Genomic DNA, 72089 nt, shown 5'->3' with positions numbered 1-72089 from the left:
CGGCTTTCGTCCCTCGGAATCACCGCACGCTTCCTTCTCGTCCACCGGGGTACTCTTCCGCAACACCTCGTCCCTCGAACACACCACGTGCCGTCCTTCTCGCTAGCTGCGTCTTCTGCTCGAGTACCTGTGTTCCTAAGCTCGTACACACTTAGACACAAGGTTAGAAACACACGGGACCTAACTTAACTTGTTGATCACACCAAAACAACCTTGGGGTTCCAACAATCTCCTCCTTTTTGATGTGATCAACCCAAGTTAAGCTAGGGTCAAAACTAGATATGAAAATTAAACAATTTATTTTGCAATAACGTGCAACAAGATAGAAACATTAAATTTAAAAAAAAACTTTAAATTTTCAATTTTCTACCTCCCTCTAGACTTATACTTTTTCTTCTCCCCCTTTGATCACATAAAAAATTGGGGTTGCAAAAAAATCTAAGGGTTGACACTTTCTAAGTCAACGTGATTTTTATTGGAAAATATTTCTGGAAAATATTTCTAAATCAAGATGATTTTCTGGAAAATATTTCTAAGTCAAGAAAAATTTCTAAGTCATTAAGAATTTTTTTAGAAAATTTTAAGAACTTTGAAAATTTTGCAATAATTTTCACAAAAGCACTCTCAAATTTTTGTAAAAATTATTTTTGAAAAAGAATTTAAGGCAGAAAATAACTTTTGAATTATTATATATATATATATATAATTTTTTTTTCATTAAGCAGAATTCATTCTCAAGTTACTGCCATATATCTAAATTTTCATTTTAATCTTTCATTATTTTTTAGATCACAATTTTTCAGATTTAAAGTAGACAGTATTAAACATGCAGAAAATTGTATCATGTAAATTTTTATTATTAGTTTGTCGAGAATCTTTAATCAATAAGCTATTGTTTGAAATTCTTTCAACTCATTATTATTTAATGATTTTTTAGTTTTTAATTCGCAAAACTCTTTCGAGAAAGTAATTTGTAATTCGAAAAAATATTCGAATAAATTTTTCGACAACATTTCTAATTTATATAATTCTCTTGTTAAAATATTTTGTAATTTGTAAAAATCTTTTGGCAACACTTTTAATTTGCAGAATTCTTTCAAAGTTATTGGTAAACCAAAAAACTCTTTCAATGATTCGATTTTTAAATCGCAAAAATTTCCAAGCAACTTTTCATTTTCAAGCAACTTTTCAATAAATTTATCCAATTGCTTAGAAGGTAGAGACCATACCTGACTTACCTTGTCAGCGGTTGATTCTCCCCTGTTGAGCTGCTTTCCTCCAATATCTCTCCCCCTTCATTGATGCTCACCTGGGATGAGCTTTCTGTGTCCTCGGGATGGAGATCGACTATCTCGGCAGTTTCCTCATTCTCGGACTGTTTTGTCGGCGGCTCGGTGTCCATCAAGGAGTCAGAGTCGGATTCGGCTTCAGCTGGTTCTTCGTAGATCTTCAAGAACTTTTCCCAAAGTTCTTTTACGTTCTTGTATTCTCCGACTCTGTCAAGATCTTCTTTTGGTATTACGGTTAGAAGATGAAATTCTACCCGTCTGTTTGCCATCGATTCGTCACGTTGCTTCTTATTCCAGAGGCATAGATCGAGTTCTTCTCCATTCGTTGTCTTTGGTTCTTCATAGCCACATTTCAATATTAAATAAATACCAAAATCAGATTTAAGATATACCTCCATTTGTTTCTTCCATGAAGAAAACTCCCCCTCGAATGCTGGTGGATATTCGCTAGCTCCAGCCATCGTTTTGTTGCTTCAGATGGCGGTTAGTTCTTCTGAGGTGTCTTGGCTCTGATACCACTTGTAGGACCGTTGCAACCGGCTAGGAGGGGTTGTTGGATAGTCCTATAAAAATAAAAGCAAACAACCCTTCTCGAACTCTTTAAGCTAACACTTGCATAAATAAAATTAAGCAGTAAATTAAAAACATAAAGAGATGAGACACAAGATATTTACTTGGTTATAACCGATGTGGTTGTTAATCCAAGGAAGATTAAGCGCTAAAAACTCCTTCAAGCGGGCAAGCCTCTTACAACGTTGAAGTGCAGAAACAGAAGCTTAACTACAACTAAAGCGTACAAGTGTTTGGAAATGAAATGCTCGTGATTATTTAAAAGCTTCTGGACCAAGGCTATATTTATAGCCTTGGTCGGGGTGCCTGGAAGGGTTCCGGGCACCCTGGGGGGGATAAATTTTATCCCCCAATGTTCAGATCGAGTCAAAGCTCGATCCGGTCAAAAACTCACTTTCGGGCGCTCGGAAGGGTTCCGAGCACCCCGGTTGGTCCAGGCGCCCCGGACTGGTCCGGGTGACCCGGGCTGGTTCGGGCGCCCCGGACAGTTCCGGGCGCCCCGGATGCTTAGTCAACTCCAGTTGACTTTCGTCTGGTTCCTCTACTCCGGATCCGCTTGATTGGGTGATCTCTGCTATCCGGAATAGGGCTCACCCGAACCCAAGTTCTGGTCTTCTCGAGCAGCCTTCCGCTCCGGCTTCTCGTCCATCGAAATCGCCCGTGTTTCCTTCTCGTCCACCAGCGTACTCATCCGCAGTCTTCGTCCCTCAGTCGCACCCCGTACCGACCTTCTCGTTAACTGCATCTCTTGCTCCTCGCTAGCTGCATCTCTTGCTCCCCGAGCAATCTTCCGCTCCGGCTTTCGTCCCTCGGAACCACCGCACGCTTCCTTCTCGTCCACCGGGGTACTCTTCCGCAACACCTTGTCCCTCGGACGCATCGCGTGCCGTCCTTCTTGCTAGCTGCGTCTTCCGCTCAAGTACCTATGTTCCTAAGCTCCTGCACACTTAGACACAAGGTTAGAAACACACAAGACCTAACTTAACTTATTGATCACACCAAAACAACCTTGGGGTTCCAACAGTTACTTCATTTGGAATGGTGTCCTGAAGAATCTGAAGAGGATTCAAATCCCGAAGAAAAGGACCTTGAAGAATCTGAAGAGGATCCAAAAATGGATTCTGAAGATTTAGAGGAGGATCCAAATCCTGCAAAATCTGAGGATGATTCGGAGATGAACCTCGAAGAATTTGAAGAACATCCAGAAATGGATCCTGAATATTTTGAGGAGGATCTAGAGATGGATCCCGAGGAGGATCTAGAGATGGATCCCGAAGAATTAGAGGAGGATCCTCAAGAGTGTGTAGAAGATCCAGAAATGGATCTGATGGATACATCTGAGGCTGAACTGTTGGTTAGTCCTAGGAAAATCATACCGGTTCCACTGTACAAAAATTTTGTACAAGTGTCGAACCTTTCCTTAAATAACCTATTGTGTTCTTTAAAAATTAAATTAGGAATAGCAGATGGAACTTAACATCATTGATTCCAAATTTAACTTATCTGTTCTTAATGGTTTAGATTTGAATCGCAAGCGGAACTTAACACTATTGATTCAAATCCACCTATGTTATTAATTCCATTAAATATTAATTTCCAAAATTAGCTTCTAGGACTACATGGCGAGGCACATGACCTTCTTGGATATGGGAGCATCACCACCGCCTAGACAAAGCCTTTTAAGGAAAGCTAATATTTAATTTCCTTAAATAACTCTAGGTTAACCAAAAAGAACAATCGAATCACAAATTTGAAAAAGAAGAAAACACAAACTCGAAAAACTAGATATAATGCCTCTTGTGTTTGGAATTCTTACAAAGAAAAATAACTAGCATGATGCGGAAAACAATTGCTAATTATACCTTCTCTTTGTATGTTAATGACCTCGAGATCTTCTGCCGTATTCCTCGCCTCGTCTTGGACGTCGTGTGGGCGACGAACCTCCAAGACGATCACCACCCAAAGCTTTCTTCCACTTCCTCTAAAATCCGGCCACCACCACCACCAAGGAGAAGAGAGCAAAGGCAAAGGGAGAAGAAAGAGAGGGCCGACCACCAAGAGATCCTCCAAGCAAGAGAATAAGAATTGTGTCTCATGAAGCCTCCTCACCCCTTCTTTTATATTAGTTGTCCAAGGCAAATAAGGGAAGAATTTTTATAAAAATTAAAATCTTCCACTAATTTTCCTTTTCCTTTTTTATTTTTCCTTTTCTTTCCTCTTGATTGAATCAATCACTAAATCATTGACTTGGTTTAATCCTATTGGCCGGCCCCTTGCTTGGGCACCAAGCAAGGTGGCCGGCCACCCCATCAAGTATAAGGAAATATATTTTTTAAAAATTTTACAAGAAGAAATCCTCTTATAAAATTTACAAGCTCTCTTTCCTAAAGTGGATGTTAAAAAGGAGAGCTTTTTTAAAAATTAAAACCATATTTTAAAATTTAAAACTTCTCTTAAAAAATTTCCTTTTTTAACATGAATAGAAAATTTTAATTTTTAAAACTTCTCTTCCTTTTTCTAAAACCATAAGGATGGTTAAAAAGAAAAGTTTTAAAACTTTTAAAACTCTCTATTAAAACATGTGGCCAAATTCAAATAAGGAAAGTTTTAAAAAATTAAAATATCTCTTTTAAAACTTATAGTTTTCTATAAAGAGAAGATTTTAAAAATTCAAAATAACCCTCCTTGTTTGAATTATTGTGGTCGGCCCCTACTAGCTTGATCATCAAGCAATAGGGTCGGCCCCTATAGAAGAGGATGTGGTCGGCCATTGTTTGGTCACCAAGCAATGGTTCGGCCCCCTTCTTGTACACCAAGAAGAGCCTTACATTTGGATGGACTTAATGTTATAATGAGGCTACGACAGGGACCTAGAGGAGAAATTGGTTTTGACCTTCCGATGAGCTTAAGTATCTCATGCTCGCCCTGAACACACAACTCAAGTTCATCGATAATAACTTATTCCACTAAAGAGTTATTATCGCACTACCGCACCAATCCCAAATTACATTATGGGCTCCTTCTTATCATGAGTGTGTTAGTCTCCTTGTGTTTAAGATAACAAATGTCCACTAATTAAGTAAGTTACTGACAACTCACTTAATTAATATCTAGCTCCAAGAGTAGTACCACTCAACCTCATTGTCATGTCGGACTAAGTCCACCTGTAGGGTTTAACATGACAATCCTTATGAGCTCCTCTTGGGGACATTCTCAACCTAGATAACTAGGACATAGATTCCTTCTATAATCAACAACACACACTATAAGTAATATCATTTCCCAACTTATCGGGCATATTGATTTATCGAGCTAAACCTCACCCTTTGATAAGTCAAAAAAATAAATATTAAATATATGTGCTTGTTATTATATTAGGATTAAGAGCACACACTTCCATAATAACTAAAGTCTAGTTCTTTTACTAAGTCAGTACAAAAAGAATTTACCTAAATGGTCCTATTCAATACACTTAGAGTGTACCAGTGTAATTTATTAATCAAGATAAACTAATACTTAATTACACTATGACTATTCTGATGGTTTGTTCCTTTCCATCTTAGTCGTGAGCAACTGTTTATAATTTATAAAGAACCAACAACATGATCTCCTGTGTGTGACACCACACACTATGTTGTCTACTATATAAATTAATTGAACAGTTATATTTAACAAATAAATGTAGATATTGACCAATGTGATTCTTTTATTTCAACAAATAAATGTTTATAAAAGTTAGGCTTTTAGTATACACTCTAACATGAACCACCCATCATAGAATCCGGGACAAACGGGATGTAATTACCCACTGCTCTAGCATTTATCCTAGTGGGAGTAGTGCTAGCTTATCTATGTTACTAGTGTTCTGTTTACTATCGTTATGTACGAACAGTGTTAGCTCATCTAGTTTTTGAGTCATGTAATAATTTCTGTCGTTATGTACGAACAAAATTAAATAATGAAAAGTTATGTTATATGTTAACAAACTTGGAATGATTAGTTCATTTCATGACATGATTAGTTCATGTGAATATGATTCGTTCATATATCCATATGATTAGTTCATATGAAAAATGATTAGTTCATTTTAATAATGATTCGTTTATTAGATGGGATATGTGTAATATGATGATCAATGTTGATTAGATTAGAACATACAAATAATGAGTGGAAACAATGTTATCACTTGATTTTGCAAACTAACTCTAATTTACATTGAGTCAATAAATAATTGCACATATATGAATTACACTGAAATAATAAATAATGTGTTTATTTATATAGATCATGGCAACTAAAAACATCATAGCTGAACTCAATAAGGGTGAGAAATTATATGGGGATAACTACAAAATCTGGCACCTCAAGATACAATACGTTTTTGAGGAACAAGAAGTTCTTAAGACTGTAAATCAAATCATGGAAGAACCGGTTGATGGTTCTATAGCACAGCACAGATGTGACCTTGATGTTGGTGCGGGAAGCATCCGACGATCGAACTCAAGTTTTGATAATGGCAAAGGGTTCAAAGTTAAGTCTTGTTGTTATCTAACATGTTGAATGAGTGTTTCAGGAAAGTCCTAGCTGCGGTTAGGCAAAGGGAAAACCCTAGGGGGTGGTAACCCTAGGTCATAGGGGGTGGTAACCCTATGCGAAAAGTTTCGGCAGGTCGATGACTTCAGGCAAAAGTCCTAGGGGGTGGTAACCCTAGGTGGAAAGTCCTGGTGTCGCGAACCAGGTGAAAGACTGGACTAGCCGGGAAGCAGATGTCCAGCAGAAAGTCCGGAAGCGTCGAGTGCTGAGCAAAAGTCCAGTCGATCTGGAGGATCACACTGGCAACAGGTAAATCTCCTGAGTGGAGTAGGTGAGGACGCGTTCCCCGTAGAGGGAACAGTAGGCGTCGGGTCGACTTAGGGTTTCCGATCGAAAATCCGAAGTCAGACCCAGACAGTCCGGAGACTGTCATAATATTCTGTATCATATTCATACTGCTGTTTTATGCTAACTTTGTGTTGCAGGATATTGTTTGGGACTAACATGTCTTGCAGGTACAAAATAATGAAGTTTTCCCTCGGATGAACAGTGTACAAGGCGCCTCCATGGAGCTTGGAGGCACCTTGGGTGCAAAAGCTGACCTGGCCGCGAAGCAGGGTTGAAGGCGCCTCGGTTGGCTATGGAGGCGCCTTGGAAGGCGCCTTCAAGGTGATAAGTGCAGAATGGTCAGCGCTCATCTGCACGGTGGACTCGGAGCTATGGAGGCGCCTTCGGAGGCTTTCAAGGCGCCTTGGATGCCCTTTGTAAGGGGACTTCGAGCAGCACTTCATTACAACAACTCCCAGGCTTCCTTTCTTCAACGTGCTGCTAACAAGATCATTCCGAGGTGATGTTGCGACATACCGACGACCTGGAACATCAACTTTGATTTTGTTATTGTCGGTATAATTTCTTTTTGTGCTTACAATTGTAAATCTCTTATTGTACTTTTAACGAACTTATAGTTGTTGCCCACGGAAAGCGATCAAGGATCGTGGGCCTTCGAGTAGGAGTCGCCTTAGGCTCCGAACGAAGTAAATTCCTCTGTGTTTGTGTTTCTTTATTTTATTCCGCTGCGTTTTAATTGCTCTGATAGTTTTGCGAATCCGATAATCGAATGAAATAGTCGCGAGCGCTATTCACCCCCCTCTAGCGCTTCTCGATCCAACAATTGATGCCAATAAGGCATGGAAAAGGAAGCACGCCATTGCTAAGGGTATATTGATTAGTTCAATGGTGGATGACCTGATATTTGAGTATGAGTCATTACCATCTGCTCATGCTGTCTGGGTAGCCCTTAGAGAGAAGTACAGTGGAGTCAGTCTGAGTAAATTTCGTCAGCTAACTATCAAGTTTGATAGTTGTAAAAAGCGCTCGAATGTTACCATGGCCCAATATCTCAGGGAGATGGGTAACATGATTTGAGAACTTAAGACTGTTGGTCATGCGTTGACCGATGAACAACAGGTTCAAGCAGTTATTCGTTCTCTTCCTAATTCTTGGGAAACAATGAAATAGAATCTGACCCACAATTAGAATATCAAGACTTTCGTTGATGTCTCATGCCATGTTGAACTTGAGGCGGAGAGGATTGAATCCGCAAGGATTTCTGGTCAAGCTTTTGTAGCTGAAGGTTCTGGTTCCAAGAATAAGAAAAGATGATTTAAGAAAGGAAAGGGAAAAGGAAAGGAGGCTAGTGTTTTTGCTGTTAAAAACCAAATCAAGAAGAAAGGAAAGAGATATGGACAAAGGCCTATGAGCAAGTTGACCTGCTTCAACTGTGGCAAAAAGGGTCATTTTACTCGGGATTGTACTAAGCCTAAAATGTTAGGTCCATTGTTATCTTCTTTCCATGAGCAATATGTTGCAAGTACAGTGCTGTTAGCTTATTCGTATCCTTTGTGGATTGTAGATTCAGGAGCAACGAACCACGTAACACGTGATTGAGCTACATATTTGGAGTATCGTCGGGTACCAACTGACAACAAATGGATATATGTAGGAAACAATGCAAGAATTAAAGTCAAAAGAATTGGCACTTGCAAGCTCAACCTACGTGGAGGAGGCGCCTTGTTTCTACATGATGTCCTGTATGCTCCTCAGATTCGACAGAATCTGGTTTCTGTCATTTGTCTTCTTGATTTAGGTTATAATGTAAATTTTTATAGCCGGTGTGTGGAACTTTGAATTAACTCTGTGTTAATTGGGTATGGTTATGTAACAAATGGTTTTATGGTTCTTGATATAGAACCAAATAATAATGATGATTGTTTTTCAAACATTGCTCTTACTAGTAATGCTGATGTTAATGATGAAATTTGGCATGCTAGATTTGGACATATAGGACAAGAACGAATGAATAGATTAGCTAAGGAGAGTCTTTTAGGCACTCATACTAAGATTAACTTGTCTATATGTGAGCATTATCTTGTTGGAAAGACGACTAGGAAACCATTTGGTAAGGCTATTAGGCTGAATCACCATTGCAATTAATTCATTCGGATATTTGTGGTCCAATGAATATGAATGCTAGAAATGAGAGTTCTTAAAAAAAATTCATTACATTTATTGATGACTTCACACATTTTGGTCATGTGTATTTGATTTCTCACAAATCTGAAGCATTGGATTGCTTTATTCATTACTTGAACGAAGTTGAGAATCAATTGGAACATAAAGTTAAAACCTTGCGCACTGACTATGAAGGTGAATATTTTTCTGATCAGTTCAAGACAATATGTAATGAGAAAGGGATTATTAGACAGTTTATTATCCCTAGAACTCCACAGCAACATGGGGTTGCTGAAAGAAAAAATATGACTCTTCTTGAAATGGTTAGGTCTATGATGTCGCAGGCTAATTTGTCAATCTCTTATTGGGGAGATGCATTATTAGTTGCAGCCTATATAGTTAACAAAGTGCCTTCAAAGTCAGATTCATCTACCCTACATGAACATGGACAGGCAAAAAGTCGGATTTAAGTAATCTGAGACCTTGGGGGTCAGCTGCCTACGTTCATGATAAGACTCACGAACATGGAAAATTAGGACCCAGAGGTAAGAAGTGTATCTTTATAAGGTACTCTGAGACTTCTAAGGGTTATGTTTTTATTGGTGAGCGACAAGATGCAACCATCTCTAAAATAGAGTCAAGAGATGCTACTTTTCTAGAAACTGAGTTCTCAATACGAGGTGAAATTGATAAGACAATTCCTCTATATGAGATAGAGGAGGAGGATAATGTTCCTTTATCAACAGATCATGAGATGCCTGAATCTAGCCAACCGAGTGGGAGTAATTTGCTACTGAATGAGTCAGTTTCTCAACAGTCTAACCTTCGAAGAAGTAGTCATCAGATTATTCCTCGGAGAAGGTTTGATATTGAGAATGAGGCATTGATGGTTCTCCCAGTTGATGATGAGGAACCTCGAACAGTTGAGGAAGTTTTGAGAAGCTCAGTTAGAAAAGAATGGAAAATTGCAATGAATGAAGAAATGGAGTCAATGAGAAAGAATCAAGTTTGGGATTTAGTCGATCTTCCTCCAGGCCGAAGAGCTATTGGGAATAAGTGGATTCTCAAAGTAAAGAGGAAAGTAAATGGATCGATTAATCGATACAAAGCTTGATTAGTTGCAAAAGGATATACCTAAATGGAGGGTATTGACTTTGAAGAGACATTCTCCCCAGTTGTGAAGTTTGTGTCAATACGTGTCATCCTAGCTATAGTAGCACAATATGACATGGAATTACATCAGATGGATATAAAAATGACTTTCCTTAATGGTAATCTTGACGAAGAAATGTATATGGTACAACCAGAAGGTTATGTTGTTGAAGGCCAAGAGAAAAGAGTATGTAGACTTCGAAAGTCTATATATGGGCTAAAGCAAGCATCAAGACAATGGAACATAAGATTTAATGAAGTAATATTGTCTTATGGTTTCGAAATGGTCAATGAGAATCATTGTGTTTACCAAAGAAAGGAGAAAGGAAAGTTTGTCATTTTATCATTATATGTTGATGATATGCTAATAGCTGGAAGCGACATAAAGTGTGTGATAGAAGTCAAAAGTTGGCTTTCATCACAACTTGACATAATAGATATGGGAGAAGTAGAGTACATCTTAGGAGTGAAGATCGTTAGAGACCGATCAAAGTGGCTTTTGAGTTTGTTTCTAGAAGCTTATATCACTAAGATGCTGCAACACTTCAATATGTCAGATTATAACGTTGAACAGATACCTATAGCGAAAAGTACTGTCTTGAGCAAAAGTATGTATCCCAAGACTCCTGAGGAAATAACCGAGATGAAGAAAAAACCATATGCCAGTGCCATTGGTAGTTTGATGTACACTATGTTATGTACTCGTCCTAATATAAGCTATGATGTTGGCTTAGTTAGTTGTTTCCAGTCAAACCCAGGATCGAGACACTGGAAAGCGGTGAAGAGGATATTCAAATATCTCAAAGGAACAGTTGATTATTGCCTCTGTTTCTAAAGATCATATATGAGCCTAAGTGGCTACTCAGATACGGATTGGGCAGGGGACCTTGATGACAGAAAATCCACATCTGGCTATATCTTCTTGCTGAATGATGGCACCATCTCATGGAACAGCAAGAAGCAGACTTGTGTAGCCTTATCGACAATGAAAGCTGAGTATGTGGCTTGTGTAGCGGCTGTGCAAGAGGTTGTCTGGCTAAGAAGGTTCTTAAAGCATTTGAAGATTACTGAGGACAGTAGGAGTCCTGTTACAGTGTACTGTGACAGTCAAGCTGCGATATCTTTTTCCAAGGATCCCAAATATCACAGCAAAGACAAGCATATAGAAATTAAGTATAATTTTGTAAGGGATATTGTTGACAAGAAAAAGATTATTCTTGAGTACATCCCTACACAGAATATGTTTGCTGATCCTTTCACTAAGTCATTGACTAAAGAGTCATTTCATGGACATGTGAAGTCTTTGGGACTTCAAAGAATGTAACTAATTGTAAAGACATTTTGATAAATGAAAAATGTCATGATCTATTCAGTGTATATATGTCTTTGTTACATTCGAATAAAAGTCTCGATAAGTATGTTGGCATATTGAGATTGATCTACTCACATGGACAATCATCTCTATTTGTTAAGTATGAATAGAGGTAAAACTGTTGCTTATGGGACAACTTATGTAGCTGTGAATAGAGGCATACCCATAAGTTAAGGTCGCCTTGATAATTGTATCAAGATGAGATCATTTGTATAATGATTGGAGCAAATGCACCCACCATTTACTGAATATGCTCAAAGGCCAGATTAGAATTCATATGTTGAATTCAGGATTAGACATTAGGTATATCTAGATCAAAATCTGTACGATGTTAAATTTGAGAAAAACATGCGCTCTTTTTAGTAAAGAGAATAACATCGTAGCATATGATTCATACCGCATGTGCTATGGCGACAAGAAGGGTAGTAGGAGAATGGATTTCTGCTTCTCTATTATGTGAGACCTTTGAGATTATAAGTTAATCTCGATCTTACCCTAAGTGACTATTTAGCTGTCTACTTGAAGTTTTGATTAGTGTCTGCTACTTTGTTATGTTTCCTATTGGCTATGGATGATTCGGTCTATGGAGCATAATTAGGAATATGACTGATTAGAATGAATAGATTCTAGCTAAAAAGGAATATTAAAATTGATTTACATCTGTGACATTTATTCATTGATACCAGTTATATTTTTAGTTCAGTACATAAAATGTAATTGTGAATAATTTGTTTGATTGGAGATGTTGAACATACTCTTGACATGTAGTTAATATGAGGGATTAGAGATGTTCATAATGATGTAAATAATTTAATCTGGGTAAAGACAAGCCATTTATGTCTCTGATTCATTCTATGGACATTTATGTCTCTGTTTTATTCTATGGAGTAGTTAAGTAAGGTGTGACAATCTTCTTAGCAGTTGAATGCTCAGTGTACTTGTTGTCGCACGAACCATTTTCCCTAATGTATGGAATGGATATTCTTATTTGGTCTTTGTGACTAATTAATTTTGCTCTGATTTTCGTGACTTGATCCTCATAAAGTCTACGTGACTTATTTGGTCTTTGTGACTAATTAATTTTATTCTGGTCTTCGTGACTTGATCCTCATAAAGTCTACGTGATTTATTTGGTCTTTGTGACTAATTTTGCTCTAGTCTTCGTGACATGATCATCTTGTAGTCTATATGACTGACATGGTCTATGTGACCATATAACCTTATGGATTGACTTGGACGAGTGGGAGATGTTGGACGTTACTAGAGACGAAGGGGCACAGTTTCCCTTCATTTCTCTCTTTGCTGCAAACGCCAAGGAGACAAAAGGGCGTCCTTTCCCCTTCATCTTTCTTAGTCTTCTTATAAAGGTCCGTCCAAGCCTTTGAGAAGACGGGTGCAGAGATCGCAATAGAAGGTTTGCGAAGGTGATCAGAGAGCGCAAGCGAAATTGTGTGAGGTGATCAGAGAGCGCTAGAGAACGTCCAGAGGCTGAGATTTGGTTCGTGGAAAAGTTCGAGGAGGTTCCGAGTGGTGATCTTCTCGACGACAGCAATAGCGACTTATCTAGCGGTTCTTTGACGATTTCTTCGAGAAATCACTATAAATGATTACCGCTTTAATTTCATTTTATTTCATGCTCTCAAAAAGACCAACACTATAGTCCCTACAAAAAGGGATGATTCAGATATTGAAAATGGGATGGGACGGTCCTTTGATGATTAATGAAAAATGAATACTTACCTATTTAGTTTAGGTCATTTCCATTCTGTTTTTTTATATCCCTGCACTTTTAGCTTGACATCGTTGTTATCTTTCTCTTCTATCTCTGTCGATTTCTTATTTTCTCCTCAACATTCATCAATTTCTTGTGGAAACTTCTTTAAATGTATGATTACTAACTATTTTAGGGTTTTAAGACATCTCAAAGAGAAAGTGACAACAAAAACTTAATAGTTAAAGATGCTGACATCTTATAACCCTTATAGGCTCCAGGTATATCATGTTGTAGAAGGTTTACCCAAAATTATTACAACATCTAGATAGATTTGCATGTTAGTTTAGAACATTTTGTTGCGACCATGAGTGAGGGAAGCGAATAGTGGATGTTCCTAAAATTTGAAACTTAAAGAAACTTGCTAATTGCTTAGTAAGATAAGTTCAATCCAAAATGTAGTGGAAAGTAAATGGAAACAATAATGCAAGCTAACATTAAGAACAAGGTTAGATGGATACTTGCTCTTACTCATCCTACGATCTATTGATGGATTATTCTTGAATCACCATTATATTTTCTCCTTCTTTGATAACTTCTTTGTATTATCTTTCAAATCTCCTCAAGGTCCCCCTTTTTATAAGCCTTAAATTATTCTTTACCATTTGTTGTGTGATGTCAATTAGTCTACTAGAATGCTTTATCTGTCGATTAATGTATTGTAGTTGTTAGCTAATTAGACGGCTGTCACGTTGCTTTTTCCTATCAATGGCTCTCTATAGGTTTTCTAGAGTAGTAGTAGTTTACTCGACCTGATCATTAGTCGACTAATCCTCTATTAATTGATTATCTACTTTATTCAACTACAAATAGAAATATTCTATTCGTTGGTCAATCCAACTTGACTTTACCCTCATCAATCACCTAACCTTTCTCATTAATCAATTGACACCAACTACAACCTTCAACAAAAATATTATATTCAATATTTGAAGAACTTGAGTCAAATCCATAGTTGACCCAATCACCAGTTGACTAAAGGCACCCTTTAATCGATTACGATCATCCTAATGATTATATCCAGCTATATTAGACACTTCTATATTCATGTTCTTTCAACACTCAAATGAGAGAAGGATAAACATTTTCCTCAAGATCATTTTCTGTCAGGCTACTCATCCCTTAGATGCACCTGAGCACATGGTCAAAGCTCAAAATGAAAGAACCTTAAATCTTTCAAGATGGGACCCAGCGAAGGCATCAACAAGAAGTTCTCTGGGAAGTGCTTCAACTGTGACAAAGTGGGTCACAAATCTTCAGAGTGCAGAAAGTCGAAGAAGAAGCAAGAGGCCAACCTGAACGAGGGATCAGAAATGGATGACCTCTACGCTATGGTCTCTGAGTTGAACCTGATCGGTTCAAATCCACGACAATGATGGATCGATACGGGAGCCACTAGACATGTGTGTTGCAACAAGGAGCTGCTCCACAACTTTGAAGGAGTTACTGGGGGCAAACTATTCATGGAGAACTCAACAACCTTGGACATCATGGGTCAAGAAAAAGTGGTATTGAAGATGATCTCGGGCAAGGATCTTACTCTGAACAATGTACTGTATGTTCCGGAGATTCGGAAGAATCTAGTATCCGGATCACTATTAAGTAAGCATGACTTTCGCATTATTTTTGAGTCGGACAGAGTTGTATTGTCCAAGAATAGAATATTTGTAGGAAGGGGTTATGTATCTAATGGGTTATTCAAGCTCAATGTAATGACCATTAGGCCCAAAATAAATAAAAATGAAAGCTCTTCCACTTATATGCTTGAGTCTTCGTGTTTATGACATGGTAGACCAGGACATGTTAATTACGATGTGTTGCGTAGATTAATAAACATGCAAAGCATACCTACATTCCACCTTGACCCAAAACACAAGTGTGAGATTTGTGTTGAAGTGAAAATGACAAGGTCATCCTTTCAACATATTAAAAGAAGTAACGAACCACTTGACCTAATCCACATTGATGTGTGCGACCTAAAAGGTACGCCAACACGTGGTGATAATAAATACTTCATCACTTTTGTAGATGATAACACAAAATACTGTTTTGTGTATTTTCTCAAAAGTAAGGATGAAGTCATAGAGAAATTTGCTCTATATAAGAATGAGGTTGAAAACCAGCTTAATAGAAAGATTAAGGTGGTTCGAAGTGACCGAGGCGGTGAATATGTGTCACTGTTCGCTGAGTTGTGTGCTGAACATGGTATCAAACACGAAACAACAGCTCCTTATACTCTTCAGCAAAATGGAGTTGCTGAGCGAAAGAATCGAACTCTAAAGGAGATGATGAATGCTCTTCTATTGAGCTCTGGATTGTCAGAGTATGAGGGGAAGCTGTGTTAACAGCTAATTGCCTTTTAAATAAGGTGTCCCGGAAAAAAATAGATAAGAGCCCTTATGAGTTGTGAAATGGAAGACAACCGTCCTACAAATATTTACGAATGTGGGGTGTCTTGCCAAAGTGTTGGTGCCTGATCTGAAAAGAGTTAAGATAAGACTAAAGACTGTTGATTGCATATTTATTGGATATGCACATAACAACAGTGTTTATCGATTTTGTGTGTATGAGTCACACATACCAGAGATACACAAAAACTCGATGATCGAATCGAGAAATGTCTCGTTCTTCGAGCAGAAACCTTCGATTCGCTCGATCGGCCTTGAACTTCACTTGGTCGGCCTTAAGCTTCGCTCGGTCAGCCACTTCGCTAGGTCAGACTCTTCACTCGGTCGGTCTTAAGCTTCGCTCAATCGACCTCTTCACTCGATCAACCACTTCACTCGATCGACCTTAAGCTATTTCATCCGGTCGGCCACTGTGAAGTCTACGTTCAATACTTGATAGACACCCGCCTCTAGTGACAGTATAAGATTACTAACTCATATCATTTCAATAGATAAATTAAATTTATTTCATATAATTTAAATTTAACTAAGTCCGACAACTTATTTTTTTTTTGCTAACACTTTCATCATTTTAACTCTAACACCCCGCCTCTGTTCGTTTGTTTTTTCCCTAATATTTCATACATTTCTTAATGGTCTGTTTTTATTTAATTTGTGGTCTCTACTTCTAGTATTTTATTGCATTTCTTTAAGTTGCTTTCTTTATTATTATAATAATAAATCTTTCTTCCGGTGAGAAATCTACTATTAGAATTGTCATCATCGATTATTCATATCAAAATTACTCTTAGGATTATAATTGTCACCATTATCCATGTCTTGTCATTCAGATATTCATAATTTAAATCCCAATTATAATGAATTTATAAAAAAAAATTCTCCAATTGAGGCACGCAATTAAAAGATACTGGGCTACTGAACTATCCACTGCGAGCGCTTCCTGATTTACCCTAATGACTGGTGGGAAACTTTCGTGGGGTTGAGCCGGTCACCCAGGCTCGACGTTACCCAACCTAATTAATCATTTTTTTATTTTAACAATAAAGTCCCCGGGGCTATGGTGCCACGGTAGAATATCCAGATTGTCACCTAGATACCCGCGGTTCGAACTCCAACTATGACGTATTTGCAGGAATTTTTCCTCTAAATGGGAGTGCAATTAAAGGATACTAGGCTTCTTAGCTGACCGCCGTGTGCGCTTCCCGATTTACCCTGATGGCTGGTGAAAAACTTCCGTGGGGTCGGACCGGTCATCCCCAAAGATAGTCAATGAGACTAATAAAGTAGTCCCCGAGACCATAGTACCGCGGTAGGATATTCAGGTTGTCACCCAAGCACCCGCAGTTCGAACCCCAGCTACGACTTCCGTGGGGCCGGACCGGTCACCCCAGAGATAGTTAATAAGGCTAGCTAGGATTATCATTTTTTTATTTTAACAATAAAATATTCCCGAGGCCATGGTGCCACGGTAGGACATCTAGATTATCACTCAGGCACTCGTGGTTCGAACCCCAGCTACGGTGTATTTGCAAGAAATTTTCCCCCAAATGGGGGGGGGGCGTAACTAAAGGATGCTGGACTTCTGGGCTGACCGTCACGTGAGCTTCTTAATTTACCTTGGTGACCGGTGGGAAAATTCCATGGGACCGGACCGGTCACCCCAGAGATAGTCAATGAGACTAATTGGGATTGTCATTTTTTTTATTTTATCAATAAAGTGTCCCTGAGGCCATAGTACCACGGTAGGACATCTAGGTTGTCATCCATGCACCCTGCGGCTCGAATCTTAGTTATGACATATTTGTAGGAATTTTTCCTCCAAATGAGGGGTGTAACCAAAGGATACTAGGCTTCTGGGCTGGCTGCCGCGTGCGCTTCCCGATTTGCCCTGGTAACCGGTGGAAAAATTTCTTGGGGCCGAGCCGATCACCCCAGAGATAGTCAATGAGACTAATTGAGATTATCATTTTTTTTTATTTTAACAATAAAGTGTCCTCGGGGTCATGGTGCCACGGTAAGATATCTAGATTGTCATCCAGGCACCTACGGTTCAAATACCAGCTACAGCGTATTTATAGGAATTTTTCCTCCAAATGGAGGACGTAATCAAAGGATGCTGGGCTTCTGGACTGGCCACCGCGTGCACTTCCCGATTTACCCTGGTAGTCGGTGGAAAACTTTCGTGGGGTCGAGCCGATCACCCCTAGGGATAGTCAATCAGACTAACTGAGATTATCATTTTGTTTAGTTTTAATAATAAAGTGATCCCGAGTTATGATACCACGGTTGGATATCTAGATTGTTATTTAGATATTTCCGATAGAAATTTTTTATTTACATGGATGGTGTAATTTAAAAAAAAATGATTAATTAGATTGGGTAATGTTGAACTTGGGGTGATCGATTTAGTTCCATGAAAATTTTTTACCGATCATTAGGATAAATCGGGAAACGCGGGTAGCTTAAAAGAATATGTGAAAGAGAAATACGGAATAAAAGAGGATTAAAAATTATATGAGTAAATTTCGATCAAGAAAAAATAAAAAAAAATGGAAAACGAAAATTGAATAAGAGACTGGATGGAGCTATACGTGTTGTTAAGTTATAAAATAAAAAATATTTTAAAAAGTTATAGATAGTTCAAATCCAAAGTTTTCGTTTTCCTTTTTCTATCAGTAAAAATAAAGGTCAATGTTGATGACAACATTAATAATAAAATTACAAATTAATTGGCAAATGAGGACTAAAAGAGGCAGCGTAGAATGGAAAAACTACGCGGTTCTCAATTTTTTATTTCTCACGCGACAAACAAATCAATCTCCCCTCCACTCCTCTCCACCCGTCATTTGTCTTTTCCTTTTCCTCCTTCCTCGTCGCCATGGCGTTCTCCTCTCCGGTTGCCACCAAAACCCTAATCCCAAACGCCACTGTCGGAGAAACCCTCATCCCTGGCCTCCCCGACGACATCGCCGCTGTGATTCTCGCCTCCCTCCCCTACTCCCACCAGTCTGCCCTCCGAGCCACATCCCGGTCTTGGCGTGCTTTCCTTGCCCCCCTCGCCCTCCTCCCACTCCGCCGCAGCCTCCGGCTCCCCTGTCGCCACCTCCTAGCTCTCTTCCCTGCCGACCCTTCCATCACGCCGCCCTGCCTCTTCGACCCCGCCGTCTCCGCCTGGGTCCTTCTCCCCCGTATACCTTGTAGCTATCACCTCTACGGCCTCTCCAATTTTGTGCCCGTTGCTCTAGGACACCACCTTTACGTCCTTGGTGGGTCACAGTTCGACGCTCGCTCCTACCCCATCGGCCACCCGATCGCCTCTGCTGCCGCCTACCGCCTGGACCTCTCCTCCATGCCGCCTCTTTCGTGGGACCGCCTCGCCAACATGATATTCCCCCGTGGTAGCTTCGCCTGCTCGAGTTTACGCCGGTCCGGCCATGGGGGCGTGAAGGATGAGGGCAAGATCATCGTAGCTGGTGGCGGTTCGCGCCACTCGATGTTCCCAGTGGAAGGCAGCCGGATGAGCTCAGTGGAGTGCTACGATGTGGAGTCGGGCCAGTGGAGTATGCATAAAGGTCTTCCGAGGGACAGGGCAGGGTGCGTTGGATTATTGATTGCAAGGCCTGATAGCGAGGAGGATGAATTTTGGGTGATGGGAGGATACGGAGACTATAGGACAGTCTCAGGTGTTGTTCCTGCAGATGTTTACCACAAGGACGCAGTGGTGCTGGGACTGAAGAGTGGGAGATGGAGGGAGGTCGAGGACATGTGGGAGGAGGGGGATAGGAGACGGCTAGGGGCAGTGACGGCGCTTGATGGAGATGATGGACACGGGAAGGATATTTTCATGCTCGACTCAAATGAGATATTCAGGTAATCCTTTGATTTATTATTAACTGATACTGATTTTTAGTTAGGTTTTAATGCATTCTTGGAATACATCTCCATGTTTCTTCTGTTGGGACACAGTTCTGCAACATTCAAAGGTAATGAGAGTTATCTTAATAAATATAGGGTTCACTTTTCTGATATTCATATCCCATCCACTCAACTACATTGCTTACATGTTTGAATTTCCTAATCTTCCTAAATCAACAACTTAATTATTTTGGTAAAGTATTAGTGTTGTTATCTGAAATTTTATTTATGCCCATAAATTTTACTCATAATGCTAAAATGGGAAGCTATTCTATTTCCAAGATTGCAGGTGCTTAAAATTACTAAATAATTTATTGCTGGAAGTTTGGAAACTATCGTTTTGAGTAATCGTATCTTTGTTACCTGTATTTATTTCACTTCGAATTGACTCATTTTCTTATGTGACTTTCCTGTTTTGTCCTTGAAAAAAAAGAGAGAAATGACAAGAGACCTTCCTTCCATGTTAACATCATTATATATAATGTTTAACTACATACCTTCTTGTGAAATTGGATGTCCTCCCCAACTAGGATGCTCTCCCGCTTGGGATATAAAATTATCCCTAACCTATTTTGACACTCATTATAATAATAGAACAGTATCACAAAGACAACATGTCACTTCCTACAACATTCTAATCTATTCTCTTATGACTTGATATGTCTTTGTATTTTCTTTTTAAACTCTACTTTATGTTTCTAAATAATCTTAATCATGGCATAAGATTCTGAACTTCGTTAGTCAGACACTAAATGCACAATGTTTTAGCGTCATATAACTTCCTTGAACCATTAGAATATCAAGGTCTTCATGATCTTCTAGTTAGAAACTAAGTGAAATACATCTTGAGCTTCATATAACTTGGTTACAAGATGAGGAGGTTGAACTGGAAAAATCACTTTGGTAAAATACCTTAAAATATTATGTTCTCTAATTAGGTCTACAAAGAAATCCTTCCAATAGTTATGCTTTAGTGAAGCTTTTATAGCAATCAATGTGTGTAACACTCAAGGTGTAACATCCTAATTAGGTAAAGCACGAAGTTTGCTTCTAAGTAGGTCTATACACAACTTTGGTTCTTTATTTAAGGAGCACGATGTTTACACTAATTTGATCCTAGAACAAGAGAGTGGATATGTAACATTCAAGGTATTAATAGTTAGTCATAATTAGTAGGCGACTGATCCATTGCCTAGCAGCACATTGTAGGTGGGTGCAGTCAATATTAAAATGATATTTGGATAGAAAAAAGAATTTAAATTGCTGTACACACACGCATATATATATATATATATATATATATATATATAAATTTATCTTTAGTGAATCAAAATATGATTACAATCACAATAAACAAGTGATAATTAGTAAACATGAATTAAAGACAACAATATAAGATATTTCGTATTTTACATTGCAATCAAGAAAATAAAGATCACCAACGAAACAAAAAATTCAATAAATTTTTATTAAGTCCACACAACAATCAAAATAGAATGATGCATGGGTTGGGTTATTGGGAAAGTTATTGTTCCTTTTGATTTGCGCAAAATAAGATCTTATAAAAAACAAATGTTTTTTTGACTTACATGGGCTGCTTAGGTGGTTCACCTTGGTTGATTTTTAAAACGTTTGCATAATAGGGCCCACCTACCTACTAGGACAAAGTGCATAGGAGGTAATTATGCTGATATTAAAAACCATGGTAAATTCCTTTTAATTTTCTACTACTTAGAGAATAGTTAGCAATGATGCTTTCTTTCAAAGAACTCTTGATGGCCAAATTCAAGTCATTTCTCTTGAATGCCAAATTGAAGTTTGTAAAAGAGTGAAGGTGAACCTTTTTCCTAAATATTTGCTTGTTGATATTATTATGACCCGTCTTCCTATCTATGCTATAGATACTTTTCCTTTGACTAACACATGTAAGCTTCTATGTAGATGATTATGATAATCTCTTTCATTGTATATGTAGCAGATAGAAGTTAGAGAAGAAACTAGTAGAATTCACAAGATGTTGGGATTCAAGAATGTTACTAGATTTGTAAGCATTTACAATGATTAGGACTGGGATATGCACCGTAAGACTATACATATAATGCTTAGATATTAATGCATTTGTGAATTTGTTTACAACAAATACATTTATTTTATAAAATTCATTCATATTAGTTATTTTTTGCATTCAACATAATGGGATTTAATTAGGATGCAGGTTTTTTAACTTAGTGTTCTCTTAGTTAGAAATGATCTAAATATGTATTTTTGTATCTAAAATGTTTTATTTCTATCGAGTTATATTTTTGCAGTGTGTAATATGAGTAGTCTTGGGAATATCTTTTGAGAAGGCATTGCCATTGCAAATATCAAATAAGATTTTGGTATTTCCAAGAAATTTTGAGAAATTAAAATATCTAGAAATTCAATTTATAATGAGATGTATTAGAAAATAGTGAATGAGTTTGGGTATAATTTAAATAAATTAACTAGGACATGGGTTTAAATTGGAGTCGAGTTAAGCTAGCCTTAAACTAAATTTTAGGATACATTAGGTTAAGATGCAATCCATTTTTTTTTAATAACTAATGAGTTTGTAATTAAACATTATTATGTTCAAACTGTCCTAATTTGGATTCAATTTGGATGAGTTATGGTGTTTGGTTTTTCCCTATTATTTTTCCCTTGCTAAGATTGAACCCTAATTGACATCATTTCCTTCCTCTCGTAGTCGCGTGATCACTGATATCTAATGAGTTCTCCTCTCCAATTCAGAATTTGTCTCCTTTCCTCTGTGTAGTGAGTTTTCCTTTTTCATCCATCTTTCTATTGAGTTCTCCCTCAATTGGCCAATTCTAAGGTTTCTTATCTATTTGATCACTTTCACATGAATTAGGGCTAAAGTTACAACAACAATGGGCCCTGATGCAGTAGGTACCATTTTGTGGTTTTGGATCTTGTCTTTTAATTGAGCTTGTGTAGGGACTCTATTATCCTATGGCAACCCATGTTTGGGGTAAGCTTGTGTTAGAAAATTTTGTTTATGATTATTAAGATTATATTCAGAATTGAAGCACAAGGGGTGATCAACATTGATTTTGAAAATTTTCTTTAAGGTGGGTAAATTTATCCTTTAATTTTTTTACATGTTCGCAAGTTTAGAATAAAAATTTAAAATGGCTATATATATATATATATTCTTCTATAACTTTTTTCAAAAAAGAGAATTAAAATAATATTTAAAATAGAAAAATTAGGTTTTTAAACAAAGTAAGTTGTTGGGTGTAAATAAATGATATTTTTTCATGCTATATGCGGGTGATCATATTAGAATTAAAATGGGAAGTGATTGTTTTAAAATTAAAATGGGTACTATGATTTGCTCTTTAGTTGTTATCTATCGTTAGCTTGTTTAATGCTTGTGTTTTATGTATACCTCATACATCTAGAGTCCACGTGGTAATATGTAGTAAATTAACATAACTTATAATAAAAGGTTGTTTTAGGTTAATTGTTTAAACTAATTGATAAGATGTGAATATAGAATTGAATAAATATAGTGTAAAGATTTTAATTGGAACAATAATGATTTTAAATAAAAAAGAATACTAAAATGTGAAAACTTTAAGCCTAACCTTATACCAAAAGTATCTAATTACGTTGTGATAGCGAGGGGGCGCCCGTTGTGAAGATTTATTTGCATAAGGGTGCTATATTGTTGTATATTGTTGATGTGGCCTTTAGCCTATACATTAGATAACGTTATTACACTACAAGGATAATGATTCTCATGGTTTACTTAGTGGATTTATTGGTGAGAAATTTACTAGATAAATATTATTGGTAGACACTTAAAAGAAAATGATAACTAAAAATTATCATAATTGTTTGTGATAAAAGATAATGATAATGGTTGTGACTCTCTCTCTCTCTCTCTCTCTCTCTCTCTCTATATATATATATATATATATATATACTCACTCAAATGAGACTTAAAGTTGTAATATAACTTCTGATTTTTTGATTTCTTATAAAGATTAAATTTATACACATTTTTTTTTAGATTAAATTTATACACATTTTTTTTTATACTCACTTTGTATTTTATGCAGATGCTCTGGATTTTCTTTAGTGCCCATGTTATTTTTTTTAAATTTGTGCAGCTAATATAATATATTTAGAGCAAGGTGTGAAATACCGTTTCGTGCCGCCCGGCACGGACGATTTTTACCGTTCCGCCGGGCGGCCGAAACCGGCATGGGAGGCGTCCCCGTATCGGCGGCGTCGGAGGAGACGCGGGATGCCTCAGTCGGCGCCGGAGGAGACGCGGACGCCTCCGGTGGCGTCCCGCGACGCCTTCGGCACCGAAGGCGTTGCGCGCGACGCCTTCCGCGCCGAAGGCGTTGTGCGCACGGCTTCTGCGGTGCCGGAAGCGTCCGGCAAGGTCGTCGGACGCTTCCGGTGCCGCCGGAGACGTCCGGCGATGCTTCCGGTGTCGCCGGACTCCCCTCGCGGGATTGCTCGCGCGCGATTTCGCCCCGCGCACGATCGCGCGTTCTGTCGCCGCGATTTTTTTTCTTTTCTGTTTTTAATAATTTTTTATTTTATTTAATTAATTTAAAGAATTCCCAAGGATATGTGAAGAATGTGTGATAATTGGAAGAGACTTTTATAAACCCTAATTAAATTATTCTAATAAATATATAAAAAATATATTTAAAATTAAAATAAATTAAATAAATTTTATTAATTAATATTCTGAAAAAATAATATTTTAAATTTTATTTAAAAATTTTAAAAAATATATAATAATTCTTATTTATATTCTAATATATTTTTTATTATTTTAAATTTCATTTAAATTTTAAAAAAAATTAAAAAAATTCTAAAAAATTTTTAAAAAAATTCTAATAAATTATATTTATATTCTGTTTTTTTTTATTTTTTACAATTTTTTTACTTGATATTTTTTACTATTTAAAATATATATGATTTAATTAATAATTAATTAAATGAATAAATAGTTAGTTTATATAATTATTATTAATATAAAGTAATATCTTGTATTAATTATTATTATTATTATTATAGATACTTCTATTTAAATTTGAATTATTAATATATCAATTCTATTTAAATAAAATTATTTTTAATTATTTTTTCTAATAATATTAAATTATTCAATAATTGAGAACTTATAATAAATCAATATACAACTTATTTTTATATACATAATAAACATATTTATCTTATAATTACTATAGAGAAATAAAAAATACCGAAACTGTATCAGCAAGGCACGATACGATACCGAAACCGTATCGTTCCGGTCTGAGACCGAAACCTCGGGACGGGTCAAAATTTTAAACCTTGATTTGGAGGTATGTATTTAATTAGTTTAGTTAACTATTTGGGTATATTCTAGATTAAGTATAGTACTAGATTTGCTGTTCACACACGATGAGTGAAGCTAGCTTCATGACATGCCTAGCTCATACAAGACTTGACAGATTTAGTGTCCATTTAATTGTCTAGCCTTGTCTTTTTAGTTTGTTTCTATGATTTTGTATTCGGAAACAGCCTCTTGCAAAGTAGGGTAAGATTGCGTATAACAAATTACCTAGGATCTCGCATTGGCGGGAGCTTCGTGCACCGGGCTGTCCTTTTCTATGATTTTGTATCTTTTTTGATTATTATCTTTTGGTTTTAGTATCTGAATGTGACAATTTTTATAATCTAACACCAATATAACTTGTAGCTGATAATACATTAGACCATATATTTGTGGCCACCAATAGCCATGAATTCATTGGGTGAATTTATAATTTGTCTAATTTTGATCATGATTCCTATTATGGAAAACAGAATCTACAAAACAACCAAGAATCCATGATGCAATGGATGATTTGAATGATTTTTTTCACTTTAGAGTGTGCAAGCTATGTTCATTGATTCCTCAGTGTGCTATTTGAGACCAACACGCTTCCCTATCCTTTTCTTGTCCATGTAATAATTGTCTCTATGAACACACTTGATACATGCCTGATTTTGTTTTCCTTGCTAGGAAAAATTATCAAGCCTTTGTTGTCAAGTTAAATTTCATCAAAACTGATTTCAGTTCACATAAATTCTAGCCATCCCATGATAACTACTAATATTTAGCTATTATTGTTGAGTCTGATACTTAACCTCTTCATTTGCCCTTTTTATGCTGAACACAAAACGATGACACTTCAAGTGGCATATAATATTCCTATTGATCATGTAAAGTTATTTAGAAATAGCCATTTTGGACACTTGGTGCCAAACTTGTGACGAAGACTCATTCGAATAAAATATAGAATGAGTTACTATAGTGCATAATAATATCAAAGAATTTGTTAGAACTTTTAGTCCTCCAATGGTTCAATGTGATTATGGGGTTTGATATTTAGACAAAGATTTTAAGTTAGGCCTTACTATGTATTTGATTTGTGTGTCTAAGTGTGTAGGGACTTAGAGATACATACATGGAGTACATCAAATAAGGGTAATATGAGATACTGGAGGGACGGACGAGGTGTATCGGAGGTGGCTATGCTTGGGAAGGAGAGTACGCAAGAAGAGTGAAAGTATACACACAAAGGGATGCAAAGAGCTCGTGCATCTAAGGGATGAGATGCTTCATTGAAGAATGTTAGAGACACACTACATAAGTGGAGCGAGAATGATGACGCATGAAGGGTGTTAGAGGGTTTAGTGCATCTAAGGGACGAGAAGTTTAGCGGGAGAAGGTTTAATGGATGAAGGCAACTGCTCAGTTAGTGAACTAATTATTGAGTGAAAATATACTCGAGCATAGGTAGAACTCAGGAGGACTTGGCCGTTAGATGGTTGAAGTTTAATTACAAGTTGACTGCACTAGTCCACTGAGGATTTATGACTAGTTGATTGGAGTGGGGGTCATTCGAATAGTTCTTGAGATTGTAACAGTTCAATTTTATTTCGAGGCACATATTCACCCTCCGCCCTTCTAGCACTTATGCTCACCTCACCATCACCATCGCCATCACCATTTTGACCAACAGAATCTTTATATCACAATGTAATTTGTTGAAGTTTCATAGCGTGGAAGAATTTGGTGTCAACGTCAATTTTTTTAGTTTCTATTTGTTTGATTGTTTGATTAGACTTGATTATTAGGTTTAGTAGTTTTGATTTGATTGAAATAAGTTCTCTTGTGCAAGGAATTGGCTTGCATTCCAACACTTTCTTAGTTTGTTGGTTTATACTTACAAGTGATGTGAAGTATATTTGGGATCACTATTGAAATAAATAGGTTGTGTGCAAGCATTCCTCTTCGTTCCATGTTTATTGTAAAATTTACAGAAATTATTTTCACCCAAGGCAATTGATAGGACCATGATTTTAGATCTCGTTCCATGCTAGTTGGTACAAGTGAAATGCATTGTTCTGTTGTGAACTTCAATAGAAACTAGGTTGGCACGAAGAAGTGTCTTGTTTTACACAATTTGCCTATGTAAACCATATATGGTTCTTATCAGTGAATTCAGTGATGCACACCTTCTTCTTATCCTGTGCCTAGATAAATTAACCTCATGAAGGGTGACAAGGAAATGTATAGCAAAGGTAGAGTTGGGAAGGAAATGTAGAGCAAAGGTAGAGGGGGACTATGGTTTAATATCTCGTATTGTGTTGAGTGATATAGTTGACACTCATCATTCCGATAAATCATTGAAACTTGATACTACTTGCATAGATAATCTATCCTATGTCATGTTAATCATGTCGATTATTCGTCACCCCTTGCCCCTAGACATGCTACAAATATGTCAAGATTAATTAGAATTTTGTATATTATTTTTGTACCTTGTTCTTATGCAATATAATGTTAAAATTGTATTATTAAGATGGGGCACAAAGTCCAAATAGCCACACTATATGTCAAAATACTAGCACAGTATCGGAATAATATCATTCCAATTAAAGTCATGACTCGAGATTTTGGACCTTAAGTTGGAAAAAAGGGATCCACATCCAAGGTATAAAAGAGCAATACAATATAAGAGTACCTGTTTTACCAAGGAGGAGAAGATTTTAGTGTCACTAAAGGTGAAGGAGGTCCCTAAGGGATCCACATCTGAGGTATGGAAGGGCAAAGAGAACATAATTTGCTTCCTTTGCTAGAAGTGACATTATTGAAACCAATGTCAAAGTGGCAGGAAACGCAAGGAGGGATACAAGGGGGATATCCTAAGGTAAAACCTAAGGTATCACTATTTAATTATAATACAATTTATAATAATGTACTTGATGATTGACATAGTAAAAATGCCGGTGTTAATTTCCATAATTTCAGTGCTTTATATCATAGGAATAGTAAAATTGATACTTCTAGGATCAATTATAGAAAACTGCACGATATCAATGAAGAATCTAAAATTATAGAGTTAGGGGGAAAAATCATATTTTGAGATGAAGAATTGATAATTAAGAAAAAATGCTTAAGGAATCAAAGAAACAAAACTTAGGTTTAGCAAGGAAAGAATCATCTAAGAACAACAAAGGTTTAGGCAATAAGCCTACATATAGTAGTGTGCCAACTTATCACAAAGGTTCCTTTTGACTATTAAAAAAACCCTCTAGATTTCAGAGCAGTAGCAAAGTAATAAGGGAAGTCATCCCTAAGTAAGCTTGATGAGGCCACCATGGTCAAGACGGCTAAGAATCCTAGGAGGGCCATTAAAAAGACATTAAGAGACGTTATCCCATGTGAGTACCTAATAAATCCAAGGAGTTGTATCTAATATGTATTAAATTCCTAAGAGTGTTTTTTTGGTAACCATTGTCCATCTCTTCGAACCCTAAACCCTAAGAGTATAATTCCTTCATGCTAAATGAGTATAGGACTCTCAATTATTAAACTAGCAGTGCTAAAGTTGACATACTAGGATTAGATCATCTAAATACATTTGAATGGATTATAAGTCATGGTCTAAACTTATGTCTAGAAATTCATGAAATCAATTAAACTTATAGTTTAATAGGTTGTGTTAAAATTGGGGTTCTGGCACATTTGAGGACGTCAACGGAGTGTGCCAATTTTAGTATTTATCACATTATTAGATTATTAGAAAATAGATTGATTATGTACAATGTCTACTATACATGTGTTATGTTTTTGACTCTTGCCATGCTAGTTATTGGTCACTTTGTTTTCATTTATATCAGTTTTCATTGATACTTGTTTATTTTATGACCTGCATATTTTTTTACTTATGTCATACTAATTATATGGTATTTTGATCATGTAATATTTTACACAGTTTCCTTAAATCACGATTTGTTGTATGTTTTTAATTTTTGTCATGAAAAATTGCCATGTATTTGTCATGTTCATCTACATGTCACATATTATTTACAAGCTACAAGTATTACTAATTTTTTGCAATTGAGTTGAAGTCTCAATTATGATTTTAGGTTGACATGCACGAACTAGTATAGTGAAAACATTGATACATCTCCCAAGAACCATAGCATTACCTAGTATTGTGTACTCAGAGAGGAACAATTGAGATGTTAGCATGATAAACTAAGTGCCATCAACACACATGGTTGACAATTTATTTGAAAACCCATTTTAAAAATAGTTTTTGAAAACCTTATTGTTGCCTACCTGATGGTAGAAGTCACCGTTGATGGTTTTGACATAAAGTTTGGTAAAACATTGAATATTTCAATGAGTTTTAATTTTATGCCAAGTTTTGAAAATTAAGGCTATTTTACAGAAATTATTTTTCCCCTATAAATTTTGACATAAATAATGAGTGTATGATTTTTTTTTGAGACTTTTTGAAATTTATAGAATTATTTATAATTTTTTGATTTCAAATTATTGGTATGGGGGCAGTCGATTGGAAAGACATTTCAACGCATGGTAGAGAGGTATTGTGAAGTTTTTGTTACGATTGAAACTTATTCAGCTCCATCCCATTGATACGTAGTTATCTCACATATACTTAAACTTAGGTAAGTAGTAAAAGGAAGATTGTCTATGTAAACTAAGGTGAGTATTAAAGATGGGAGTATTTATCTAGAACTGAGCTAGGATCAACAATTCATTAAATTAGGATATCCAATCAAAATTAAATTATAGATATACAAGCTCTTAGAATGATTGTTGGTGTAACCTCAAAGGGGGGATTTTTAGATTTTGGAGAAGTGTCTTTTAAGGGGAAGCCACCTTGAAGGTATACAAGTTACTGAAAGTTAGGATATGTGTTTCCTTAAAGGGAGAGGAACTTCCCTAGAGTAAGGAAGGAAGTTGTGAAGAGAAGATTAGAGCAAGGGAAGGTACCTACCTTGATGAAGTGATAAACTTAGGTTGAGCTTTGGACAAATACCAAAGGGGGAGAATAGAAGGTTAGGGAACCTCCATCTATAATTTGGCATAAAGATTGGACTTTGATCGAGAAGGTTATGCGAGAACCTTTTTGATGTATGCCGCCAAAAAGGGAGAATGAAGGGAAACTTGCATTTAAGTTTTGACATAGGGTAAGGGAAATTGGACATTGGACTAATGGAGAAAACTAACTTAAACATATTGTTAGGCAGCAAAAGGGAGGGCTCTTTCTCCTTGCCTTCGGCGGCTTGCTTTGCATAGCTAGGGGCATAGAGTTGTTGACCATGGCTTGGAATTTTGATGTTTGAGTAATATAGTTAAACGATATATTGTGTTTGAACAATGTGTTTTTGCAAAATGTTGTCTAGCTCTGTCAGTATAATGCATGACTCTCTCAACCTTGTGGTTGCTGGTTCGAGCCTCACGGTGTGCAAAATAAGTAAATATATGGGAAATATTTTGTTAAGTCAGCACTAGAGAAGTTCAATCGGTGTTGATAGTGGAAGTCTAGGTCAAAAGGTGATTGGATGTTTGATAGATACTTATAAGTTAAGGTTGATATGTACTAGGCAAATGAGGAAATTCCAAAGACATGGGGTCTTTTGGCACGACATAGGTTCAACTCTCGTGTGGCTGGAATAAGAGTGCTAGTCGACTAGCGAAGTGCAATTAGTAAAAAATTCTGTCAGCACACGCGTCATGTTTAGACAAATGTTGGTGAAGTACCTTAACACTAGGAGCTTTTGAAGATAACACTCATAATTTCCAAATTTGAGCAAGAGGCTTATGCAAGTAAGTTTTGAGTAGGGCTGAGTATTCAGTTGAAACCGATCTGACTGAACCGAATAGAACGAAAACCAAACAAACCAAAATTTTTTCAAACAAACAAAAAAATTTTCAAACCAACCGAACCGATAAAATATCCCGAATTAACCTAATTAACTGAAATTTTAAAACCTTATTTAGTTTTAACTAAAAAAACAAAATTTTATTTAATTAATTATATTTTAAAATAAAAAATAATTAAATTAATATTCTTATTTGGTTTATTTCGTTTATTTGGTTTAATCAAATTACAAAAATTAAAATTGAAACGAAGAATTAATAGAAAACCGAACCGATTTTTTTTAAAAAAAAAATATTGAAAATTTAATTAACTGAACCGAATTTCTAAATTCAGTCGGTTCAATTAATTTGATTTTTTTGAATTTTTGCTCACCTCTAGTTTTGAGGAGCTTTTGAAGATAATGCTTGATCGGTTCTAGGGAAAGTGTTGTCGCAGGGGCCATTGTGAGGAATCCACAACAACAAAGAGCAAACAAGTGAAGCATTTTTTGTATAGATTTTATTTCTTTTATTATCTTTGTCATTTGCTTGTATTTTGTATTCTTGTATTTGCTTTAAAATAAGCAACTATAAGAGGGTTTTCCACCTCCAGAAGGTTTTTGAAGAGTAGAAAATATAGTGGTGATTCTAGAGTGATTAATCAACGGATTATTGGCCATAGAGTAGGAACCAAGGTTGTGTGGGTTCTGCACCACTTAAATTGATTTGTGTTTTTGTATGCTTTTATTCATATGCTTGTTTATTTCTTATATTTCCGTTGTGCAACTAATAAATTGTAGAAACGAGCATCATCGAATGATAAGTGATTTGCATCTATTCACCCCTTCCTCTAGCTGCAACATACAATCCAATAGAATTTGGGCGAGGAGCTCAAGAATCCCAAACCTAACACGTATTTTTTAATTGACATAATTATATGCCTATATTTTTTTTTAATCAAATTGGTCTTGTATATCCTTATATAACAACTTGATTCAGCTTGTTTTGGGTCTACTTGTCTAAATTGACCCTCTAGACCGCTTGTACATATTGCATTTATTAGAGATTCTGTTGGGCATTATCTGGAGCCAATTGGGTGGTCAAAATTTAATCTCAAGTCTACTTGATTAACCTAAAACACCATGTAATTTTAATTCCCCCTGTTAGAGATCTATTAGGCCTTAAATGAAGCCAATTGGGCCCAAGTTTAATTCTAGATCACTTACTAAGACCTAGGTTGGTGCCAATCCATGCAGTCTCAACATGTGTTGGTGTTGAAACAATATCATTCTGGACAACTTATATTGGTATTAAAACTGAGGTTGTATTAAACTCAGTTTGACACAAACATTTATTCCTGGATCGTAGATTATAAGTTAAATGTGTTCTGTTATGCCCTTTTCCTTTGTTTCATCAACTGGAGTGGTCAAGACGAAAAAAGGGAGAAGCAGGAAATAGAGGAAGATTTAACATGTTTGCGCCATACCTTCTAATAAAGGAGAAAGAGTGGAGATATGGAAAAATTAGGGAATTGAGAAGAAATCCAGAGAGAATTTGGAACAACAGCATAACGCTTTCCTCATTACATAGGCATATTTCATAGTTGTTTAGACATTAAACAAAAACTTCTTTCAAATAGAAAGTTATGCTGTAAATCCACTAGGTAAACACACTATCTAGGTTACAACAAATACTAAACTAGTCCTAAAAATTAACTATCTATATTACAACAAATACCAAAGAAGACAGTGTGCCTGTCATCATGAAAAATAAATTCCATGGGTTTGAACTAGATGTCTTTTACAATATGTGTTACATCCCAATTAGTCAATAGTAGTTATATGAGTAGTTTCACAGATCTTGCCATTGAACTTAGCAAGTTTACTTTACTAATAAATGTTGTCTTACACCAAAAATACATTAAGATCATTGTCCATAACATTTCTAATGCAAATTTCCATTTGACAGTTGAACTTGAAAATGACATTGGCTGTGATATAATTTTATACAGTCATCAAATATCGATTGACTGCCAAAACAGATTGTCATTATAGTCACTGAAAAAAAAAATCTATATTACAACAATCAAAGTACTGCTAATAAATTAATAATCAATTAAATTCTTATTATATAATTGAGTAACAAGAAGTGTAACCTGCAATCCTATTGCCAATAAGTACACTACTGTGAACAAGCACCATTTGCTGCTGTGTTCATTGGTTCACTTAGGTAGAGCATTCAGTCTAGATTCTATCTCCACATGAGAGCTTCTGATTTTATATGTCTGAGCATTATTTCAAAAGATCTATTGATAGTGGAGTTTTTTTTTAAATTTTTTCAGTAATCGTGCATGGGACACTACTATTTTCCTTCAATCTGTAGTGCTCTTTGAACTACATTATCTCACACCAATATTAAGCATCATCAATTGTGTTCTAGTGTTAGAAACTTCATACATAATAATAGTATAATAGTAGATTTTAGGTTGAATTCTGTAGGTAACAAAATTAAAACATGGATGACCTTTTTCTATATTGATAGAAAATTTAAAGCGACTTTTGTGATTTGATGTCCTCGATATTTCTTTTGAAAGGGATTGGCTGAAGTTGAAAATGTACTAGTCAATGAGTAGCATTCAGTTGGGCATCAACAAAATCCAGTGCTATGTCTAGCAGCTGCTGTTTTAACAAATGGTTTGAATTTTAGGTTTCATGGATAAGTTCCACTCTAGGTAGATGTGTTGTGATTGTTTGCTTGATAAATTGTGGTGTTCTTATTACATCAATTCTATCCTCTGCTATTAGTGCAATCGCTTAGCACTTAGCTGCTACAGGGAAAAAACCGTAATAACATCAAATGCTCCAGCTTTAACTTAAAATTGTATATTTCCTAATTGCATCTAATGAAAATGTCTCCAATTTGCAGGAGAGATGATATGTTACTAAATTGTAGGATTCTTTCCTATTTATTTACATAATGTATCATATTTCCTAGAATCACCTTGAAAGATTTTGAATTGCAGATATGACTTTGTTTTAAACCGATGGATTAAGGAATCTTGCTTGCGAAGAAAGATTCCTGATAATGGCTCATGTGGCTTTGTAGCGATGAATGGGGAGATATATGTTCTTACGACCTCAATCCAAAGCTTTGATCTATCAGATCAACGGAGAGCCACCAAGAAAAGATTGACCATAGAGATCCAAATCTACAATCCTCAAAGGAAGAAATGGAGATTCCTGACAACGAGCCCACCTTTTAACCACACTATTTTTAACAACATGATTGACTTTAAAACTGCTGTTACATGCACCGTTAGAGTATAATGGTTTATGGTTGTGTACGCCATGCTTCTGTAAGTAGCTAGCAAGATATTTCATTACCTGAACTCGGACAATAAAATCAGCAGACAATACCATTTCTTATTTGATGTATAGATTTGCTATGTAGCTCTATGGTGTTTGCCTTGGCGCTACACTATTGTAAAAATTGGCAGGAGTTGATCATGTACATATAATTTAGCTTTGGATGGAAATTACAATAATTGGCTTGTTAGTTCGGCTATAGTTTCTCGAGGCGGTGGCTATATATCCCTTCCTTATTGTGCCTTTCATGAACTTTAGGTGTACAGTAGTATAGTGAAATAGCACCAATAGTGGCTGTACTTCATAGTGCTAAGTTTGAGAAATTGATAAAATAGCTAGGATATGGAACCACTGCTCCAGTAGCTGCAGCAGTTTCCTAATACCCTGCAGCAAACAATTTATGTTGAAAAGTTTGACATTTCTGTAAAATATGTTGAATTTGACAAGAAGCTCATTTACCATGAATGCCGTCACTTGAAGAAATCTTTAGTCTCTAGCAGGAACACAGGAATCCAAAACCTTGATCATCTAGTGCCGACAGTTGCTCTCTTTCTTATTTATTTATTGTATTCTCATGCGTCGCTAAAGGGGCTACCTATCAACAAGTGATTCCTTTACCTTCATCTTATGTCAGATACTGAATGAATGAGTATTATAGATTAGCAAGTATATTGTAGTTATTAGTTGAACACAACTGAAAGATTAATTGTTGCATTTGTTCAATTTAGTATTTTTGCTAAATCTATTGTGTTATTATTATTATTGTTATTTAATAAATTTACCATGTTAAGATTTTATCAAGCAGTCTTATTTCACTGAAATCGAACTGAAATTAGTTTACATATAGGTATGATAAATCAACAATTTTTATTTTTTTATTTTTATTTCTTTTAGTCTAAAAATTATATCCTAAATTTTAAACCTTATTTTTTTTTTAAAAATAATACTACGTGCTCACAAATTTGGTATACGGTAAAACATTCCATATAAGTACTAATACTAGTATAAGCACACCAACTTTGATAAGTTCACCCATATATGTGTTTGAAATTAAAATTATTAATTTATGATAAATCAACTAGCTTAGTGATGGAACACTAAGCTTAGTGATGGAACACTAAACTCTGCCGAACCATCCAAAAAGAAAAAGGAACAAAGTGGATGAAGCATTTAACGAAATAATTTTTTACTTTTTTTGTTTTATCATTGATGAACCAATCTAACTTTTTTCTTCAATTTATTTTGTTTCAAAGTTATTTCTTTTCCACGATTTACTTTTTTTCTTTTATCATTGATGAACCAATCTAACTTTTTTCTTCAATTTATTTTGTTTCAAAGTTATTTCTTTTCCACGATATTTATTTCTTTATTTGCATTATTCTTTTCTTTGTTTGCATTAACAATATTTTTCTTTGGACATCTCTTCCCATGAAAAATAAATTGATCTATTTTATTTTATTTTTGCAATTTGACTATTAAATATTGCTTTTTGATCATCCTTTTGAATGAGTAAAAAATTATGTGAGTTTGTTGTATAGCGAGAATAATATCACCTTCATTGAAATCATGTGGTGTGAGGAAAATAATGATGATGATGATTCCATAATACCTATAACAAAACCAACATTTGAAGAGGAATGCTCAAACTTTCCTAAGTAATTAGTATATCCTCTAATTTAAAATTTGAAATTGTATTTAAATAAGTCGGAATGTTAAATGAATAAGTATGTATGATAATTAATTTTACAATTAATCAAGTTAATTTAGATTTAATTAAAAATGATCATATTAATTCAAACAATTTAAATAATCAAATTAATCATCTTTAATAAAGAGTTTGATCAAGTCAATCAAGACTTTAAATAGATCAATACAATATGTTCAATGAAAATCTTGATCAGAATAATTAAAGTAAGATATGTCTAACCAGATTAGATCGATCTAAACCTTCATCAGAAAAATAATTAAATTAATTCGAATTTACTTAATAATATAATTAATTAAAAATAATAAGATTAATTAGAAATTTCAAAAAGGAAAAAATAGTTTTCAAAATTTAGAAAATTGAAAATTATTTTTTAAAATCTAAAAAATAGTGTTTAAAATTCAAAATTTTAAAACTCAGAAATTAATTTTTTAAAATTCAAACAAAAGTTTTAAAATTAAAAAAAAATCATAATTTGAATTTTTAAATTTTTTTGAAAATAAGAAAAATATTGATTTGAATTTTAAAAATCATAAAATTAGTTTTCAAAAATTAAAAATTTTGAAATTTGAATTTTAAAAACACAAAAGACAAGTTTTAATTTTTAAATAATTTAGTAAATTCAAAATTTAAAAGTTTAAAAACAAAAATAATACTTTGAAAAATAAAATAAAATAAAATAAAAATATTAATAATTTCTCAAAAACAATTGAAACTTGAGTTACAAGTCTAAGCTCAACACAAGTCACTACAAAAAAACATAAATTTGGGGACAAATATTTGGAACAAAAATTATTCGTCCCAAAATTGCGACAAATTTAGGGTCGAAAACAAATTTCGACCCAAATAACCAACGAAAATTGCAACAAAAAAAATTTGTTTCAAATTTGCAACAAGAAAAAATTTCGTTGCTAAATTCGTCGCCAAATCTGGAACGAATTCAGAATTCGTCCCAGATTTTGGGACAAATACTGCATTCGTCCCAAAATCTGGGACGAATTCAGAATTTGTCCCAAAATCTGGGACGAATCTAGGATTCGTCCCAAAATCTGGGACGAATCCAGGATTTGTTCCAAAAATGATATTATTTTTAAAAAAAGACAATCAAATATCTTATATCTTGACCTAGAGACATCAAAATTTGATGAAACAAGTTTCTATGCATTCGTATCATTAACTTGATCGTAAATATGTCACAAAACATATTTTTTAAATAATATTTTAAGTGATTCAAATTTTTAATACCAAATTAGGTCAAATTGGAATTAAAAATTCCAAAAATAAATATATTTGGTAAAAAATATTTTTATGGATATATTTACGATCAGGACAATGATACGAATGCATAGAAATTTGTTTCATCAAATTCCGATGTCTCAAGGTCAAGATATAAGCTTTCGGTCTTTAATTTTATTTTTTAAAATTATTTTAAGTTTTGGGACGAATCCTGGATTCGTCCCAAATTTGGGACGAATCCAGGAATTCGTCCCAAAGTTTGGGACGAATCCAGAGATTCGTCCCAAAAATTTAAATATCTTTAAAAAAAAAACAAAATGGGACGCCTTATATACGGACCTAGAGACATCGGAATTTGATGAAATAAATTTCTATGCATTCGTATCATTGTTCTGATCGTAAATATATCCATAAAAATAATTTTTACCAAATATTTTTATTTTTGGAATTTTTTAATTCCAATTTGACCTAATTTGGTATTAAAAATTTGAATCACTTAAAATATTATTTAAAAAATATGTTTGGTGACATATTTACGATCAGAGCAATGATACGAACGCATAGAAACTTGTTTCATCAAATTCCGATGTCTATAGGTCAAGATATAAGCTTTCAGACACTAATTTACAACCGTTCACTACACAACACCTTTTTAGCTAATAGCAACCTATATATGTATTAAAAAATATATGCCTAGAGACATCAGAATTTGATGAAATAAATTTCTATGCGTTCGTATCATTGTCTTGATCGTAAATATATCCATAAAAATATTTTTTACCAAATATTTTTATTTTTGGAATTTTTTAATTCCAATTTGACCTAATTTGGTATTAAAAAATTACTTAAAATAAATATTATTTTAAAAAATATGTTTTGTGACATATTTACGATCAGGGCAATGATACGAACGTATAGAAACTTGTTTCATCAAATTCCGATGTCTCTAGGTCAAGATATAAGCTTTCGGTCTTTGATTTAATTTTTTTAAAATTATTTTAAGTTTTGGGACGAATCCAGGAATTCGTCCCAAAGTATGGGACGAATCTCTGGATTCGTCCCAAAAATTTAAATATCTTTAAAAAAAAAAACAAAATGGGACGCCTTATATACGGACCTAGAGACATCGGAATTTGATGAAATAAATTTCTATGCATTCGTATCATTGTCCTGATCGTAAATATATCCATAAAAATAATTTTTACCAAATATTTTTATTTTTAGAATTTTTTAATTCGAATTTGACCTAATTTGGTATTAAAAATTTGAATCACATAAAATATTATTTAAAAATATGTTTGGTGACATATTTACGATCAGGGCAACGATACGAACGCATAAAACTTGTTTCATCAAATTCCAATGTCTATAGGTCAAGATATAAACTTTCAGACACTAATTTACAACCGTTCACTACACAACACCTTTTTAGCTAATAGCAACCTATATATGTATTAAAAAATATCTACCTAGAGACATCAGAATTTGATGAAATAAATTTCTATGCGTTCGTATCATTGTCCTGATCGTAAATATATCCATAAAAAATTTTTTTACCAAATATTTTTATTTTTGGAATTTTTAATTCCAATTTGACCTAATTTGGTATTAAAAATTTGAATCACTTAAAATATTATTTAAAAATTATGTTTTGTGACATATTTACGATCAGGGCAACGATACGAACGGATAGAAACTTATTTCTTCAAATTCTGATGTTTCTAGGTCAAGATATAAGCTTTCGGTCTTTAATTTAATTTTTTTAAAATTATTTTAAGTTTTGGGACGAATCCTGGATTCGTCCCAAAATTTGGGATGAATCCAGAGATTCGTCCCAAAAATTTAAATATCTTTAAAAAAAAAAACAAAATGGGACGCCTTATATACGGACCTAGAGACATCGGAATTTGTTGAAATAAATTTCTATGCATTTGTATCATTGTCCTGATCGTAAATATATCCATAAAAATAATTTTTACCAAATATTTTTATTTTTGGAATTTTTTAATTCCAATTTGACCTAATTTGGTATTAAAAATTTGAATCACTTAAAATATTATTTAAAAAATAAGATTGGTGACATATTTACGATCAGGGAAATGATACGAACGTATAGAAACTTGTTTCATCAAATTCCGATGTCTATAGGTCAAGATATAAGCTTTCAGACACTAATTTACAACTGTTCACTACACAACACCTTTTTATCTAATAGCAACCTATATATGTATTCAAAATATCTACCTAGAGACATCAGAATTTGATGAAATAAATTTCTATGTGTTCATATCATTGTCTTGATCGTAAATACATCCATAAAAATATTTTTTACCAAATATTTTTATTTTTGGAATTTTTTAATTCTAATTTGACCTAATTTGGTATTAAAAATTTGAATCACTTAAAATATTATTTAAAAAATATGTTTTGTGACATATTTACGATCAGGGCAATGATACGAACGCATAGAAACTTGTTTCATCAAATTCCGATGTCTCTAGGTCAAGATATAAGCTTTCGGTCGTTGATTTAATTTTTTTAAAATTATTTTAAGTTTTGGGACGAATCCTGGATTCGTCCCTAAATTTGGGACGAATCCCGGAATTCGTCCCAAAGTTTGGGACGAATCTCTCGATTCGTCCCAAAATTTGGGACGAATCCAGAGATTCGTCCCAAAAATTTAAATATCTTTAAAAAAAAAACAAAATGGGACGCCTTATATACGGACCTAGAGACATCAGAATTTGATGAAATAAATTTCTATACATTCCTATCATTGTCCTGATCGTAAATATATCCATAAAAATAATTTTTACAAAATATTTTTATTTTTGGAATTTTTTAATTCCAATTTGACCTAATTTTGTATTAAAAATTTGAATCACTTAAAATATTATTTAAAAAATATGTTTGGTGACATATTTACGATCAGGGCGACGATACGAACGCATAGAAACTTGTTTCATCAAATTCCGATGTCTATAGGTCAAGATATAAGCTTTCAGACACTAATTTACAACCGTTCACTACACAACACCTTTTTAGCTAATAGCAACCTATATATGTATTAAAAAATATATACCTAGAGACATCATAATTTGATGAAACAAATTTCTATGCGTTCGTATCATTGTCTTGATCATAAATATATCCATAAAAATATATTTTACCAAATATTTTTATTTTTGGAATTTTTTAATTCCAATTTGACCTAATTTGGTATTAAAAATTTGAATCACTTAAAATATTATTTAAAAAATATGTTTTGTGACATATTAACAATCAGGGCAATGATACGAACGCATAAAAACTTGTTTCATCAAATTCCGATGTCTCTAGGTCAAGATATAAGCTTTCGGTCTTTGATTTAATTTTTTTAAAAATATTTTAAGTTTTGGGACGAATCCTGGATTCGTCCCAAAATTTGGGACGAATCCAGAGATTCGTCCCAAAAATTTAAATATCTTTAAAAAAAAAAACAAAATGGGACGCCTTATATAGGGACCTAGAGACATCGGAATTTGATGAAATAAATTTCTATGCATTCGTATCATTTTCCTGATCGTAAATATATCCATAAAAATAATTTTTACCAAATATTTTTATTTTTAGAATTTTTTAATTCCAATTTGACCTAATTTGGTATTAAAAATTTGAATCACTTAAAATATTATTTAAAAAATATGATTGGTGATATATTTACGATCAAGGCAACGATACGAACGCATAGAAACTTGTTTCATCAAATTCCGATGTCTATAGGTCAAGATATAAGTTTTCAGACACTAATTTACAACCGTTCACTACACAACACCTTTTTAGCTAATAGCAACCTATATATGTATTAAAAAATATCTACCTAGAGACATCAGAATTTGATGAAATAAATTTCTATGTGTTTGTATCATTGTCTTGATCGTAAATACATCCATAAAAATATTTTTTACCAAATATTTTTATTTTTGGAATTTTTTAATTCTAATTTGACCTAATTTGGTATTAAAAATTTGAATCACTTAAAATATTATTTAAAAAATATGTTTTGTGACATATTTACGATCAGGGCAATGATACGAACGCATAGAAACTTGTTTCATCAAATTCCAATGTCTCTAGGTCAAGATATAAGCTTTCGGTCGTTGATTTAATTTTTTTAAAATTATTTTAAGTTTTGGGACGAATCCTGGATTCGTCCCTAAATTTGGGACGAATCCCGGAATTCGTCCCAAAGTTTGGGACGAATCTCTGGATTCGTCCCAAAATTTGGGACGAATCCAGAGATTCGTCCCAAAAATTTAAATATCTTTAAAAAAAAACAAAATGGGACGCCTTATATACGGACCTAGAGACATCAGAATTTGATGAAATAAATTTCTATACATTCCTATCATTGTCTTGATCGTAAATATATCCATAAAAATAATTTTTACCAAATATTTTTATTTTTGGAATTTTTTAATTCCAATTTGACCTAATTTGGTATTAAAAATTTGAATCACTTAAAATATTATTTAAAAAATATGTTTGGTGACATATTTATGATCAGGGAAATGATACGAACGCATAGAAACTTATTTCATCAAATTCTGATATCTATAGGTCAAGATATAAGCTTTCAGACACTAATTTACAACCGTTCACTACACAACACCTTTTTAGCTAATAGCAACCTATATATGTATTAAAAAATATCTACCTAGAGACATCAGAATTTGATGAAATAAATTTCTATGCGTTCGTATCATTGTCTTGATCGTAAATATATCCATAAAAATATTTTTTACCAAATATTTTTATTTTTGGAATTTTTTAATTCCAATTTGACCTAATTTGGTATTAAAAATTTGAATCACTTAAAATATTATTTAAAAAATATGTTTTGTGACATATTTATGATCAGGACAACGATACGAACGCATAGAAACTTGTTTCATAAAATTCCGATGTTTCTAGGTCAAGATATAAGCTTTCGGTCTTTGATTTATTTTTTTAAAAATTATTTTAAGTTTTGGGACGAATCCTGGATTCGTCCCAAAATTTGGGATGAATCCCAGAATTCGTCCCAAAGTTTGGACGAATCTCTGGATTCGTCCCAAAATTTGGGACGAATCCAGAGATTCGTCCCAAAAATTTAAATATCTTTAAAAAAAAAACAAAATGGGACGCCTTATATACGGACCTAGAGACATCCGAATTTGATGAAATAAATTTCTATGCATTCGTATCATTGTCCTGATCATAAATATATCCATAAAAATAATTTTTACCAAATATTTTTATTTTTGGAATTTTTTAATTCCAATTTGACCTAATTTGGTATTAAAAATTTGAATCACTTAAAATATTATTTAAAAAATATGATTGGTGACATATTTACGATCAGGGAAATGATACGAACGCATAGAAACTTGTTTCATCAAATTCCGATGTCTATAGGTCAAGATATAAGCTTTCAGATACTAATTTACAACTGTTCACTACACAACACCTTTTTATCTAATAGCAACCTATATATGTATTCAAAATATCTACCTAGAGACATCAGAATTTGATGAAATAAATTTCTATGTGTTCGTATCATTGTCTTGATCGTAAATATATCCATAAAAATATTTTTTACCAAATATTTTTATTTTTGGAATTTTTTAATACCAATTTGACCAAATTTGTTATTAAAAATTTGAATCACTTAAAATATTATTTAAAAAATATGTTTTGTGACATATTTAAGATCAGGGCAACGATATGAACGCATAGAAACTTGTTTCATCAAATTCCGATGTCTCTAGTTCAAGATATAAGCTTTCGGTCTTTGATTTAATTTTTTTTAAATTATTTTAAGTTTTGGGACGAATCCTGGATTCGTCCCAAAGTTTGGGACGAATCTCTGGATTCGTCCAAAAATTTAAATATCTTTTAAAAAAAAAACAAAATGGGACGCCTTATATACGGACCTAGAGATATCGGAATTTGATGAAATAAATTTCTATGCATTCTTATCATTGTCCTGATCGTAAATATATCCATAAAAATAATTTTTACAAAATATTTTTATTTTTGGAATTTTTTAATTCCAATTTGACCTAATTTGGTATTAAAAATTTGAATCACTTAAAATATTATTTAAAAAATATGTTTGATGACATATTTACGATCAGGGCGACGATACGAATGCATAGAAACTTGTTTCATCAAATTCCGATGTCTATAGGTCAAGATATAAGCTTCAGACACTAATTTACAACCGTTCACTACACAACACCTTTTTAGCTAATAGCAACCTATATATGTATTTAAAAATAAATACCTAGAGACATTAGAATTTGATGAAACAAATTTCTATGCATTCGTATCATTGTCCTGATCATAAATATATCCATAAAAATATTTTTTACCAAATAATTTTATTTTTGGAATTTTTTAATTCCAATTTGACCTAATTTGGTATTAAAAATTTGAATCACTTAAAATATTATTTAAAAAATATGTTTTGTGACATATTTACAATCAGCGTAACGATACGAACGCATAGAAACTTGTTTCATCAAATTCCGATGTCTCTAGGTCAAGATATAAGCTTTTGGTCTTTGATTTAATTTTTTTAAAAATATTTTAAGTTTTGGGACGAATCCTGGATTCGTCCCAAAATTTGGGACGAATCCAGAGATTCGTCCCAAAAATTTAAATATCTTTAAAAAAAAAAACAAAATGGGACGCCTTATATACGGACCTAGAGACATCGGAATTTGATGAAATAAATTTCTATGCATTCGTATCATTTTCCTGATCGTAAATATATCCATAAAAATAATTTTTACCAAATATTTTTATTTTTAGAATTTTTTAATTCCAATTTGACCTAATTTGGTATTAAAAATTTGAATCACTTAAAATATTATTTAAAAAATATGATTGGTGACATATTTACGATCAGGGCAATGATACGAACGCATAGAAACTTGTTTCATCAAATTCCGATGTCTATAGGTCAAGATATAAGCTTTCAGACACTAATTTACAACCGTTCACTACACAACACCTTTTTAGCTAATAGCAACCTATATATGTATTAAAAAATATCTACCTAGAGACATCAGAATTTGATGAAATAAATTTCTATGCGTTCGTATCATTGTCTTGATCGTAAATATATCCATAAAAATATTTTTTACCAAATATTTTTATTTTTGGAATTTTTTAATTCTAATTTGACCTAATTTGGTATTAAAAATTTGAATCACTTAAAATATTATTTAAAAAATATGTTTTGTGACATATTTACGATCAAGGCAACGATACGAACGCATAGAAACTTGTTTCATCAAATTCCGATGTCTCTAGGTCAAGATATAAGCTTTCGGTCTTTGATTTAATTTTTTTTAAATTATTTTAAGTTTTGGGATGAATCCTGGATTCGTCCCAAAATTTGGGACGAATCCCGGAATTCGTCCCAAAGTTTGGGACGAATCTCTGGATTCGTCCCAAAATTTGGGACGAATCCAGAGATTAGTCCCAAAAATTTAAATATCTTTAAAAAAAAACAAAATGGGACGCCTTATATACGGACTTAGAGACATCGGAATTTGATGAAATAAATTTCTATGCATTCGTATCATTGTCCTGATCATAAATATATCCATAAAAATAATTTTTACCAAATATTTTTATTTTTGGAATTTTTTAATTCCAATTTGACCTAATTTGGTATTAAAAATTTGAATCACTTAAAATATTATTTAAAAAATATGATTGGTGACATATTTACGATCAGGGAAATGATACGAACGCATAGAAACTTGTTTCATCAAATTCCGATGTCTATAGGTCAAGATATAAGCTTTCAGACACTAATTTACAACTGTTCACTACACAACACCTTTTTATCTAATAGCAACCTATATATGTATTCAAAATATCTACCTAGAGACATCAGAATTTGATGAAATAAATTTCTATGTGTTCGTATCATTGTCTTGATCGTAAATATATCCATAAAAATATTTTTTACCAAATATTTTTATTTTTGGAATTTTTTAATTCCAATTTGACCTAATTTGGTATTAAAAATTTGAATCACTTAAAATATTATTTAAAAAATATGTTTTGTGACATATTTATGATCAGGGCAACGAAACGAATGCATAGAAACTTGTTTCATCAAATTCCGATGTCTCTAGGTCAAGATATAAGCTTTCGGTCTTTGATTTAATTTTTTTAAAAATATTTTAAGTTTTGGGACGAATCCTGGATTCGTCCCAAAATTTGGGACGAATCCAGAGATTCGTCCCAAAAATTTAAATATCTTTAAAAAAAAAAAACAAAATGGGACGCCTTATATACGGACCTAGAGACATCGGAATTTGATGAAATAAATTTCTATGCATTTGTATCATTTTCCTGATCGTAAATATATCCATAAAAATAATTTTTACCAAATATTTTTATTTTTAGAATTTTTTAATTCCAATTTGACCTAATTTGGTATTAAAAATTTGAATCACTTAAAATATTATTTAAAAAATATGGTTGGTGCCATATTTACGATCAGGGTAACGATACGAACGCATAGAAACTTGTTTCATCAAATTCCGATGTCTATAGGTCAAGATATAAGCTTTCAGACACTAATTTACAACCGTTCACTACACAACACCTTTTTAGCTAATAGCAACCTATATATGTATTAAAAAATATCTACCTAGAGACATCAGAATTTGATGAAATAAATTTCTATGCGTTCGTATCATTGTCTTGATCGTAAATATATCCATAAAAATATTTTTTACCAAATATTTTTATTTTTGGAATTTTTTAATTCTAATTTGACCTAATTTGGTATTAAAAATTTGAATCACTTAAAATATTATTTAAAAAATATGTTTTGTGACATATTTACGATCAAGGCAACGATACGAACGCATAGAAACTTGTTTCATCAAATTCCGATGTCTCTAGGTCAAGATATAAGCTTTCGGTCTTTGATTTAATTTTTTTTAAATTATTTTAAGTTTTGGGACGAATCCTGGATTCATCCCAAAATTTGGGACGAATCCCGGAATTCGTCCCAAAGTTTGGGACGAATCCAGAGATTTGTCCCAAAAATTTAAATATCTTTAAAAAAAAACAAAATGGGACGCCTTATATACGGACCTAGAGACATCGAAATTTGATGAAATAAATTTCTATGCATTCGTATCATTGTTCTGATCATAAATATATCCATAAAAATAATTTTTACCAAATATTTTTATTTTTGGAATTTTTTAATTCCAATTTGACCTAATTTGGTATTAAAAATTTGAATCACTTAAAATATTATTTAAAAAATATGATTGGTGACATATTTACGATCAGGGAAATGATACGAACGCATAGAAACTTGTTTCATCAAATTCTGATATCTATAGGTCAAGATATAAGCTTTCAGACACTAATTTACAACTGTTCACTACACAACACCTTTTTATCTAATAGCAACCTATATATGTATTCAAAATATCTACCTAGAGACATCAGAATTTGATGAAATAAATTTTTATGTGTTCGTATCATTGTCTTGATCGTAAATATATCCATAAAAATATTTTTTACCAAATATTTTTATTTTTGGAAGTTTTTAATTCCAATTTGACCTAATTTGGTATTAAAAATTTGAATCACTTAAAATATTATTTAAAAAATATGTTTTGTGACATATTTATGATCAGGGCAACGATATGAACGCATAGAAACTTGTTTCATCAAATTCCGATGTCTCTAGGTCAAGATATAAGCTTTCGGTCTTTGATTTAATTTTTTTTAAATTATTTTAAGTTTTGGGACGAATCCTGGATTCGTCCCAAAATTTGGGACGAATCCCAGAATTCATCCCAAAGTTTGGGACGAATCTCTGGATTCGTCCCAAAATTTGGGACGAATCCAGAGATTCGTCCAAAAATTTAAATATCTTTTAAAAAAAAAACAAAATGGGACGCCTTATATACGGACCTAGAGATATCGGAATTTGATGAAATAAATTTCTATGCATTCGTATCATTGTCCTGATCGTAAATATATCCATAAAAATAATTTTTACCAAATATTTTTATTTTTGGAATTTTTTAATTCCAATTTGACCTAATTTGGTATTAAAAATTTGAATCACTTAAAATATTATTTAAAAAATATGTTTGGTGACATATTTACGATCAGGGCGACGTTACGAACGCATAGAAACTTGTTTCATCAAATTCCGATGTCTATAGGACAAGATATAAGCTTTCAGACACTAATTTACAACCGTTCACTACACAACACCTTTTTAGCTAATAGCAACCTATATATGTATTAAAAAATATATACCTAGAGACATCAGAATTTGATGAAACAAATTTCTATGCGTTCGTATCATTGTCCTGATCATAAATATATCCATAAAAATATTTTTTACCAAATATTTTTATTTTTGGAATTTTTTAATTCCAGTTTGACCTAATTTGGTATTAAAAATTTGAATCACTTAAAATATTATTTAAAAAATATGTTTTGTGACATATTTACAATCAGGGCAACGATACGAACGCATAGAAACTTGTTTCATCAAATTCGGATGTCTCTAGGTCAAGATATAAGCTTTCGGTCTTTGATTTAATTTTTTTAAAAATATTTTAAGTTTTGGGACGAATCCTGGATTCGTCCCAAAATTTGGGACGAATCCAGAGATTCGTCCCAAAAATTTAAATATCTTTAAAAAAAAAAACAAAATGGGACGCCTTATATACGGACCTAGAGAAATCGGAATTTGATGAAATAAATTTCTATGCATTCGTATCATTTTCCTGATCGTAAATATATCCATAAAAATAATTTTTACCAAATATTTTTATTTTTAGAATTTTTTAATTCCAATTTGACCTAATTTGGTATTAAAAATTTGAATCACTTAAAATATTATTTAAAAAATATGGTTGGTGACATATTTACGATCAGGGCAACGATACGAACGCATAGAAACTTGTTTCATCAAATTCCGATGTCTATAGGTCAAGATATAAGCTTTCAGACACTAATTTACAACCGTTCACTACACAACACCTTTTTAGCTAATAGCAACCTATATATGTATTAAAAAATATCTACCTAGAGACATCAGAATTTGATGAAATAAATTTCTATGCGTTCGTATCATTGTCTTGATCGTAAATATATCCATAAAAATATTTTTTACCAAATATTTTTATTTTTGGAATTTTTTAATTCTAATTTGACCTAATTTGGTATTAAAAATTTGAATCACTTAAAATATTATTTAAAAAATATGTTTTGTGACATATTTACGATCAAGGCAATGATACGAACGCATAGAAACTTGTTTCATCAAATTCCGATGTCTCTAGGTCAAGATATAAGCTTTCGGTCTTTGATTTAATTTTTTTTAAATTATTTTAAGTTTTGGGACGAATCCTGGATTCGTCCCAAAATTTGGGACGAATCCCGGAATTCGTCCCAAAGTTTGGGACGAATCCAGAGATTCGTCCCAAAAATTTAAATATCTTAAAAAAAAAACAAAATGGGACGCCTTATATACGGACCTAGAGACATCGGAATTTGATGAAATAAATTTCTATGCATTCGTATCATTGTCCTGATCGTAAATATATCCATAAAAATAATTTTTACCAAATATTTTTATTTTTGGAATTTTTTAATTCCAATTTGACCTAATTTGGTATTAAAAATTTGAATCACTTAAAATATTATTTAAAAAATATGTTTGGTGACATATTTATGATCAGGGAAATGATACGAACGCATAGAAACTTATTTCATCAAATTCCGATATCTATAGGTCAAGATATAAGCTTTCAGACACTAATTTACAACCGTTCACTACACAACACCTTTTTAGCTAATAGCAACCTATATATGTATTAAAAAATATCTACCTAGAGACATCAGAATTTGATGAAATAAATTTCTATGCGTTCGTATCATTGTCTTGATCGTAAATATATCCATAAAAATATTTTTTACCAAATATTTTTATTTTTGGAATTTTTTAATTCCAATTTGACCTAATTTGGTATTAAAAATTTGAATCACTTAAAATATTATTTAAAAAATATGTTTTGTGACATATTTATGATCAGGGCAATGATACGAATGCATAGAAACTTGTTTCATCAAATTCCGATGTCTCTAGGTCAAGATATAAGCTTTCGGTCTTTGATTTATTTTTTTTAAAATTATTTTAAGTTTTGGGACGAATCCTGGATTCGTCCCAAAATTTGGGACGAATCCCAGAATTCGTCCCAAAGTTTGGGACGAATCTCTGGATTCGTCCCAAAATTTGGGACGAATCCAGAGATTCGTCCCAAAAATTTAAATATCTTTAAAAAAAAAACAAAATGGGACGCCTTATATACGGACCTAGAGACATCCGAATTTGATGAAATAAATTTCTATGCATTCGTATCATTGTCCTGATCGTAAATATATCCATAAAAATAATTTTTACCAAATATTTTTATTTTTGGAATTTTTTAATTCCAATTTGACCTAATTTGGTATTAAAAATTTGAATCACTTAAAATATTATTTAAAAATATGATTGGTGACATATTTACGATCAGGGAAATGATACAAACGCATAGAAACTTGTTTCATCAAATTCCGATGTCTATAGGTCAAGATATAAGCTTTCAGACACTAATTTACAACTGTTCACTACACAACACCTTTTTATCTAATAGCAACCTATATATGTATTCAAAATATCTACCTAGAGATATCAGAATTTGATGAAATAAATTTCTATGTGTTCGTATCATTGTCTTGATCGTAAATATATCCATAAAAATATTTTTTACCAAATATTTTTATTTTTGGAATTTTTTAATTCCAATTTGACCTAATTTGGTATTAAAAATTTGAATCACTTAAAATATTATTTAAAAAATATGTTTTATGATATATTTATGTTCAGGGAAATGATACGAACGCATAGAAACTTGTTTCATCAAATTCCGATATCTCTAGGTCAAGATATAAGCTTTTGGTCTTTGATTTAATTTATTTTAAATTAATTTAAGTTTTGGGACGAATCTTGGATTCGTCCCAAAATTTTGGACGAATCCAGAAATTCGTCCCAATTTTAGGGACGAAATTGGGAACAAAAAATATTTGTTCCTAAAAACCCTAGATCTAATTCCCAACCCGATTCTTTTTCCCTTCTCTCTTTTCTTTCCTCTCTCTCCCCCGTTCCCCCTTCTTCCCATCTGCGATTTCCAGGTTTCGGCCACATCTCCGACCGATGACGGCGTGATCTACGACGATCGGTGGTGGAAGGTTTTCGTTTGGTAAGCAAAACGCTCTCAGATCTCTCTCTCTCGGCGTCGCTGCCTGGCCTCCGGCAGTCCACTGCCTGGCCTCCGGCAGTCCGCTGCCTGGCCGGCGTGTGGCTGCCCGCTGCCAGGCGATGGCTGGACGGCGTATTGCTACCGCTGTGCACCATTTTGGCAGTTGGCTGGACTGTTTATGGCTGCCGGAATTTGACCATTTTATCAGTTGTTTAAGTTAATATTCAAATATTACTGTCTAAATTGATAATGTTCTTTTGTGCAGGTCTCATTTTGGCGTGATCTCAGTGTAGTTGAAGACATATTTGTTGACTTATTTTCGGTATTCTTAAGTTCTTTATTATGCATTTACTTTATATATAAAGTTAGCTTTAAATAATTTTATTATAGTTGATTAATTGTGTTCCGTCTTTTTGATTAGCTGTTGTTTTTTGTTTTGTCCTCAATGATAAGATTTATCTATAGTAACTTTTAATAATGTTTAACTAAACAGTTGAATTCAGGTAAAATGCAGAATGAGCGAAGTTGGATGTATAACAAAAATTTGCCTAATCGTCAAGGGTTAACTCCTGAGTTTATCACTGGACTGAGGCAATTTTTAAATTTTGCATCTACTCAAGTTATGTATATGGATGGCAAGAAGATAAGGTGCGCGTGTAGAAAATGTCACAATGGGAAATTTTTACCCACCGATAAAGTTGAAGAACATCTTTGTAGATTTGGTTTTACTCCGAATTATTATAATTGGACAAGTCATGGTGAACTGTTCATATCTAATGAGGATTATGGACAGAATTTTCAAGCCTCTGCTAGTGGGGATCAGAGTTATTATGAACAATTCAATCCATATCAGAGGATGGTAATTGATGCAAGTTGTCAGAATTATATTCCCGAGACGCTTGGTGCAAGTTCTAGTTTTCCTCCAACAAGTGAACAAATGTTTGCCACTAATACATTGCCGTTGGAGGAGCCTGATGTACCATGTCTGGATGAAATATATTACAAATTTCAAGAAGTATTGAGTGCTGCAAATGAACCATTATGTTCCGGTTGTGACAGTCAGACTAAATTATCTCTCACATCCAGATTATTAAATATAAAGGCAGATCATAATATGTCGCAAGATTGTTTTAATGATGTTGTTCAAGCGTTTAACGATACATTGCCACGTGATCACAGTTTGCCTCTTGATTTTTACAGTATGAAAAAACTGGTGAAAGATTTAGGTCTTCCAGTTGAAAGAATTGATGTTTGCAGAGATGGTTGTATGTTATATTGGGGAGATGATGCAGAAGTAGAGGTTTGTAAATTCTGTAATCAAGATAGGTATAAGACAACCAGGAGTCAACAACGACGTAAAGCACACAACCACTTGTTTTATTTACCTTTAACTCCTAGATTACAAAGATTGTATGCATCAAAGGCAACTGCGGAACACATGACTTGGCATGCAACTCATCAAACAGAAGAGGGTTTAATGTGTCATCCATCAGATGCAGATGCTTGGAAAATTTTTGATAGAACATATCCATATTTTGCAAAGGAGACTAGAAATATTAGATTATGTCTATGTGCTGATGGATTTGCTCCGTTTGGTAAATCAGGAAGAAATTATTCTTGTTGGCCAGTTATTTTAACGCCGTATAATCTTCCGCCTGGGATGTGCATGAAAACACCTTATATGTTTTTAACATTGGTTGTACCAGGTCCGCAAAATCCAAAAAAGTTAATAGATATTTATATGCAACCTCTGATAGCAGAACTTAAACAACTATGGGATGAAGGTGTTCCTACATACGATGTTCATTCTAACCAGATGTTTATACTGAAGGTTGCTCTTCTTTGGACCATAAATGACTTTCCAGCTTATGGTATGCTATCAGGTTGGAGTACTGTTGGGATCTTGGGATGCCCAATATGTATGGAGAGATCAAAGTCATTCAGATTGAAACACGGAAAGAAACCAAGTTATTTTGATTGTCATAGGCAATTCTTACCAACAAATCATAAGTTCAGAAAGAATAAAGATGAATTCACTAAAAATAGGATCGAAAGAACACTTCCGCCATTGAGATTGACTGGTCAAGATATTTGGTACAGAGTGCATCACTTTCCCTCTGTTATTGAACAACCATATGGTACAAATTATGAATATGGGAGTACACATAAATGGACTAAACGAAGTATATTTTGGGATTTACCGTATTGGTTTAGTCATTTGATACATCATAATCTCGATGTAATGCATATTGAGAAGAATGTTTTTGATAATCTGATAAATACTGTGATGGATATCACCGGAAAAATAAAAGACAATCTCAATGCAAGAAAAGATATGCGACTCATATGTAAAAGACCCACTCTTGATGTCGATGAAAATAGTAGAGGACCAAAGCCAAAGGCAATTTATACATTAAATAAAGATCAAAGACGTGTCCTATGTGAATGGTTGAAATCTTTGAAATTTCCAGATGGGTATGTCTCTAATCTTGGAAGATGTGTTGATATGAAAGAATGGAAGTTAATTGGTATGAAAAGTCATGATTGTCATATCATAATGCAAAGACTGATTCCTATTGCTTTTAAGGAACTCTTACCACAATTTGTATGGGGAGCGATTACGGAGTTAAGTATTTTCCTACATGATATTTGCTCAACAGTTTTGAAACGTTCACACATGGAGAAGTTAGAGAGAGATATTCCAATCATTTTGTGCAATTTGGAAAGAATATTTCCACCCTCTTTTTTTGACTCCATGGAGCATCTTTTGGTTCACTTGCCATATGAGGCCCAAGTTGGAGGACCCGTTCATTTTCGGTGGATGTATCCATTTGAAAGGTAGAGTGTCTTATTTGTATAATTCGACTGTTTGAATGAAAAAAAAATATTTCTACTCCTGGATTATTTATATATATATATTTAATATAATTTTATATATCTTCAACAGATTCTTATATCATTTGAAGAAAAAGGTGAAAAATAAAGCACGAGTTGAAGCCTCTATTGTTAATGCATACATTGTGGAGGAAGTCACCACTTTTGCATCATATTATTTTGAACCTCATGTTCAATGCAAAAGGCGAAGAGCGGGCAGAAATGATGAGGGTCCTATTGATCCAAATGTTACCTCATTTTCAATTTTTAACTACCTTGGTCGACCAAGTGGACCATGTAAACAAAGATACTTAACTGGTAAAGAGCAGCCCAAACATATATTTTACTAAATTGTCCAGAAGTATCATCATATTACGAGTAAGTATATATTTTTATTTTTATTTCTTTATTTTTTCAATTATTTGTGTAACAATATGTTTTTTTGAGTAGGATATTTACCAACTTATATTCTGAATTATCGGCACAAGAGTTCGATCGATTTTGTGAAGAAGAATTTGCTGCATGGTTCAAATCATATGTAAGTAAAAAATCTATATTTGTGTGATACATATGCATACTTTTAACAATTTGTGTTTTGACCTTAGGTTCAAGCTAATCAATCTCACCTTGAACAAGAATGGCTAATCCATCTGTCATGGGGTCCAAATTCATGCGTACGCACTTGGCCAGCATATTTCATAAATGGATATAATTTTTATACTCAAGACTATGGAATGGGAAAGAATACCATGAATAGTGGGGTGTGCGTATCGTCATCCAATGAAGGAGGTCCAAGTAATGATTTTTATGGTTTGTTGGATGAAATTATAGAAGTAGAATACCCAGGACCACAAATGCAAGTTATATTATTTATGTGTCGCTGGTTTGACCCTGTTAGAGGGATGAAAGTGCATCCACATTATAATTTAGTTGAAATAAATCATAAGAGATTTTATAAGAGATATGAACCATTTGTGTTGGCACAACAAGCAATTCAAGTATTCTATTCTTCATATCCGAGTTTGAAACGCGATAAGATTGATTGGTGGGCTGTTTGTAAAACTAAAGCACGAAAAAAAATTGAGGCACGTTGGGAAAACATTGCATATCAACAAGAGGAAGTTTCAAACACCTTTCAGACTAAGGAATATATTATTCCAACTTTACGAGATCCCAACGGTGTAGTAATCAACGTAGATAGAAGTGAAATTGATGATGATGATGATGATGATGATGAGGAGGAGGAGGAGGAGGAGGAGGAGGAGGAGGAGGAAGAGGAAGAGGAAGAGGAGGAGGAAGAGGAAGAGGAGGATGAGGATGATAATGACAATGATGACTTTGATTTTTGATGATGGGTAAGTTTTGTTAGCTTATTTAAAGAAATTTCCCATATTTTATTGTATATACTATCTCTTTTATAATTTGATTTACTTTATCTGTTAACACATTGTATTTATTCCTACAGGTCATCAGAGGTCACATTTCATAAATTTCCCCTCCATCCTTTTCCATAATCTTTACATAAAAATGGTAAGTTTTTAATTATCCTTTGTTATGTATTAGATCTGTAATTAACTTTATTAAATTGTTGAAATTTCCAGCATATATTTCGACGTGGTGGACGTAGACGGCGACCACAGGACCAGACACATCCATCACCTGCCAGTGAACCTAATCCACCCCCTACTCAAGCAGGCCCATCCCATGTGTCTTCTCCACCGGCATCATATTCTCCTGCCAGTGTACCTATGCCACCCCTTCATCAGCCGGGCCCTTCTCATGTACCTTCTGCACCGGTTTCATATTCGCCGCCACAAGTACCTTACCCAGAACAGTTACCTGTCCACTCAGATCCTCCTGACTCAGCAAGAAACTCATTTGCTGAGTTTAGGAATGATAGAGCCCCTTTAGTCCCCATCGGTGATTCGTAAGTACTATAAAATATTTTATTTGTTAGATCTATCTTAATTATATAATATCATTATTTTGTAATTTAATGCAGCTTTGAAAATCCGGTACAAGTTGTTCGAGAAATAAATAGGATCGTGAACAACCATTGGGGAGGGGATTCTTTGACATATTCAAGCACTCCACCAGCCACAAAACAACTTTGGTGGAGCGAGTTCAAAGTAAATTTTCTTAACTTTACTTCAATTTTACAGTGATTATATAATAAAATAAATTTCTATTTCAGCGCTTAAATAATTGGGACCCGAATGACGAAATGGAGATACGAAGAATATTTAAAAAGAAATGTGGCGATCACATTAGACATGTATTAAGTCACGCAAAGAGTCGGCGGAAAAAACCAAACTTCATCACTGAAGAAAATTGGGAGAGGATCACTCTATTTTGGGCAACGGAGGAAAGTAAACAAAGGAGTGACCTGAATAGAATGAATCAATCTCACAATTCTGGTGACTCAAGTGCTATATATGCGGGAGGCTCCATTAACATAGATGAGCATAGACGGAGAATGGTAATAGTTTCACTCTTTCACAAATTTTTAATATATATCAAATTATTTCGTTATTTGAAATAATGTTTTTTTAGACCAAGGAGACAGGGAAGGAGCCTTCTTTCATTGATGCTTTCACTCGCACTTTTAAAAAAAAGATAACACATGGAGTGGGGCGAGAGCAAAAGCAGTCAAGGTTGGAATTAATTTTTATTTTACCTTAATATATGGTTTAAATTTAATTATTTACCTACCATTATTGTCTTAATATTATATGTGTTTCTATTATATCTAATCAATATCGTATGTGTTTTACAAAACAGGAAAAATATGATCAACTCGAGCTAGCTCAAACATGCTCACAAGCTGGTATCGATAGTCAGGGGTCTGAGGAGTCTGTTGGTAATAATTTGAGTTTATGGTTAGAGGCCAGTGGAGGACCAAAAGGGGGAAGGATATTGGGGATGGGTTCCTTGAGTAGAACCCAAAGATTAGTTGGAACTTCTTCCTCCACATCAGCACTTACGACCCAAGTAAATACCTTGACTGATGAGGTTAGCCATCTGAAGGAAATAATTTCGCAAAGAGACCAAGAAAGGGTGTAAAGAGACCTAGAACGGGCTAATTTGGAGAAAGATATTAGAGAAATGCGCCGACAACAAGAATTAATCATGCAACACCTTTAGTTGAGCTCCGCTCAAAGTCAGAATCCTCCCAATGATGACGATGATGATGCCTACGATGATAACGATGATGGCGGTGATGATTTTTGATAATTTTAATAATGTATGATGATTTTTTTTTCTTATGTTTACTGCTTTACCCATTAATCAATGGTTTTTTAATTTTTCAACTCTGCCATTTGTAGGTTAAGTCTGTTGTCTTCTTGCACTGTTCCACTGTCAATGTATGAGATGACTTATCTTTGACGTAGACTAATCTATATGATTCTTAGTTGTGTACCAGTAACAAAATTAAAGCATAATTAGGCAATATGAATGAAGTCTCTAATACTCTGACTTTATTTTTTTCCTGATTTGATAATGTTGTCTGTGCAGGTCTCAAGTTGGTCTGATCTCAGTGTAGTTGAAGACAGCTGTATTTGTTCACCTCTTTTCGGTATTCCTAAGTTCTTTAATATGCATTGACTGATCTATATATAAAGTTAGCTTTAAATAATCATGTTATAGTTGTTTAATTATATAAAGTTAACTTTAAATAATTATGTTAAAATTAGCTTTAAATAGTTGTTTAATTGTGTTCATTCTTTTTGATAAGTTGCTCTTTCTTGTTTTGTCTTCAATGATAATGATGCATAAAAGTTCTGAATTTGATCTATGTATAGTTTCAAAACTATATAGATACATAAAAGTTTTATATTTCATCTAGAATTACATTACACTATTCTAAAATTCTTTACTAGATAACGATGCATCCTCCTACCTTAATATTTTGTAAAGAGTTGTTAAAAATGTGCTAAAGTTATTCATATGAAATTGTCAACTAGTTAACACAATGAAATGAACAATTATTTTAAACATCCTTTAGTTTACATTAAATATCAACTAAAGACAAAACTATAAATTCAGCAAATTAAAATGAAAAATAAAGTTAACTAAGTGAGAAAATTTAAACCCTAATATCATACTTCACAATCTCTCTCTCTCTTTTTCTCTATATGATGTGTCAATTATATTAGGTTGTATCGTAGTTACGATACATGTACTTAGCTTCAAAATAATTCTTATAATTTTATTTACCGTTGTTATGACATGGATGATTCATATCGTTGGTAAATATGACTTTTATTAGAATTAGGGCTTTTATTAGAAAGTTTAAGGAATTTCACATTTATGTTTTGTTTCCAATTATTCTTTTTACATGGCCATATCGTATAATATTTACAATCTTTCTTGTTAGACATGATCTAGTTTATTTGTTTGTTGTTATGTAGGCAAAGGAGATTTGATGGGGATCAAAGATTTTGTGGCACATGAAGATGACTATATGTATTCTTAGTGTTGTTGGTTGGATGATGGATTTATAAAACATTGGGTTGTTGAACTTTGTATCATATTTTCTAGTAGCTTGAACAAGATGGATATTGTAAACTTTGTTGCAAACTTTATACTTCTTGAATTATGAGTTGATCGATGTGTTAAATGTTAAATTTGTATGTGTTGAATGTTAAATTAGGATGTGTTGAATGCATATTATTTGTTATTTGAATTTGGTTTGTATGTATTTGGATTGTATTGTAGAAAGAAATTGAAGCTGGAAAAAATTATTTGAAATAGGGACGAATTTGGCAACGAAAATTATTTGTCCCAATTCTATCGTAATTTGGGACAAAATTATTTTCGTCCCAGAATTCGTCCCAGATTTTGGGACGAATTTTGGGACGAATCCACAAAATTCGTCCCAAAATTTGTCCCAGAATCTGGGACGAATTGTGGGACGAATTGTGGATTCGTCCCAAATTTCGTCCCAGAATTTGGGACGAATTCTGGGACGAAAATTTATCTTGTGTGTAAGGAACTTGGCAAGTTTTTGTTGCGAAATTCGTTGCCAGTTTTGCAACAAATTTATTATTCGTTGCAAAATTAGGAACAAAGATGACAACAAAAATAATTTTGTCATCGAATTTGTCCCCAAATTCGTCGCAATATTAGGGACAAACTTGGCAACAAAATATAATTTGTCACCGAATTCGTCCCCAAATTTGTTGCAAAAATCAAGACAATTTTGGCGGAAAATTTATGTAAATTCGTTCCTAAATTTGTTCCTAGGTTTGCAACAAAAACAGTTTTCGTTGTAAATTTCTATACTTTTTTGCAACGAATTTGGGGACGAAAATTTTTTTCGTCGCCAAATTCGTCCCCAAATTTGCAACAATCCATAATTCGTTCCAAAAGTTGGCATCAACCATTTTGGGACGAAAAAATTTTCGTCCCAAATTTTGTCGCAAAAATTTTTGCAACGAATTTTTTTTCAAAATTCGTCCCTAATTTTGTCCCGAAATCCTTTATTTTTTGTAGTGAGTATAAAATCATGCTAAATTTAATAATAATTTTTTTTATGATAGATAAACATATATATATATATATATATATATATATATATATATATATATATATTATCAAAATGTATAAATCATATCTGTGCCAAGGTGTAGCTATCAAATTTGAGTAAATATCTAAGGGAATCATACATGTGTGTAGCCTTATGAATACCATATACCATCCTCAATGCTAATGAGTGAATCAACCAGCATGTGGTTACTCCTTCCCCCTCAAACAACTGATGAAGTCTCCTCCTGCGATGTGTGCCGCCGACTGGTCCACTGATATCTAGGGCTGTCCTACCATGAGCCAATAATGTCATAACAACAGCTTGGTCCGCTGTGCTCTGCTGGCGCCATGAATATTTGTCCAGCTAACCCGCATCCTCTCCAATTTGCAGTTTGCAGTCTCCACTTGTGGCTGGTGTAATCTCCTCTGTCCTCCTGGAGCAAATGAGCTCCAGCCTCCTGCGTCTCCTCCACACTGTGTCCGTCAACGGCCAGATCCCTCCAAAGCTACTCTCCCCTCCAATCCTCCATCAACAATGTCTGACTAGCTGGTGACTGAGAGCTCTCCATCCAACATACACCCAGTCCCTCTCTGACTAGCTGGATCTATTGTGCTCCACTGCTGCCACGGTTGTGTGTACAGCTGACCCACAACCTCTCTGATTTGTGGTCTCCACCCATGCCTATCCTCCTAAAACTAATGACCTTCAACTTCCTCCACACTGCGTCTAGGTGATGTCCTCCCTCACATATCTCAACCCTGGCCCGTCAGCACCCAACTCAATCCTCCCCTCCAGCCCTTTGCTGCTAAGGGATGATGTGCTCATCTCGGCAGAAGGCAAACATATGCATATAGGTGTATAAGTGAATCCATATGCTATGTCACTATCAAAATCATGTCAAAATGTAGCACGGATGCACGAGGCATCGAAAAAAAAGCATGATGCGAACGCGGCCATAAATGTGGCCGATGTATGAGGTATTTAAACAAAAACAAAAAGCATGACGTGGCCACATATGACCCCTCATATCAGATGAAGTCATTGATGTGGTCTTGTTGAAATCGGAGTGCATATATTAAAATTATTATTATTTTCTTTTTAAATCATAAATCTTTCCGTATACATATAATTTTAAATAAAAATAATATAAAAATATACGTCGATCTTCGATAGACGTAAATGATATCACAAATAAATAAAAATTGTTGGAGGATCAGTGATCGGCTTGAAGGGGGGTTGGATAGTTAGGCCATCCCCAAATCGATTTCTTCTCTACAAAAGGTTAGTGCGTAGCGGAAATACAAAAACTAAAGCAATTAGAAACAAATAAGAATACAAACGCTAACACGCTCGATGTAACGTGGTTCAGAGATGATCTCCTACTCCACGACGTGCCCTTGAGGTGGACGAGCCCTTGATCCTTCGGTGGATCAGTCCCCGACAATCTCCGGCTAAAGCTTCTCCTTCTCGGTGGAGCAAACTGTTAGGACCTTCGGATGGCTAGAGAGGGGGGGGGTGTGAATAGCCTCCTCTAAAACTTAAACAAATTTCTTACAAAAGTTTGTTAGCACAGCGGAAATATGCAAGAGAAAAAAACTAACACAAAGAAAAGAAACAACCCACAGCTAACACAAGTATGTACGAGGTTCGGGGATAACTTGCCCCTACTCCTCGGAGTGTCCGTAAGGTGGACGATCCCTTGATCTTTCGGTAGATCACACCCCGGACAGATTCCGGCTAAGTATTTCTCCTTTTCGGTGGAGTAACCTCTCCACAAAGTCTCAGAAAAGATTTGAAATGAAGCACAAGACTTACAAAGTTTAGTGGCTAAAAGGAATGAACAATAAACTTACAGCCACGATGAAAGCAAAGCGCAAAGACAGAAGAAGTTCCTCAGCCAAGAGCTCAAAAACACAGCACTCTTGCTTGATCGACAGAGAGTTTTTCAAAATCCACTTGCAAACCTCTCTTCTTCCTTCTTCTTATTGCTCTGCTTTCTCACTGTCTTCAGCCAGAGCCGAATCACTGTCACCTGTATCGAATCACTGCGACCAACTCAGGCGTCGCTAATCACTCTTCCTCCTCATATGGTTCTCTGAACTCACACCAATACCATCCATGGTCTTCACTGGTGTCTCTGAGCTCAAACCAATAAGCAAGAGTCAAGCTGTTGCCAATTGATCGCAGCCAGTGAACGATGACGCTCCAATTGCACCATTTGAGCGAAACACAGCAGAAAGAGCACTTGGTCTTATTCTTCTGATGGAGCTTAATTTGAAGTTAAGCATTGGCACGACACCTGCAACCTGTAACTCAAAAAGCTTACAGCAGATGGTTAGATCAGATGAATCAGAAATTGCAGAGAAACAGCAGAAGACAAACGACATCGTTGTGGATCGGTCAACAGACCGATCCATAGCCCTCTGGACCGATCAGGACACATCCTGATCGGTCTGGGATGATGCTGATCGGTCTGTGGACCGATCAGCCTATAGGTGGATCGATCCACAGATCGATCCCCCTATTGATCCCTGTTGTTCTGAATCACATCGCTTCTTACTGATCGGTCACCAGACCGATCAGATAACCCACAGAAAGCTACTGTGTGGTTACTGATCGGTCACGAGACCGATCAGATAACTAGGATGGTCAACAGACCTATCCAATGCCTCTGTTGGTTTTAGAGCTTCCCAGCCCTAAACCCTAACGTCTTCTTGGTCCAGAGAACGAGCTACCGAGCCTTCTCTGACCTAGTCTGGAGAACGAGCTACCGAGCCCTCTCTGACCTAGTCTGGAGAATGAGTTACCGAGCCCTCTCCGACTCCATCCAGTCCAGAGAACGAGCTACCGAGCCCTCTCCGACCTCCCATGCCAAGCTTCCATACTTGGACTTTTCCCGTGCCAAGCTCCCTGCTTGGACTTTTCCGTGCCAAGTCTCCATACTTGGACTTTTCCCCGTGCCAAGCTCCCTGCTTGGACTTTTCCGTGCCAAGTCTCCATACTTGGACTTTTCCCCGTGCCAAGCTCCCTGCTTGGATTTTTCCGTGCTAAGTCTCCATACTTGGACTTTTCCTGTATCAGGTCAACTCAAGTTGGGTCAACCAGGTCAACCTTGACCAAAGGTTGTACCCACAATCTTCCAAGTTTGTATTCTTGTCAAACATCAAAATATAACTTTTCTATCCTCGTCAAACATCAAAATACAACTCGAGTCACGTCAACTCGAGTCGGGTCATCCAGGTCAACCTTGACCTAAGGTTGCACCAACAATCTCCCCCTTTTTGATGTTTGACAAAAACCATAATCAAGTTAGGTTGACCCGATAACCTAACTTAGGTTTTCCAATAGTTCTCCAATGTTCTTCCTTGAACATTCTCTGAACATTCTCCCCAAACTCCAATGTTCTTCCTTGAACATTCTCTGGACATTCTCTCCCTTTTTGATACATATCAAAAAGAGTGAATCATGGTCAAGAGTTTCTTCTTAATGAAAGTCTCATACCTTTCATTGAAACCCTTAATATCCCCTTAATACCAAAGACAACATTCTCCCCCTTAGTGATAATCCCATATCACTCATCCTCAGAAATCTTGATGAGTAAAAACTCCCCCTAAAAGTCAACTTCCTCTTGACCAATAGGTAAAGCTCCCCCTAAAGGTCAACTTCATTGCACCAACAATGTCTTGGAGAGTTTCAACCCTTCAGAAATCTTAAACAGCAACTTCCATAGCTGAAATTTCAGACAATAGTCGAAAATCAGTATTTTGGCACGCTCTGTTCGGTCACCAGATCGATCAGAACTTCACTGGATTGGTCACCAGACTGATCAGGGAACCTCCTGATCGGTCTGTAGACCGATCAGAAAATGATCAGTAGCCCTCTTTGCGTACAAGACTGACTTGATCGGTCCCCGGACCGATCAGGGAACTCCTGATCGGTCTGTAGACCGATCAGTAGGTTTCCTGGCGTACAAAACGAACCTGATCGGTCCCTGGACCGATCAGATTACAAACAGGAGGGTCTGGAGAGATTTTTGGATCGGTCGACAGACCGATCCACCTTCTCCTGATCGGTCTGTAGACCGATCAGTGTCTGATACTAAAGTTTCTCCAGTAATATCAGTAACTGAAATTCGTAGAGGTGTTCGATAATTCATAGAAGTTTCTCTAGTAAAACTTCCAAATTCAGTACCTAGAACCTGAAGAATCTACAAGCATAACTATTTCCTAAAGATTGTGGTCTGAAATTGTCTATAGCCTGAAAGTTTCAGACATTTTAGAAAAAACAGACAACTCAAGGCTTGAAAGCTGAAATTTTCGACCTTGTTATGTTCAGTTTCAAGTTTGTCAAAATATAACCAAATTGTTATCATTATTTCAAGGACTTGTCCTAGTTTCGATTAAAATCATGAAAAGTATCGATCAAAGGTATCAAACAGTCCATCAACTAAAGTTACATAATTTCTAGGTAAAGGTCCAACCAAGTTTCCTTGGTTGGAATATATGAGTAAAGTCTAGGAACCAAATACACATGAATTATGTAATGGTCTTCCCCATACTCAATTTATGTCTTTTCAACCTAATTATTCAAGGGATGCATGATACATTTTGAATAATTCGGCTGATCCTAGCATCTCACCCTATTTCTAGCAAACAAAAATAATTTGTTAAACCTTATAGTTTGTGTGAGATGTTCCCAAGTTGCCCAAGTTAATTTCCCAATTTCTCTTGTCGTTTTAATTGTCCTTATTGATCATGATGGGGTCCTAATGGCCTATTGAGCCAAACACATTCCCAATTCTCTCCTCAAATGACTAAATTCATTTTCCGGAAGAGGTTTGGTGAAAATATCGACTTGGTTTGATTTTGACTCAACATATGTGAGCGCAATGTCTCCCCTAGGTACGTGATCTCTAATAAAGTGATGACGCACTTCAATGTGTTTGGTCCTTGAATGATGGACTGGATTTTTCGTTAGGTTTATTGTGCTGATGTTGTCACACAACACTTGCACTCCCTTATACGAAAGCCCATAATCTTCTAGGGTGTGGATCATCCATAACAATTGTGAGACACTCTCTCCCATGACAATGTATTCAACCTCGGTCGTGGAGAGAGCAACTCAATGTTGCTTCCGACTTGACCAACTAACCAATGATGATCCTAAAAATTGGCAACCCCTACTAGTGCTTTTTCGATCCAATTTGCACCCAGCATAATCGGAGTCGGTATAACCTATCAAGTCAAACGACTCCGTATGAGGATACCATAGACCTACTCTAATTGTGCCCTTAAGGTATCTCAGGATTCTCTTAACTGCAATTAAATGAGATTCCTTGGCACAGACTTGATATCTAGCGCACATGCCCACAGCAAAAAGTATGTCCGGTCGACTAGCTGTGAGATATAGAAGACTACCGATCATGCTTCTATATTACGTTAGATCAACTGATTTTCCATTCTCATCATTGTCAAGGCGAGTGTTTGTCGCCATTGGAGTGGATACTTCCTTAGAGTCACTCATTTTGAATTTCTTGAGCATCTCTTGAGTGTATTTCGTCTGATGGACATAGATGCCATCTCGAGTTTGTTTGATTTCAAGTCCAAGGAAGAATGTCAATTCTCCTACCAGACTTATCTCAAACTCACTTTCCATGTGAGTGATAAATTCATTCAAATAGCCCTTGTTATTTGAACCATAAATTATGTCATCGACATACACCTGGGCTACAAATATATTTTCACCATCTCTACGCAGAAATAGTGTTGGATCTATTTGACCTCTTACAAAACCCTTTTCTAGTAAGTAAGTTGACAACCTTTCGTACTATGCTCGAGGTGCTTATTTAAGCCCATAAAGAGCTTTCTTGAGCTTGTACACATGGTTTGGAGCTTCGGTATTCACAAACCCCGGTGATTGCTCAACATAGACCTCTTCTTTAATGAAACAATTTAAGAAGGCCGATTTAACATCCATTTGATAGAGCTTGAAGCCTCTATGTGCAGCAAAAGCTAGCATTAAACGAATGGACTCTAATCGAGCCACGGGAGCATAAGTCTCATCATAATCGAGGCCTTCGACTTGACTATAGCCCTTGGCTACAAGTCTTGCCTTGTTTCTTACGACTTCTCCCTTTTGGTTTAACTTATTTTTGAAGACCCATTTGGTTCCAATAATGGTGGTCTCCTTAGGTCTAGGAACTAAGTCCCACACTTGGCTCCTTTCAAATTGACCTAACTCATCTTGCATAGCTATGACCCAATCAGAATCGTGCAATGCCTCATCAACTAATTTTGGTTCAATTTTTGAGATCAAGGCGACCTTATTAGACTCATTTCTAAAGAATGATTTAGTCCTAACCCCTTGTTGAATGTCTCCCACAATCTGGTCTTGGGGATGACTAGAGGCTATTCTAGATTGCCTTGGTGTTGGCGGTGCCTCATGAGTGGTCTCACTAGACACAGGCAAGGGCTCAGTATCAGGCAAAGAATCAGACTGAGCCCTCTCTTGCCTTTGCTCATCATCATCGGAGTCAATTTCGACTCTTTCTATGTTTTGATCATTTAAACTTAGATTTCTAAGTTCAAATTGAATTTCTCCTACATCCCTTGATTGATCATTTGATTTAGGAATTTCTTCAAATGCTACATCCGAGGACTCTTCAATCAATTTAGTCCTATTGTTGTAGACTCGATAGGCTTTGCTGATGAGAGAGTACCCGACTAGTATCCCTTCGTCAGCCTTAGCCGTGAACTTTCCAAGATGATCCTTGGTATTCAAGATAAACACCTTACAACCAAACACCCTAAGATGTTTAATTGTAGGGGGTCTCCCAAACCAAAGTTCATGGGGAGTCTTTCCTAAAAACCTATGTATCAAGACTCAGTTTTGCACATAGCAAGCGGTATTTACAGCTTCAGCCCATAAGTAGCTCGGTAGTGAGTACTCATTGAGCATGCTTCGTGCAGCCTCTTGCAAGACTCGGTTCTTTCTCTCCACAACCCCATTTTGTTGTGGGGTCCTTGGAGTAGAGAACTCATGCCTATATTCTTTTTCTTGACAAAATTCTAAAAATCTATGGTTTTGAAATTCTCCACCATGATCACTTCTAATTGTTTTAATTGTTGTTGATTTTTCATTTTCAGTTCTTCTACAAAAAGAAACAAAAACATCTATGGTTCGATCCTTATTTTTCAAAAATAAAGTCCATGTATATCTAGTAAAGTCATCAATGATCACTAAGCAGTATCTACTTCCATTCAATGAAATAATATTACTGCAATCAAACAAATCCATATGCAATAAATCTAAAGCAGTAGATGTACTTACAACGCTTTTACCTTTATGAGACGCTTTTGTTTGCTTACCCTTTTGACATGCATCAAATAATTGTCTTTTGGTACTTGATGCTAGGTAAGTCTTGCACTAATCCTTTGTTGGCCAGCTTTCGAATATTCTTCATGTTTACGTGGGCCAACCTCCTATGCCACAACCATGATTCTTCTTCTTTTGACATGAAATACTTAGCAGAGGCATTAGTAGCACTTTTAAAAAGTACTTGATAAATGTTATCTACCCTTGTGCCTACTAGTACCGTGTCAAGTGTGTCAATGTGTTTGACCAGATATTGACTTGAATGAAACTCAATTGTGTAACCCGTATCACACAATTGGCTGACACTTAGGAGATTAAAGGTCATCCCCTTGACTAGAAGGACATTTTTGATTTGAAGACATTCGGATATATGAATATCTCCAACTCCTATAACCTTAAGGCTACCATTATTACCAAAGGACACATTACCTCTATTTTTGTTTTGAAGGGTAGTAAAGAGTGACTTGTCCCCGGTCATGTGCTTGGAGCATCCACTATCAACAAACCAAGTTGATAGATGCTCCCCCTTGACAAATGCCTACAAGACACGAAAGATAGATGTTTTAGGTACCCAAATCTTGGGACCTAATGCATCTACAATGAAAGACCTAGGAACCCATGCCTTGGTCACACCCTTCCTAGTCTCATGAACCCTAGAAGCATGTGATCTATGAAATTGGGTTCTAGACACTAGGGAAATGAAACTAGACTCCTTAGGTTGATATCCTAATCCAGCCTTGTTGTAGACCGCCCTTTGGGCATTTAGAATCATATCTAAGGTCTTAGAGCTAGTTGAGAATTTCTCAAGCATTTTCTTGAGTTTCTCAACTTCACTCTTTAAGGCTTTGTTTTCATCCTCAAGAAGCTCTTGATGTAGGTCATCAACCTCATCTTCCCTAAGAGTCTTCAAGTGTTCTACTTCATCTTTTAATGATTTGATTTTAGTTTTTGATTTCTTAAGCAAAGTAGATAAATGTGCAATAGTTTTATAGCATTTTTCTAAGTGAGGAGAAGTTACCTCTTCATCATCCAAAGATGATGAAGCCGCGGCTGATGTATCACTTCCGGACTCCGATTCCTCCCTTGCCATGAGCGCTAATTGACGAGTGCTTTTCTCCTTCTTCTCTTCCTCCGATGAGCTTGAGGAGGATTCATCCCAAGTAGCTTTGAGAGCTTTCTTCTTCTTGGACCTTTCCTCCTTCTTCTTGAGTTTTGGACACTCGTTTCGATAGTGTCCTTTCTTGCTACACTCATAACACGTAACATTAGTCTTATCAACATTTTGATCAATAGACTTACCTTTCCCTTTGTATCTCCGACTCCTTCTCATGATTCTCCTTACGAAGTTGGCCATCTCGCTTGATGATGATCCACCTTCATCATCGGACTCGGAGGAGGATGAGGATGTAGGAATCTCTTTCTCCTTCTTCTTTTCTTTCTTCCTTCTTCCATCCTTGCTCTTTTCTCCTGCAACTAAGTCAATACCTTTCTCTTTTTGACCCTTGTTAGCAAGTTCATGAAGTTCCATTTCACAAAAGAATTCATCTAACTTAACAATTGAAAGGTCCTTGGAGACCTTGTAGGCATCTACCATAGATGACCACAGGACATTCCTCGGAAAGGCTTTGAGAGCGTACCTTACAAGATCGCGATTCTCTACGCGTTCATCTACGGAATGAAGACCATTGATGATCTCTTTGAACCTTACGTGTAATTCACTTACCGTTTCGTTCTCCTTCATGGTGAGATTTTGTCGTTGGTTTAGGAACAAGTCTCTCCTCGGGTTCCTTCTTGGAGCTCGATGAGCTTGTTCCACAAATCTTTTGCGCTCACAACTGGACCTACCTTGACAAGTTGATCTTTGGCTATCCTTGTAGAGTGACCACCGCCTTGGCATCAGCTTGTCCTTTGCGAGTTTGCTCGGCGGACCACCTTGACGACTCTAGTTCCTTACCTTCTTCGTCCTTCGGGGGTGTGAACCCTTCCTTGACCGAGAACCACATGGAGATGTCGGTCTTGAGATAATACTCCATACGACTCTTCCAATATTGGAAGTCCGCTCCGTCGAAGTAGGGTGGACGATTGGTGCTAAAACCTTCCTTCATAGCCATCTTCTTGCTCTTTAGGGTGTTAATCCGGATGAAGAGCGCCTTGCTCTGATACCACTTGTTAGGACCTTCAGATGGCTAGAGATGGGGGGTGTGAATAGCCTCCTCTAAAACTTAAACAAACTTCTCACAAAAGTTTGTTAGCACAGCGGAAATATGCAAGAGAAAAAAACTAACACAAAGAAAAGAAACAACCCACAGCTAACACAAGTATGTACGAGGTTCGGGGATAACTTGCCCCTACTCCTCGGCGTGTCCGTAAGGTGGACGATCCCTTGATCTTTCGGTAGATCACAGCCCGGACAGATTCTGGCTAAGTATTTCTCCTTCTCGATGGAGTAACCTCTCCACAAAGTCTCAGAAAAGATTTGAAATGAAGCACAAGACTTACAGAGTTTAGTGGCTAAAAGGAATGAACAATAAACTTACAGCCACGATGAAAGCAAAGCGCAAAGACGGAAGAAGTTCCTCAGCCAAGAGCTCAAAAACACAGCACTCTTGCTTGATCGACAGAGAGTTTTTCAAAATCCACTTGCAAACCTCTCTTCTTCCTTCTTCTTATTGCTCTGCTTTCTCACTGTCTTCAGCCAGAGCCGAATCACTGTCACCTGTATCGAATCACTGCGACCAACTCAGGCGTCGCTAATCACTCTTCCTCCTCATCTGGTTCTCTGAACTCACACCAATACCATCCATGGTCTTCACTGGTGTCTCTGAGCTCAAACCAATAAGCAAGAGTCAAGCTGTTGCCAATTGATCGCAGCCAGTGAACGATGACGCTCCAATTGCACCATTTGAGCGAAACACAGCAGAAAGAGCACTTGGTCTTATTCTTCTGATGGAGCTTAATTTGAATTTAAGCATTGGCACGACACCTGCAACCTGTAACTCAAAAAGATTACAACAGATGGTTAGATCAGATGAATCAGAAATTGCAAAGAAACAACAGAAGACAAACGACATCGTTGTGGATCGGTCAACAGACCAATCCATAGCCCTCTGGACCGATCAGGACACATCCTGATCGGTCTGGGATGATGCTGATCGGTCTGTGGACCGATCAGCCTATAGGTGGATCGGTCCACAGACCGATCCCCCTATTGATCCCCTGTTGTTCTGAATCACATCGCTTCTTACTGATCGGTCACCAGACCGATCAGATAACCCACAGAAAGCTACCGTGTGGTTATTGATCGGTCACGAGACCGATCAGATAACCAAGGTATCACTGGATCGGTCGACAGACTAATCCAGACAGCCAAAGTATCACTGGATCGGTTAACAGACCGATCCAATGCCTCTGTTGGTTTTAGAGCTTCCCATCCCTAAACCCTAACGTCTTCCTGGTCCAGAGAACGAGATACTGAGCCCTCTCTGACCTAGTCTGGAGAACGAGCTACCGAGCCCTCTCTAACCTAGTCTAGAGAACGAGCTACTGAGCCCTCTCCGACTCCATCCAGTCCAGAGAACGAGCTACCGAGCCCTCTCCGACCACCCATGCCAAGCTTCCATACTTGGACTTTTCCCGTGCCAAGCTCCCTGCTTGGACTTTTCCATGCCAAGTCTCCATACTTGGACTTTTCCCCGTGCCAAGCTCCCTGCTTGGACTTTTCCGTGCCAAGTCTCCATACTTGGACTTTTCCCCGTGCCAAGCTCCCTGCTTGGACTTTTCCGTGCCAAGTCTCCATACTTGGACTTTTCCTGTATCAGGTCAACTCAAGTCGGGTTAACCAGGTCAACCTTGACCAAAGGTTGTACCTGTAGGACCGTTAGATTCGATAGAGGGGGGGGGGTGAATATCGATTCGAAAAAGATGAGTATAAACGCAGCGGAAAAATAAAATAGACACAGATGTTTTTACTTCGTTCGGAGCCTGTGACGACTCCTACTCGAAGGCCCGTGGTCCTTGACCACTTTCGTTGGGCAATCACTAGCAGATCGAAATATGATTACAGAAAAAGTACAGGAGATGCTAGTAATAATAAAGCAATACCGACAAAGAAAAAATTAAACAAAAACCGGAAGAGCACTTTTGTCGGAGCGTCGTTGACGTCGCACTTGAACGTCGAGCAGCAAGATCAGCAGAAGAGTTCTCAGTCAAAGTTGATTCTGAAGCTCCTGTCTGGGGCTTCTTTTATATGCTGTTCCGGGCGCCTGGATCCCTTCCGGGCGCCTGGAGTGTGACGTAACTGCTCAAATCAAGATGCTCCACGTAGCGACGAGGTGTCTGGATAAAATTCGCCTTCCGGGCGCCCGGATCCCTTCCGGGCGCCCGTATCCCCTCCGGGCACCCGGACCACCTTGTTCCAGAAAGACTCCTTTTTTCCTGCAAAACAAGGTTAGTCCGAGGCAAATATATATCCTGTAAAACAAATGGTTAGCACAGTTAAAGTTCAACAGATAGATAAAGAGAGTATGACTTAGATTCCGTCTTTCCAAGACCGGAATCTAGTCACAATCTCGACTTAGACATCCGAAATGGATCTAAGCCGGATCGACGCCTAATGTCCCCTTCCCGGGAACGCGTCCTCACAGTCACTCCCCTCCAGTGACTTACCTCACTTACCTGCCAGACGTCCGGTCAGCCCGTCGACCCGCTTGGACTTCTCGCCAGCTATCCGGTCAGCCCGTCGACCTAGCTGGACTTCTCGCCAACCGTCCGGCCAGCCCGTCGACCCGCTTGGACCTCTCGCCACCTATCCGGCCAGCCCGTCGACCTAGCTGGACTTCTCGCCAAGCGTCCGGTCAGCCCGTCGACCCGCTTGGACTTCTCGCCAGCTATCCGGTCAGCCCGTCGACCTAGCTGGACTTTTCCTGCACACTTGATCAAAGTGTCAGACAACAACACAACTAACTTAACCTATTTGTCATTCATCAAAACCTGGGTTAGACCGTTAGTGCTACCCGCACCAACAATCTCCCCCTTTTTGATGGAATGACAACCTGGTTAAGTTAGTGAAAGCATATGTACGAAACAACATGCATTTGTGTGGTTTTAAAGTCAGTTTGTGTTTTCAAATTGGTTTAGCTAACTTAACCACCTAACCCTCCTCCCCCTTTGGCATTCATCAAAAAAAACAAGGGTAAACAATCATAGTGTAGAGTTACTGAATAACACTTAAACAATCATAGTTCAGAATTTAAGGACAAAAGTACAATTTTTCAATCCAAGAAAAGATCAAGTTGACTTGGGGGAGTATAAAGTTTTGAAAACTTGTATAAAGCAGTAGTTTTTAGCTTTTAGAAAAATTTCAAGATTTAAATTTACAAACATAAGTGTATAAGGTCTAAATTTCAAGATTTAAATATTCAAAACAAGTTTCAACTTTGAAACGCTTTTTCAAACATAAGTTTTCAAAACCAAAAATTCCAAAACTAAGTTTGAAAAACCTATTTTTTTTAAAACTAATTGAAATTTACTTTTCAACACTAAGTTTGTAAAAGATTCAATTTTCAAAATCAAGGAAAATGAGTTTGAGAAGCTTAGTTTGTATACTAATTTTTTCGTAAAATTTAATCTTGAAATCAAAATATCAAATTTTAAGAACTAGATTCAGGACAATATTCAAAGTAAAGTTAAATTAAATTTAAATCTTTACTTTTAGTTTTCAAAGGATATTGGTAAAAGTAAGATCATATTTTTAGAATGTTTTTGTAAAATTTGTTTTTCAAAATCAAATTTTCAAAGTTCAAAACCTTTCAAACTTTTAAATTTTTGTAAAAAATTTCACAATTTTTAAACAAGGTGTTTTTAAACTTTGATTTTCAAAATTAAGTTTAAAATTCAATTTGGAAAAATAAAGTAGTTTTATTTC

At 35.2% G+C, this 72089-nt stretch overlaps 1 protein-coding gene across 2 annotated transcripts; it reads left to right on the top strand.

Annotated features, from left to right (window-relative positions):
• Positions 1-18368: 18368 nt before the first annotated feature.
• On the top strand, positions 18369-34240 carry LOC122041080 (F-box/kelch-repeat protein OR23-like). Of its 2 annotated transcripts, XM_042600647.1 has the most exons (3): positions 18369-19476; positions 19573-19589; positions 33768-33928. In XM_042600647.1, the coding sequence occupies exons 1-3, from the start codon at positions 18485-18487 to the stop codon at positions 33782-33784; spliced, it is 1026 nt and encodes a 341-aa protein (XP_042456581.1). In that variant the 5' UTR covers positions 18369-18484; the 3' UTR covers positions 33785-33928. The 2 variants fall into 2 exon arrangements, with proteins under 2 accessions (XP_042456581.1, XP_042456580.1); XM_042600646.1 differs by lacking the exon at positions 19573-19589 and having other exon boundaries at positions 18377-19476; positions 33768-34240.
• The last annotated feature ends 37849 nt before the right edge of the window (positions 34241-72089 follow it).

Source organism: Zingiber officinale, chromosome 2A (genome assembly GCF_018446385.1).
Source record: "Zingiber officinale cultivar Zhangliang chromosome 2A, Zo_v1.1, whole genome shotgun sequence".
In the NCBI taxonomy this organism is placed as follows: Eukaryota; Viridiplantae; Streptophyta; class Magnoliopsida; order Zingiberales; family Zingiberaceae; genus Zingiber; species Zingiber officinale.
This window is presented reverse-complemented; position numbering and strand designations above follow the sequence as displayed.

Coding starts and splice junctions, on each gene's coding strand:
- LOC122041080 (XM_042600646.1), top strand. CDS start 18,485: ATGGCGTTCTCCTCTCCGGTTGCCACCAAAACCCTAATCCCAAACGCC. Junction 19,477..33,767: donor GACTCAAATGAGATATTCAG/GTAATCCTTTGA, acceptor TTTGAATTGCAG/ATATGACTTTGTTTTAAACC.